The 72,089-nt window shown below is 40.1% G+C and overlaps 2 protein-coding genes across 5 annotated transcripts in view; one reads left to right on the plus strand and one right to left on the minus strand.

The window, feature by feature from the left end:
• The first annotated feature begins 5,730 nt into the window (after positions 1 to 5,730).
• On the plus strand, positions 5,731 to 57,153 carry STK26 (serine/threonine kinase 26). 2 transcript variants are annotated; one of them, XM_034649011.1, is made up of 11 exons: positions 5,731 to 5,857; positions 35,767 to 35,997; positions 44,028 to 44,084; positions 48,347 to 48,455; positions 48,537 to 48,694; positions 50,889 to 51,074; positions 52,222 to 52,370; positions 53,419 to 53,512; positions 53,957 to 54,019; positions 54,102 to 54,256; positions 55,352 to 57,153. In XM_034649011.1, exons 1-10 carry the CDS (start codon positions 5,816 to 5,818, stop codon positions 54,240 to 54,242), a joined length of 1,230 nt encoding a protein of 409 aa, XP_034504902.1. In that variant the 5' UTR covers positions 5,731 to 5,815; the 3' UTR covers positions 54,243 to 54,256; positions 55,352 to 57,153. The 2 variants fall into 2 exon arrangements, with proteins under 2 accessions (XP_034504902.1, XP_019659008.1); XM_019803449.2 differs by having other exon boundaries at positions 54,102 to 54,238.
• An 872-nt stretch (positions 57,154 to 58,025) lies between these two features.
• The window catches only part of FRMD7 (FERM domain containing 7), an 18,638-nt gene continuing 4,574 nt past the window's right edge, over positions 58,026 to 72,089 (minus strand). For 2 of the 3 annotated variants that reach the window (XM_034649745.1, XM_034649744.1), the window contains exons 2-8: positions 67,866 to 67,980; positions 67,528 to 67,675; positions 64,582 to 64,677; positions 63,049 to 63,212; positions 61,593 to 61,661; positions 61,398 to 61,473; positions 58,026 to 60,316 (exon numbers count right to left, since the gene is read on the minus strand). In XM_034649745.1, coding sequence (XP_034505636.1) covers positions 59,234 to 60,316; positions 61,398 to 61,473; positions 61,593 to 61,661; positions 63,049 to 63,212; positions 64,582 to 64,677; positions 67,528 to 67,675; positions 67,866 to 67,888 — 1,659 coding nt within the window. In that variant the 5' untranslated portion in view covers positions 67,889 to 67,980 and the 3' untranslated portion in view covers positions 58,026 to 59,233. The remainder of the gene's footprint in view (positions 60,317 to 61,397; positions 61,474 to 61,592; positions 61,662 to 63,048; positions 63,213 to 64,581; positions 64,678 to 67,527; positions 67,676 to 67,865; positions 67,981 to 72,089) is intronic. The other variant, XM_034649746.1, reaches the window with a different exon arrangement.

The following is a 72,089-nucleotide window of genomic DNA, read 5'->3' on the forward strand; positions in this document are numbered from 1 at the left end:
CAAAGAGCCCAGTCTCCCAAAGAATCTCTCCTAAGGAACTCCCCAGTCTTCACGGTCCCAATGGCAACACAAAACTATCATTATGGGATGACCGGTGTGGAAAGCAGTGGCCCTGTCACCACTGAGGAGGTTAGGAGGGAGGGCCTGCAGGGTTCTGAGGGCCTTCGCCTTAGGTCCACGGCCTGTAAAAATCCCCAGAGGAATTCTGTGAGAATTTAGGCAGGCAGCACAACAGAAACTAGGAGGAAACCTCCTACCCTTCCATCTTTTGACTCTTGCCTCGACACGGGCATGACATTGTCTGGGCCGCATTTACCTCTCTCAGTTCTCTAACTCATCGGTGAGGGCAAAGAGGCAATGAGCTCAATTCTTTTGCTACCTAAATGCAAATATTTCGAAGTGAGTAAGCATATGTGTAAAGAAATATTATAAGCAGGAAACCACTTTAAGAAACATCTGCTTCACTCACGTCCTCTGTGGCTCTATTCCCCTCAGCAGCATCAGGAAGCAAAGCTAGCAAGAAAATTCGGCCGGGCTGAGTGTTAGACACTAGTTTTTGTTAAAAATGACACCGTGGTAGAATCCCGTGCAAGCCCCCAAAGGCTTAACGCTCCTTGACCAAGAACTGAGTCTATAGGTTTTTCTCAGGACACTTTGCTGGAACAATAGTGAGGATGCAACATCTGCAAGAACTATTATGTCGTGGTTTCCAATTTGATACCCACAGAGACTAAAGAGGAGATCTGAGGTGTCACATATGTTTTTACATATTTTTAAAAAGGACCCTTGCACATCGTGCTTCCAAATATCAGTACAGAGTCTAGCACCTTGAATCAAAATCTTCCTGTCCCTGGATGGTGAGCTTCTGGAATTACCAAAATAATTCCCTTTTGTTCTCAATATTCAGATAATTGAAAGAAATTCAGATAACCGGATCAACTTGTCCTTGCACTTCATACATTTATACACATTAAACATTTCAATGTAGTTATTAAATAAGGCTCAAATTGTTAAAAGTCCAAAATGTGAAACCCTACGTCTAAATTTTGTCAAGCAAGGTAAGAGGTCAAACTTACTTTGACAAGATCACATATTTGAAGGCTCCTAGGTAATACCTAGTACATTACAACCTGCTCCATGATTAAATATTTTTAAGCCAATCATTAAATTTTTCTTAAAGTTATTCTCTGTTCAATATTATTTTTCAGTAGGTAGTAGTCACTCTTTGGAGGAAGATGATCTATGGTTTCATACAAAGGTAACAGAAAAATACTGCCTTGTTTCCAGTACTCCTGATGTGGCCCAATACCTTTTGGAGTACTTTTTGTTGGTGGTGGCTTTTTGGGTTGGTTTTTTTTTTTGCTTTTGTTTTTGTTTTTTGCCCCGACCACTACAGTGAACTGAAATCTTCAGGGAACAGTGTTTCCCAAGTCTGTTTCTTAGTTAGTAACCCTTAATGCAAAGAGTACGGAGCATGGTTTCTCAAACCTTGGCACCACTGACATTTTGGACTGGGCAGCGCTTTGCTGTCTTGTGCACTGGAGTATGGGTAGCAGCATCTCTGGCCTCTACCCACTCCCGATAGCATCCTTTCTTCCCCATTTGTGACAACCAAAATATCTCCAGGAGGCAAAATTGCCCCTGTTTGAGAACCAGGACCCTATTACATCATTACCTCACTATGGCCTTCATCAAAGTTTGTCTGGCCATTTCTATCTACCTACACTTTAGCTATGAACCAGTCCACTCAGTAAATATTTATAAACATGGGTAAAGTTAAATGTTTAATATGGAGGGTATGACACATGTCAGGAAATTGAAACCACAGACTGTACATTTAAATTATTAAGTTTTCTTGGGCTCAAAGACAATGTCTAACTTGGAATTCACAGACTTTGCTTAATCTGTATATGATCTTACTTTTTTAATATGGTTATTAAATATTCATAGCCACTCAGGTCACATCAATCAAGCAGGTACCAAATCCTATCTGAGGCACAATGTTGCACTCAATCGGGCCACCAAAGAGTATAAGATGTGGTATCTCCTCTCAAGGAACTTTTTCCATCAAGTTGTGGGAATACGTGGTAAGATATTATTGGACTCTGGGCTGACATTTTGAAGTAAAATATTCAAGTGTCCTTTTTGGTGGGCAGTACCAAAAGCCCACATGAATTTGTCACTTTATTTAAATTAAGAAATATGGTGCGCCTGGGTGGCACAGCGGTTAAAGCATCTGCCTTCGGTTCAGGGCGTGATCCTGGCGTTATGGGATCGAGCCCCACATCAAGCTCCTCTGCTATGAGCCTGCTTCTTCCTCTCCCACTCCCCCTGCTTGTGTTCCCTCTCTCGCTGGCTGTCTCTATCTCTGTCAAATAAATAAATAAAATCTTTAAAAAAAATAAATAAATTAAGAAATATATATATGTATACATGAAAAAGCATAATCAAACCACAAGGAACTCCATGTCACAACTCAAGTGATCTCTATCAAGTATAATTCAACAACAGATAGTTTATTTAATATCAGCAGACCAAAATAAGGGTCGGAAAGTTAACTAAGATCTCAAAAATGGTGTTTTTAAGGAAATGTCTCAATAGTTCAGGTCTCAAAATTTAGCATTCAGTCTTCCACATTCTTACATAGCTCTGGCTCAGAAGGATGTCAGGGAAAGTCACTTCTCAGATAGGCATAATTTACTTATTTATTAAAATTACACAACTCACTCTTAGTTGGGAAATTAAACTGGAAAGAATTTAGAGCACAAAAAGATTAACAGTGTAACATATAGTAAAGTGAACAATTTAAAATTCAACAAGAGTGGTGCCCAGGAGTTTAGCCAGGCATCAGTAAAACATATAATGTACCCATTAGTTGCCTAGCACTATACTAACCTCAGTGAGCAACTCAAAGGAAATTCATTCATTCATTCATTCAACAAATACCTATTGAGGGTTTATTATGTGCCACACACTCTTCTAGGCTCCGAGGATACAGCAGTGAACAAACCAGACAAAAATCCTGCCCTCAGAAAGCTGGCGTTCTACCTGAATAATTCCTATGTAAGAGAAGCTGGATCTCTGGCCTCAGAGAGTTAATCATCTTGTTCGGCAGACCGAACAAATGAAATAAGAAGAAAGAACTACAATGTTGAGCACTACTTCCACCAACATTCAAGAGGAGGAGTATCGAAGGAGGGTTTAGAGCAATGAGGAAGGTTCAATGGGGCTGGGACTTGAGATTTAGACCCTTGCTACTCAAAGTGTCATCTGAGAATCACCAGTATTGGCACCACCTGGGAAACTGTTAGCAATACAGAATCTTGGGCCCATTCCAGACTTGCTAAATCAAACTCTGCACTTTGAAAAGAATCCTAGGGAACTTTTTTTTTCTTTAGGATTTTATTTATTTATTTGAGACAAAGAGAGAGAACACAAGCTGGGGGTGGGGCGCAGAGAAAGAGGGAGAAGCAGACTCCCCGCCGAGCAGGGAGCAGATGCAGGGGCTTGATCCCAGGACCCTGAGATCATGACCTGAGCCAAAGACAGATGCTTAACTGACTGAGCCACCCAGGCGCCCCAGAATTCTAGGGAACGTCTAAGGACATTAAAGTTTAGGTGGTACTGCAGGTTTCTGGCCAGGCACACATTAAGTATGAGCTGGGCTGGTGGGAAATAAAGACTGGATTGGGGCCTATCATCAGGTTAGCGGTTGTGAGGGCCTGGACGTGGGGAACTAGGAATAAGGTGAATGCAACTATATCCTTTATCATCTGAATGGATAATGAAATGTGATGGATACACATGCAATGGAATATTATTCAACCATGAAAAAGAAAGAACTCCTCCCATTTGTGACAATATGGATGGACTTTGAGGACACTGTGCTGAGGGAAAGAAGTCAGAGAGAGGGACTAAATACTGTATGATCTAAAAATTACCGAACTTACAGAAACAGAGAGTAGATTGGTGGTTGGCAGGGGCAGATGAGAGGGGACATAGGTGAAGGTGATCAAAGGGTATAAACTTCCAGTTAGAAGATGAGTAAGTTCTGGGGATGTAATGTACAGCATGGTGGCTATAGTTCACAATACTGTATTGTATCCTTGACAGTTGCTAAGAGAGTAGATCTTTAAAGTTAGAAGGACTTGGGTTTGGATTCCCAGCTCTACCACTTCTTAATTGTGTGATATTTGGGTCAAATTATTTAACCCCACGGAGTCTTTTTCATCACCTGTAAAATGGGGGGTGAGGTGGGGGGAAGCAATATGACCTCAGCGGGCCCTTGCAAAGATTCAAACAGGTAACACATATCTAGCACTTGGCAGCCCCTGGCACGAAGAAAATGACACCCATTAATAATTATATCAATAACTACAAAATGCTATCTCTTGAGAAAGATTCAAAAGCAACAAAAGAAACTTTTAATGTTTGTCTACCAGAGCCCCAAAACCGTGTTGAGTACAGACCTGTAACAACTTGCAATGTAATGAACTTCATCCTCATCTTAAACTGGCACTTGGATATGACATTTTTAAATGTAATTAACCCCTGTTGGTCCCCAAAGGTGCCTTCATGATGAGATTTTCTGTAATTGTTACTATTATTATTGTTACTGTTGTCATCATTAGGATATTCTCAAAAGGACTTGTTTCCCTGCTGGAGTGGAACTTAACAGGGAGCGGAGGCAGGGAATTGCTGAAACCACTACTGCGTATATGCCAGTTCAATAAGGCTTACTGCTAATGATCCAGTCTCGTTTTCCATGCCTCTATCATCCTCATTAATTTTTCTGCTGATGTACTGTTTTCCAATTTCCCTCTCTCTCTCTTCCACGTGCAAACTTGGAAAGGGAAGCCCCAGTCTGGCCGCTCTCCACCAACTGACACCACAAGAGACAGGGGTAGCTTCAGGTTCAATCACCTGAAGCATGTCTGGGGGCGGGGAATCCGGAAAGCAGGCAAGCCGCTACGGATCCGCCCAGAGGCGCGGCCCCACCCAGGGGGGAGCCGACCGCGGGAATGAGTCGGGGTCCACTAACTCGGCGGCTCCCCGTGCCCCCACCCTCGACTAGATCGGGGAACCAAGAGGGACTTCCAACACTTCCCAAGTTTCAACTGAAGTGGTCTCTGAAACTGCCCCAGCTTCGAACGCCTGCCTGCAACGTGGCCGCGTCTGGGACTCCCTCCTACCCCCAGGGTCACCCAAACTCCTCCGTTCCCTCCCCAGGCCGAGCCGTGTACCGGGTCCCCCAGCCCCCGGCTTCTCCTCTCCGCGTGCGGGGGGAGTCCGCCCCTTCGCCGGCTTGGGCGAGCCCAGCCACAGCCCTGCACCGCGAGGAGCCTCAGACCTCCTGACACCGCCCGGCGGCAGGGCGGGGGCAGGGCCAACGGCGGAACCGCCCCCAACCGCCTCCCTGGCCCGGCGGGCGGGCGGGTTGCTGGGGCGCCTCCACCTCCTCTTCCTAAAGCGGCGAGGCGCAGACAAGCGGCATCACTCGAGCCCAGGTCCCGGCCACCGCCACACGCTGTGCCCCGCGTTCGGGAGGAGGAGCTGCGGCGGAGGCGGCGGAGGCGGCGGCAACAGCGGCGGGCGGGCGCCAGAAAGGTAGACTGAGTCCCAGGCAGCGGCACTGCCAACCGCCCACCCCCAGCCTGGGGCGACGCGCCACCAGTCCCGTCACCCCACTTCTGTGTGTCCTTCCAGGCCCTGGTCGAAAAGCCTGGGAGGGCCGCCGAGCTACCCCCGGAGGAGGAGCCAGTCCGAGCCCAAGGCGCCACCGCCGCAGGAGCAGTGCGGAGCAGCAGTCGCCTTCATGGCCCACTCACCGGTGGCTGTCCAAGTTCCCGGGATGCAGGTGAGGAAGCCCAGGCCGTCTCCGCCGACCACGTGACTGCCCCGGAGTCCGGAGCGCGGTCCCCCGCGACCAGTGGCGGCCCCGGGACTCCCCTGAAGGCAGGGCCGGGCGCAGGGGCCAGGTGACCCGGGAGTCGGGCTCGAAGCGTCTCCCGGCGTTTAGGCTAGCTGGTGCACTGCGCGGGGAGGGCGGGGAGAGACCCGGCGCGCGGCGAGGTGCGGGGGGAGGGGGCGGGGGAACGTAAAAATAGGCCAGATCCAGACACCTGCGCCTGCTGAGCGTGGTCCGCGTGGGGATTGGAGGTGGGAGGTCTTAACTTGGGAGAGATGGAGGTGTCCCGGAATTTGTGGGGTAAAGCTCAAGTCGTGCCCCCCCGCACACACACAAGTTGGGGCGGAGCAAGACAAGGGGGTGTCGGTGGCGGCGGCATTGAATTGGGCTCTTCCTGTGTGCGTAGAGCGAAGAGCGAGGTGGCTTCTTTTCCCCTTTTGGTGTTGCTTCTTAAGGGCGAAGTTCTGTCTCGCTCCCCCCACCTGGCGCAGCCCATAGTGTGGCGTGAGAAATGCAGGGTGCTGTGTCAGAGTGGCGGAGGTGATGACTCCCCAGCCCCCTCCCCCTGCCTTTCCCACAAGACGACTGTTGCATGTGGTTAAAGGAAGCTTTTTGTCCTGGACAAGGGACTACTGCTTGGGACCCATCTTTTTACTCCAGATTTACCCAGACCCCTCCCCCCGTTATATTTTCATTTTATTCAAGAAGAAATAAGCGATGTGTCCCTACACTTTTTAAGCGGTTACGTTTTTAAATCGGTACGTTTCAAGCTATCTACTAAATGTTATACAGGTCTACGAACTTTTAAGCATTCACTTTTTGTTTTCCTTTGCTAGTCTAAACAACGCATTTATGAACAGATCAGAGACTAGAAACACTAAAGCCTCAGTCCCTCATTATCTTCTAAAAATGTGAAAGCAGACTTTTTCAAGTTCAGAAAAAACGTTTAGAGTAGTAAATAGCTTGTTTCTAGTAAAAAAGCGCTGTGGATTGGGGCCTCAATTTACAACTGATGCATGGAATTCATCCTTTTTTTTTTTAAGCAGTTGGTCATATTTTATGCATGGTCACAAAAAAGTAATTTTAAAAGTACTTTCCCACAAAAGGACCATTTGTGTGGGACATATATCAATCCTAGGACTCCCGTGTGTACTAAGCACCAGGCCTTTTAGCTGAATATAGCGCAGTCTGTGTTGAGTCCCAGGAAGTCGGTGTGTATTTAATTTAAAAAAAGAGAGGAAGAAAAAGGGAAATGAGAAATATCAGGACTTTTTAAAAGGTTAATCCATTCAGGCTTTACAGAATGCCTCAAACTTTTTTCTCAGGCCACCCCCACCCCTCCCTCACCCACTACCTCATCTTCCCCCATTCATTCAGCCTGCCTTTGATTGTGGCAAGAGGTTAGTAGTTTGCAATACTAACTCCAATTTTGCTCCGTCTGATGTGGGAGAAGTGTGAAAAACTTCTCACCATGCTCTCCTTTTCATTATGTGGAGAGTAGAATGGTACAGATGGAAAGTTTGTCTCTGAGGGTCTCCATGCTTCTGTCTCCATTGTGTGCGCGTGCGTCAGCAGAGAGAGTGCCTCGCGTTCATCAAGTTTGTGATTCTGGGGAACTCTGTGTGCTGAGGAGAAAATGGTTTCTGGTCCTTATGTGATTCGTCTTTATTTGATTTATATGGTTTCTGGCCTTTATTTGATTTGTCTTTATTTGATTTATATGGTTTAGGACCTGCTTGCTGTTCAGTATTTCTTGTTGCTCCCTGCTTTAATTATCGGAGTTCCCTATTTCTTGAATTTTTAAAATCTTAATTAAGGTGGTTTAGAATGTGAATCCCATCTTTTAATTTACAAGTTCTGCCTTTCACTGTATGCCTTCCCAAAGTTGTGGTTACTTTGTCCCACATAATTTGGGGAGGGCAATCAGCTCCATATTAGCAAAGAAGTGAGGGATATTTATTTGTCACTTTCTCCATCTTAATGAAATGGTAAATTCTTAACTGCTTATTTCCACTTTATTTGTAGATGTGGTTCTTAAGCACTTGATGCAACACAAAAGTTTTCCACTGTTAAAATTGTCCAGTACCCTAAAAATAAATTTGATGGCATGCAGTGTGACTTTTGAGCCTAGACTACTTTTACTATTCTTTTGTTCAAAAATATTGCAGATGAGATGCAGAAATATATCATGAGCTTGTAAAATTCTCCTAGACTTTTGTTCAAGAGTTAGGAGCACCTTTTAAACCCTTAGAGTAGTAAGAAAACTTGAGTTAACCATGTGTTCTTGAAATTAATGTATAGTATTTCCACAAATCAGGGTGAAGTGGTCGACTGGCCTATAATTTTTTAACAGTTTATTTTAGAGAATTATGAAGATTGATGGAAAAAAATGATTTTTCCAGAAATAAAAACAAAATTACTTTATCCACAGTGTTTTTCTCCCCCTGAGGAGAGACGTGAAGTAGAAGCCGAGCTACCTGTTCTATCACTTAAGACTTCCAGTTCCTGACTTTCAAACAAAGAAATTTCTGTTGCCACTAGTTTAAAATAGAAAAGAAACTTGGAGTGACGAAAGAAAACCCAGGATTTGGTCCAGTTCAAACTCTTCCTTATGAATTAGTTATTCAAACTCATATTGTTGATGTTTCTTAATATTGTGGGAATGAACATTTTTGCCCTATTACACCAGATGTTGAGGGTATGAATTTGTTTTGTACTTAATTTGTGCTTACTTTGTTAGTGTGTACCTAAAGGAATTTTCCATACCAGGAGCTAAACTCTTGAAAAATGTTTAAAGCACAACTTTAAAAGAAATAATAAACCTATAAACCTGTTTCATTCTACTCAAATATTTACTCTTTAATGATTTAAAACATATTTTTTCTTTGAAGTTTTCAGTTATAAGTTATACTTAAGTTTAAGATATTTTCCCTTAGAACCTGCATTAGTATTATTAAGACAAGTACTCTAAATTGGTTGTTAAATCTTTCATAAAATGTAGGTGGGAGAATAAAGTTAAATGTTGAATTGGAGTACTAAGTTTGTATTATGTTATGCTTTTTGTTAGGTCTCTTGTGAACGTTTTTTTAAGTTTCTATTAAAGAATTTAAAAAGTAGCCATTATGTATCCTTAAATATGATGAAGGTGGTACAGTTTTGGGTTTTGTTTTTTTGTTTTGGGGAGTTTTTTGTTTTAAGTCATCTCCACACCCAGCGTGGAGCCCAGTGCGAAGCTTGAACTCACGACCCTGAGATCAAGACCTGAGCTGAGATCAAGAGTCAGATGCTTAGCTGACTGAGCCACCCAGGCACCCCTAGGTGATACAGTTTTTAAGTGCTTGTTATTTGATATGTGAAATGGAAATGAAGTTTAAGAATTAATGAACACTTTATTAAAGACTTTTATCTAATGAACACTTTATTAAAGACTTTCATCTAAAGAGATGGAAAACATTGCCTTGCATTGGTGAACCTCATTATTGGATTCTGGGAAGCATACAGAATTCTACTACATGATCTCTAGCCCTTGAAGGTCTTAAAATGTTGGGGAGTTAAATCGAGTACATGAAATGTAAAATAATGCAAAACTCTGTAAGGCTTATTCTAGAATAGAACTTTCTGATTGGAGGAGTTGAAGACTTACAGAAGGTAAACTAACCCCTAAGGATTATTGAGGTCCATACTGGGGAGGGCATTTCCAGGCAGGGATGTACCTACCCTGATCAAAGGCACGGGGAAAGGCACACCCCCCACAAGTGTGCATGCACACAACAATCTTGGAGAGTGAGATAAAATCATTTGGATTATGATGAATTCCTCTGTAGTAATAGTAGTTAAGATTGGAAAACATGATTGGGTCTAGATCTTGGTGGTTCTTGAATGCTAAGGAAGGACTTTGGCCTTTGGACTAGCCATGAAACATTTCTGAGTAAAGGAGGCTCAATGTACAGTTATATATAGGAAGAGAAATCTCAAGATTGGATGAACCAACGACCCGGAGGATTGAGAGTCTTGAGGCAGCTGGATCTACTGAGGCTATTTCAATGGGTTAATCATATCTGTACAGAGGCAGTGGACCTTGCATTGACTAATTGCTTTCCATATGCCCAGTACTGTGAAGAAAAAAAATATTGCTAGACTTAATAATTAGCTAATTACGGAAGGAAGAATCAAAGGTTTTGTGGTGTTGAATATGGGAAACTGGGAGTTATGGTACATATGAAAGAAATTGGAAAATCGAGGGAAGAGCCAGATCTGGTTGGAAGTTAATGCCTTCTGTTCTAGAATTGTGAAGTTTGAGGTTAACAGTGAGATGATGAGGTGAAAATGTGGAACAGTAGTCTATTACCTTGATTGTGGTGATGATTTCACAGGTGTATATGTATGTCCAAACTCATCAAATTGTATGCATTAAACATGTATAATTTTTTTGTAGAACAATATGCCTCAATAAGGCTGTTTTAAAAAGTGTCCAGGGGCGCCTGAGTGGCTCAGTTGGTTAAGCAGCCAACTCTTTTTTTTTTTTAAGGTTTTATTTATTTGACAGAGAGAGAGAGGCAATGAGAGAGGGAACACAAGCAGAGGGAGTGGGAGAGGCTTGCTGTTGAGCCTGGAGCCTGATGCAGGGCTCTATCCCAGAACGCTGGGATCACAACCTGAGCCGAAGGCAGACACCTAATGACTGAGCCACCCAGGCGCCCCTAAGCAGCCCACTCTTGATTTCAGCTCAGGTCATGATCTCGGGGTCCTGCGATTGAACCCCACCTGCAGCTCCATGCTCAGCAGGGAGTCTGCTTGAGATGTTCTCTCTCCCTCTTCCTCTGCTCCCCCCTCAAAATAAATAAATAAATCTTTTTTAAAAATGTCCAAAAAATATTTGAAGATATAGATCTGGAGGTTTAGCCATTCATCAGGCATTTTTTGAGCATTTACTTGAAACTGAAGAGGAGCCACCAAGAAGGGAGAAGTTGCTAATGTGGAGGTGTGGGCCCTCAGGAGACAGGAAGCGTAAGTGGAGGACTAGCTTGTAAGAAAAGGAGGGGTGACTTCTAGATGCATGGGAGAATGAGAAAATGTGTCAGCACCAAGAAGGGGTTAACTGGGGACAGTCCTTTACTAACTCTGATCATGAAAAAAAAATTGGTGATCATGAAAAAAATTGGAGAGGGAATTCAGTTTGGTGCCACAATCTAGTATGTGGAGTTCTTACCTCCCTCACATCTTCCGAGGGTGTAATTTGAGCTTTGCAATTTGAGGTGGAAAGAGGTTTGAAAGCATTGCCATGCATTGATAAAGCCGAACCATTGTCCTTAGTGGTGAGTGGTTGGTACAGGATGTTGAATATGCTAATGATAATGGCCAAAGACCAGGGGGAGCAGAATCATCAGAAACAACTGTTAGCTGGGAGAGTTGGAGGTAATTGAAAGGTATGGGGTTAGAGGGCTGGGGGCTATAGGGAGAGTAAACAAGAATGGGGCATGGTAGGACGTGTGCCTTGAACACTAATGAGGGTCTGGAAATGGCACTTGAGGACAAAGGTCCATCATGTACCTGCCTTGCTTGAGTCATAGAAAATAAGAGAACATAATTTAGCTGGTACTTAGGAACCAATGAACATCATGATACTGTGGTTTTTTATTCTGCCTTTCATTTATTCAGTGACCTTAAGCAAATCATCTCCAAAATGGGGAATAATAAAAGCTGCATTTCCTTTGCTTCAATGAGATGTTATTAGGATGAATTAACCATCATCTGTGGAGTATATTTTGAGCCCCTTTATAAAAGGTGTTATGATGTGTATGGGCAGTTCATCCCGCAAAACAATGCTAGGCTAATCACGTGAAAACACTCTCATTATCTCATCTCTCTCCTACTTGATAAACCACGTTTTTCTTTTGAAACCCTGTCTTCCTCTCCTCTTCCCCACACTACCAGTACCATACCCAAAGTCCTCTGCTCAGCTTTCCAGACTTTTCTGTTATCTGGCTCCAGTCTACAGATGCAAACTTTGCATTATCACTATTTCCCAGCAAGAAATTCCTTTTGTTCTACCATGCCAGTTACAATTTGGCAATCACTGGCTGACCAGATCCTACCTGATTTTCAAGGTCTAAAAACATACTTTATCTGCGAACTTTCCCTCAGTGGTCCAGGCTACAGAAATCTCTGTTATTTCCAAGTGCATATTTTATCTCTTGTCAGGAATAGACAGTCCAGTCCTTGATTCATACACTGCCTTAGATTTTCTCTAATATACTTGTCTTCCAAATGAGGTTGTAAATTTCTTGAAGGTGGGAACCATGTATTTTACTTTTCTTATATCACTAGGCATGAATTATATATAAAAGTGTTGGCTAATGAATCCCATATAGACTAGACTTTTCTAACTTTTTTTTCCATTCTGTTTCTTTAAATATATTGTGTAATGCTTGAATTCTTACAGATCATGGAGGTTGATTTACGTGCATAACGTAGACTTTTTATACTTACTAAAATGATTTTAATACATTATATGTAACATGTCTAATAATCTACACTTGTAACTAATCAGCTGTCCACATAAGGAAGCTCTCATTCTCTCTACTTTCCAGGGCCTTTGAGAGAAAAAGGAGACTCATTGCTTTCCTTGTAACTAGGGCTGATTGCAGACAAATTTGTGTCTTTGTGAGAAATAACCTCTTGTCCCTTCCCTCTGTTCCCATCCCCACCCCCCCCAAAAGCCAAACAAATAAATAAAAGAAACTGTTTTACTTCTCTGTCCCAGCTGTCACATTAGAAAGAATCTGATACATTTCATTCATATTAAGGTGTTTTTGATTAATGGCTCAGTGACTGACCTCTCCCACGGATGTTCACATATTACAGGGAATAATGTCTAAAAAACAAAAAAAGGAAATCCGGTAGTGGAACTTTAGATGGCTTGATGATTGTTTTTGACTGAAATGTGTCTTCTGAATGAGTGGTGGTTTTACTCATTTTATTTGTTGCTAGGAAATGGAGTTAGGAGAATAAAATTAACAGCAGCAAACTCCTTTTCATTTCTTTTTTTTTTTTTTAAAGATTTTATTTATTTATTTGACAGAGGTAGAGACAGCCAGAGAGAGAGGGAACACAAGCAGAGGGAGTGGGAGAGGAAGAAGCAGGCTCATAGCAGAGGAGCCTGATGTGGGGCTCGATCCCACAATGCTGGGATCACGCCCTGAGCCGAAGGCAGACGCTTAACCGCTGTGCCACCCAGGCGCCCCTCCTTTTCATTTCTTGTCATTAAGACCCAAACAGTTTTCACCACAGGTACATGTAAAGCAATGTCTCTGGAAAAATGCCATGAGGCAACTCTTTTTTAAGAGTACAAAAATCAATAAAATAGGTGCAAACAAAATTTGGACTGCCATCTTATGTTTCTCATTTTGTCATCTGCCATTTTAGACTATGGTGTTATATGGTCAGGAGGGATCACATCTTTGAATTAATTCTTGTGAAATCAAATTAATTCTTGTGAAATCAAGTCAATTTTTAAAAAAATATTGACTAATTTGGGGCACCTGGGTGGCTCAGTCAGTTAAGTGTCTGCCTTCAGCTCAGATCATGATCTCAGGGTCTTGGGATAGAGCCCTGTGTCTGGCTCCCTATTCAGTGGGGTGTCTACTTCTCCCTTTCCCTCTGCTTCCCGCCCCCCCCCGCTTGTGCTCTCTCTGTCTCTCTCTCTCAAATAAATAAATAAAATCTTAAAAAAGATTTAAAATGTAGATAGATAGATAGATAGATAGATAGACTAATTCCTCTCAACAGTCCTGTGAACTGGAAAGAGCTATCCAATTGGAAAATGCCTTTACATTTGGATTTAAAAAAAAACACATTGCTAGCCAAATCTACCCATCATCCTCTTTGATTTCACTCCCCCAAATCCCATCTAATTCAGGCGGTTTACTTGACATGCCCATTCAGAGAAGCCAGGAAACCTAGTGCAGCCAGATCCCATCCTTCTCCTCTATTCCTGCCTGTCTGTCCCAACCACCTGTCACCAGCATTTACCTAATTGGAGATGGAGCTACACACCCCCTCAGCCTGTTCTGGACTTGTTCCAGCATTTCCCTGACTGCACCCTGCTGGCTTTCTTTTCCTTCATTTATCATACCATCATGGATTAGAATGATCCGTGTCCTAAAATATCAGATTAGTCATTGGTATGGCATAGCTTCGGCTCTTCTAGCAGAATCAGAACAGAATTTTGGTTCATACTTCCTGAGAACTAGTGTAAGCAAAATTGTAGACAGCTTTAGGTGAAAGAGTTGAAAATATCCTTTTTTTTTTAAAGATTTTATTTATTCATTTGAGAAAGAGAGANAGAGAGGGCAGGGGGGGGGGGGGGGGGAGAGGCAGAGGGAGAAGGAGAAGCAGATGCCCTGCTGAGCTGGGAGCCCAATGCAGGGCTCCATCCCGGGACCTGGAGATCATGACCTGAGCCAAAGGCAGGTGCTCAACCATCTGAGCCACCCAGGCACCCCAAAAGATTCTTTTTTTTAAGTAGCTACTTTCCTCCTCTCCGGTCAAGTCACTACGAAGATGTGCTGCTAAGAAAATGTAAGACATGTTTTTGTCTTTTTCTAAAGAAAAATGTTTACAGAAAAACTTTCCAATCTTTCTTTATGATCCTAGTAACAGACTGTGTGTTCTTTGCGGTATTTTTTGTCCTCTCCTCCTTTCACCTGTTTAAAAAATAAGTAGGGAAAAGAAATCTGTAAAACCCTATCAATTTAAAATGTAAAGGACAGAGAAAAGTAGTGTTCAAATCAACCACCATTGGAGTTTTCAGTTTGTTCATTACAGAGCAATAGAGTGTCTAGCTGAAGAGTAACAGTTGCTTTGAATTATAGAAACAGCTTACCAGTATCAACTTAATGAAGTTTTACTGGATTTGAAATCCATACCACACTAGATATGTTAGGGAATTTCTAAGCATACTAGTGAATTACTCTACCAGGTTTCAGTAGTGCCTGGTAACACAATCCTAGGAGTGGATTTTTGGCAGGTGGAGGAAATACTTCAAGGACATCTAGATGCATCCAGATTTTTCTTTGAAAATGCATTTTTGAGTTGCTCTGTTAGTGCCTTTTTTATCCCCCTCCCCCCACCTTTCCATTAAACCTTTGGCTTTGCAACATATCACTTTACAGTATGTTATATTAAGCTAGGACTTAACTGCTTGATGCAGTATAGTATAAATAACACAGCAGTGTGTGACAGGGAAGAGGTGAACAATACAGATCATCAGGTGGGGCATAAGTTGTTTTTATAAATGCAAGAAAATTTGGGGGAGCCAAGCCAATAGAACCCATAAAGTCATTCTTTCTTCCCAAAGCCTCTGCCTCCTCGGTATCACTGCCCACTAGACCTGGGAAAGTTTCTAGACTCCCTGGTCTCAATTTCCTGCTGCCTGCCTTCACTCTGAGCAGAAACACAAAGGAAACCAATCAGCGAAGCATGAACATATGCTACTAAGTATGGTGACAGAAAATAGAACTTTGACCTCTTGTGGTTAAGGAGGCTACAGTCAGTGTGTCTGGCAGCCTCAGGGAAAGAAGCATTTTTCAAATGTATGCTTTTAAAGTGCTACCGACCCCATGGGAAGAACAGTTAGCAAGCTCATTAATTAGGGTCCTGTTTGCCTCTGTAGTTTTAGTTCAAATCCTTTGTTCCAACTTAACGCTGAGCTTTCCTGTGTACTAGTCAGTAAATGGTAACATAGTAGATAGACCTAACAGGATGCTAGTCAGTAAATGGTAACATAGTAAGTAGACCTAACAGGATGCGTTGGAGAAGGGGAAGGCTGGATAGAATAAGCAGATGTTGAAGTAGCCCAGGCTTTCGGTTTAGGGCAGTTATGGTCCAACTTGAACATGCATCAGAACCACCTGGAGGGTTTGCTAGCGTGCCAGGCCCCATCGCCAGAATTTCTGATTCTGTAGGTCTGCACTGGGGCCTGTGTATTTGCATTTCTGATGCATTCCTAGTTGCTCTGTTGATCTGGGGACCACTCTGAGCACCACTCAAGGAAGACTAACAGACCTTGGTGAGTAATTTGGTGTAGAAAGGAGAGAAACATGATGGGAGAAGCCGAATGCAACTTTGTGTTGAAAGTGCTACAACTTCCAAAATCTCACCATCACCCATCACTTCTGTTTCCCTTAATCCAGGTAGGTTTGACAACTCAGTAAATGCTCTTATCTTCAAATGCAAATACATTCATCAAGAACATGAAACCTGTTTATGCCTATAGTTGTGAAAATGCAACTTGGCCGAAGTGAAATAAAATGCCAGTATCCTAAATGCCAGCAAATGGCAATATTTCCCCCCAAAGATTGATATTCTTAAAAATTTTGATGCATCGGGGCACCTGGGTATCTCAGTCTTTAAGCGTCTGCCTTCGGCTCAGGGCGTGATCCCAGGGTCCTGGGATCAAGCCCCACATCGGGCTCCCTGCTCTGCTGGGAGCCTGCTTCTTCTTCTCCCACTCCCCCTGCTTGTGTTTTCTCTCTCGCTGGCTGTCTCTCTCTCTGTCAAATAGTAAATAAATAAAATCTTTAAAAAAATTTTTGATGCATAATATCAACTTTTATTGTTCAGAATCCCTTTTTTTTCACCCCGCTATTACCCCCTCCCCCAAAAAAACCCTGCTGGACTTAATAACCCTGGGCCACTGTTATGTCAAAAAATGCCCATTTGTGGTCATGGCAGTCCAAAGCCAACTTGTGTTTACATATGTAAATTCCTGGAGGGGAGAGGAAGGTAATTCTGAATCCTTAAGGAAATATCAATTCCTAAATGGCCTTTCTGGGTCCACCTATTGCTCTCTAGATTGTTCTCTGTACCTGTCAGATTAATATATTCCCATTTGCCAATAGGTACCATGTAGAAAAGCTCAGAGCTTAGTTCAAACAAAGGATTAGGAATGAAAATAAGAGAAGCAAATAGGGCCTACTTAATGAGTTTGCCAACACCAAACAATGTGAGCAAACTTGATTGTTCACCTCGTTCACTGGCCTTGGATCTAAATCACTTTTCAATTTTTAAAATGAACACAAAACCAACAGAAACAAAATTATCCTTCAGAATCAAAGATTTGCCCCCAATGAGCATGTTCAAAAGCATGTACAGAAGTGTACCTCGGAACACATTTAAAGAAATCATTATGAGGATAAATTCCTTGGGTCCCTAGGTAACTTGCTCCCCCTTGAGGGAATTCAGTTTGTTTGGGTGTAAAAATTCTGATATTTTTACCTTATACTTCACCTCTTATGTGGTAGCTGTCTCTTTTCCAGAATACTCAGTTACTCTTGTGACCCATTTTCTTCATTATTCTGTTCGGTAGATTTACTTTTTGTTGAAGAAAATTGATAGGGGGTAAATATGTATTCACGTGTGTGGTGCACAAAGTATATTTTGTGTTCGAAAACACTTTTATTCTATTCAAGAAGATAAGGCTCAACGTTTGCCATGGAATTTTTAATCAGTGGTATCAATTTTAGACGTAACTGTTTTTAGAAAGTAGAAAAGTGGGGCACCTAGGTGGCTCAGTCGGCGAAGCATCTGCCTTCGGCTCAGGTCACAATCTCAGGGTCCTGGGATCCAGCCCTATGTCAGACTCCCTGCCCAGCGGGGGATCTGCTTGTCCCACTCCCTCTCCCTCGGCCCCTCCCCTGCTCATGCTCTCTCATATAAATAAATAAAATCTTTTAAAAAAAATAATAAATTTTAAAAAGTAAAAAGAAAAGTGCACTGTCGAAATAAAAATGGGTAAATGACAGGATGGTCACTAAGTTCAAGAAGCAGGAAATTATTATTTGGCAATATCATTTAAGAAGGTCTGTGTATGGGGCACCAGGCTGGCTCAGCTGGTAGAGTGTGCAACTCTTGATCTGAGGGTTGTGAGTTCGAGCCCCACGTTGGGTGTAGAGATTACTTAAATATTTTTTTTTTTGAAAGAAGAAAAAGAAAAAAGAAGGTCTGTGTATAAGGGGAGTTCAGTAAAATATATGTAAAAATTACGTGCTCAGTAAACATGATATCCATGGATTTGCTAAATATTTTTTTAGACAGAAAATATACAGGATTCTTTACCATCTTTAAAAATATTTAAGGTAAATAAGTATGTATATATGTACCTGTGTCTAAATACATAACAGGGTTATCAGGATTTTTATCATGGCCAGTTCTTCTTTCTGCCTTCTTCAACTATTATTATTCCTGAAGAAATTGGGCTCACAGCAGTCTATTCCATACAGACTACAGATCATGGGAAATGACTTTTCATGAAATCCAATGCCAGTGTTAAGCTGTTTTAGTGAATTAGAATTGAATTGAACATTATAAAGGATTCTATTTATCAAGATTCTCAATTCTCTGCTTAATTTCTCCCATAGAGTAGTTTGACAAAGCATCATTGCCTCAAAGGCATTGCTTGGGAGAAATATAAATTGGTTCACCTGTGAGTAAAATCAGAGGCATGTGGGTAGTTACACAAATGACTTCTGGTTAACAGAAACTTGTGAGCATGGTGTGTAAGCTCTTATTTTGAAACTCAAATTGCTATAGGTCCTTTACACTAGAGATTCGGAGGTGATAGGGAATGGAGGAGTCGGCATCGGATTGTTTCAGTGACAGACAAAATCTCATACCCAGAGAACTGCTTTTCTTTCTTTTTTTTTTTTAACTATTTATCTCTTCATGAAAAATGTGACTGTCCCTGAAAGATCTTTTTTTCCTCTGTCACAAGCTTTCCAAAGGGCACATAAAATGAAAACGTGGGATTTGACTAGTTAAATAATGAATCAATTTCGAGGCTTTAGCATAGGTGACATCTCCATGGTCGTCTTGTTGGACTGTGATTTCTGGTAATAGCAAGTGAAAAAAACTATCACTGCTGTTGCTATGGCTCTTGTGTCTGCTGAGGTTCGGGCATCGTTTTGGAGGCTGCAGTGTAAACCCTGCTTAGGGAAGGTAGAATTTCATAATACCAGAGGATTACTGCTGCCTCATGAGCAAACCGAAAATGTAGGTGAGGGAAAAGGTGTTGGACTCTGCAAGAAGAGACAGTATTTCCAAGGAAGGGGGAAAAAAAGTAGCCTCCTGCTTTAAAGATTGAGAATTCTGTCTTTATTTTTTAGAATGGGAAATTTCTCTACTTTCTGCAGAGAAGAGAAAAAGCTAACAGAAAAGGAAATTGGGGAGGTAATTGTCATTCATTTCTTTCTTGTTGCTTGTGACTTCTGTGATAAAAGTGGCATTTACATAATTGATTTGCTGTGGCAAGGGACCCTATGTAAAGAGTCTTTTGGGTCGGGAGAAAGCTTGTGAAAGATCTGGGGGGGAAGAGCTGACATCATAGCGATGGTGATTTCAGCTGCTTTTCTGTTTAAGATGTGCAATTTTGATGGCGTGTGTACTGGGCCAGTAAATTGTTTCTAGACACTTGGAGTCATTTTGCGTGGCCTTTTATTTTTTTCCTTCTATAGGCGAAATGATTACCTTTCAGTAACAAGGAAAAGCACTAGATCATCACTGGATTATATTTGGCTAATTTGGACTGTTATTTGGGTGGGGGCAGGGGAGTGAGGTTAAAGAGAAGGAATCTTCTTTCAAATGACTGGGTTTAATATTGTTACTTTTCCAGTAGGTGCTGGCCTTAAAAGTCCCCTTCAGGGAATGATTAAAACAGTTCTTTGGAGCATTGCAAGGCTGAGTAGCATCTCAGATTTACTTTAAAATAAGTTTGCTTAATGACTTTTTAGCACCTCTTGATTTATGTCCTGGCTGAGAGAAGAGTTCTAAGTGGTATGTAGTCCAATTGCTTTTTTCTAAGAACACTTATGGGTACTAAATACTGTGTGTTTCTGTTGTTGGCTTTTAACTTTTCAGGAGTTTAAAAGCTATAAATGTCTTCATACTTGAAAAATCAACAAAGATTGTTTTCTGCTTAGGGATTACAGCCCCCATCTCATGTACCCTTGTTCACCCACATGCCAGGGTTCTTTAGGAGAGTCGATCTGTATATCTAGAAGCATTTTCATTTCTTTTGTGTGTATTTTTTGAGCACAGTGTGTCATGCAGTGATAGTGTAAGTATGATCCTGATTGAAAGACGAAGCACACTTTTAGACAATTTTTAAAAACTCCTCTAATCAGAAAGATGATCTGTATATTATGAAAGAATATTTTTATTTAATATGGACAAGTGGTTCCAGAACTTGAGAATTTAATAATTTTTTTTCCAGGACACTAAATCATTTCTTCCTAGCTACTAGAACGAAGAATGTAGTGTATTCTGTTCCTCTATACTATGAAATCATGCCTACATGCGTCTCCTCAAATGTAAAGTGAGGAGATTGTAGAGGGTAACTCATAAGCTCTGAAACTGTGAATGTGGGGGATTCTGCTCAGGGCTCTGGACTAGGTTATTATTTATAAAAGGTAAAGCACGTATGACTATGCATATATGGAAGGGATCAGGTCCCTGTTCCAAACAAATTTTGAATTAGATGTAATTAATTTTCTACTGAGGCAATTAATGTGTAATTACTTCTCTACTGTGTGTAATTATAGTGAGGCTGTAAAGTTTGGCTTATGCTTTGGACAAAAGTTTCTGGAAATTTTGGATTTTAACTTCTCCGTAGTAAATATTTCTGAATGCCTGTGTTTTTTCAAAATAATAATGATCACCTTCTTGCAGTAGTGTTAATCTAATGCAGCCTTTCTCAACCACAGTTATGATCTGAACCATAAAACAGAGAAAAGGATTTAAGTTAATGTTTTCTCAAACTAAGATCATTCTAGATATATTAGAGCAGAATTTATTTATTATATACAATGGATTCCTTAAAGCAGCCATCAGCACACTATAGCCAAGGGTCAAGCCCTGCCTGCAGGCTGTTTGCATGGAGCCTGCAAGCTAAAAAATATTTTTTATGTTTTTAAAAGAGTCATTGAACAAGAAGAGGAAATATGACAGGGGCCACAAAATGTACCTGGCCCACAAAGCTTAAGACATTTACTATGTGGCCCTTTACAGAATAATTTGCTGACCACTATCTTAGGGTATGGGACTACACTGAGAACTGCTGATCTAAATAAAGGAAACGTTTCATAGTATTTGCTCTGAGGTTAGGGATACAGTAAGATAATAGGAAAGTTGCTCTTTTTGAAAGTAATTGACTTATATTTTGGTCCCATTACTGTGATGCTAAATAGGTAGACATTTTTGTTTTCTAGACAGAAATTTTAGTGGTTGAATTATATGGAAAGTTGTATTGGTGATGATACTATGATAAATTATGTGTATGTGTGTATACAGATAAATTTTAATATTTTTCTTAGTTTCTAAAGTAAGAAAATAAAAGTGGGAGAATTTTATATAGGAACACAGTAGAAGGCACTGATTGCTTCTATCACTATTTTAAATTAGAGGGTGATGCCTATTAGAGAAGGAAAGTGAATAGAGTGCTAGTGTCAGACATAATCACATTTGTTTCCTCCTTGTACTGAACGAGTGCCTTCACCCTACAATTAATGTCTCAGGTTTGTCAGCAGTAAGGAGAATAGTACTTAATCAAAAATGCATTAAAATTATTAGATCATAGCATATGAAATAATCAGGCTCTACCAAATGCTGCTTAACTACTTGATTTAGTGGGGGAGGTGCTATCAGCCATAAAATATATTTTGGTAAATCACAAAATTATCAAGGAAGAAAAAGACTAGCAGGCATTATTTGTTAATTTGCCGCTGATTTCTTTTATCTCCATATTCAGTTAATCATGAAGATCTATGAGGGTTCTTTTTTTTCCCCCCCGGAAAGTGTCAGACATCATCTCTTCTTTTATCATGGCATTCTAGCCTTTGTCACTAAGTAGGCTCAGGGCTAGGTGCAGACAGGAGGGAGCTACCTGAAACACACACTTGATTTTTCCACTCGTCTGCTGAAAGCTTTCAGTGGCTCCCTCCTAGCTTGTCCAGAAATTCCTAGGAAAAATGAGTCAAGCCAGCCTGCTGGGATGGTCAGGAAAGACATCACTGGGTAGCTGAGCTGGCTTTAAGACTGGGTGGGAGGAAGGGAAAGAAATTCACCAAGGCAAGAAAAAGAAAGGACAAAGGGATTTCTAGGGTTGTGTTTTTCAGAGTGTTTTCTGGGTCCTTTCATGGTGGGCAGTGAGGATTTGTTTGGTGAGTGGTACTTTCTCTCTGGTTAGGGCTGTAAAATGATAGGGTACAAGTCAGCTCAAGTTGTAGATCACAGATCTTTTTGGGTAGCACACTGTTCAAAGCATTTTAATTACTTTGAATTGCTCATCAAGCTTGTTTTGGCTATGGCAATTCAAGAACTAATCAAGGAACTTTGTCATTTGTCTCCATCCTGAGGTTATATGTTTGTTATTGCCCCTCCCCATCCCACCCCCAGCTAGAAATCACTCCTTATAAAATTTAAAAAAAAAACAAATATTTTTAAGGGTTACTCCCAGTTCTAAAATAAAATGACCCCTTAACATTCCTAAAGAGACTATATAGCATATTTTTTGGAGGAAAAAATTAACATTTTGTACATATATTAAAATTTGGTACTGGATGTTGATTATCCTTATTGGAGAATTGCAGTTTTGTTGATTGGTAAATGAACTAAGACTATAAATTTTAACTAATATCCTAGCCACAGCTGTGTCGAGAACACGTAAACAGCCTTATGTTTATAATGGTGTTTGCTAAAAATTAAAAGATTGAACTCGTATTAGTAGACATCTCATAATGTCAGTAACATTTCCCCCCTTTATTTGAATGTTGAATTTGTCAAACGTTGTGCTTTGGTAACATGAACAGATTTCAGCAATGTCAGCACAAACCAATGGGGGTTCAAACTGGTAAATCTTAGGGATAGGGATTAGGATATTCACAAGTGCTGTTGACAGTGGAGTGTAGGGTAGGACGGAGATAGGTTTGAGAAATTTCAGTTCAGGAAAAGTTGGTAAACCCAAGAGGAGATTAATTTACAACAAAAGCTGGAATTCTTTGGGGAAATGGAAATATGATCATATTCAGGGCCTTTTTTTTTCCCCAAATAAAGTGGTATCCCCTATGCAAGGGGAAAGGAATAACAGTAATAAAATCATCAGTGAGGATGTTGAAATCCAGCCCCTGTTTTGTTAGTGTAACAAATTTGTTCCTGTAAGCTAATTCCTCACACATGTTGGGTGCACCATGGTGCTGAGCGCAGAGCTAACTTTTATGTTCTTGTAGTAGTTCTTCTCACCTTAGGTTTTCAGGTACAACTATTACCCACAGAGATACCCCATTTTACTTGATTCCTGAGTGTATTCTTGTTTATTAATACACTGCTTCAAAACTTTTAAAAAAGTAGATAGGACATAAAAATAACAAGCATTATTTTAGCTCCACACACACACACACACACACACACACACACAGACACTCTGATGATATTTTTCACTTCGGGGAACTACAGAGTCGATTGTTGAAAATATTAGAGACCATTCTTTTAGAGTATTCTAGAATCTCCTCTCTAGTCTTTGTATTTGCCAAGATTAAAATTCTTTGCTGTTGACACCATCATGCCATCAGTATCATTTTCTTGGGATCATAGAATTAAAGCCAGCAGGACCTAAGAGGTAATTTTCCTTAGTCCTAAGATTCCATTGGGTAACTCCTTGCAAATACAATTTGATTAAGTCCGTTCAAAGTATAGATTTGATTAAAGAGAAAAATGTTGGAGGGAAATCATACTGCAGCCACGTTCTCATTAAGAATGAAAAGGTAAGTCTATGTAAAATTCCACTGTTTCAATCAGTGTTAATTTTCTAAAAGAATTCATGGTGTTAATAATTTAGTGCTGTGCTTACAAGCTTCAAACCTATTGATTTTAATTGGAGTTCCCCATCTAGAAGGAAGATAGGCAGCGAGCAAATCAATTTTGTTTTAATCTGATGCATTTTAATAAGTGTGCTGAAGATTCACGGTAACATCTGCGATGGCTCGATATTTGCTATAGGTGTCTCTGCCTTACATTCTATCCAAAGATGTTTATTTCTAAAGGTACTTGAATGGCATCCTTTTATTTTACCTCCAGGATGGATAACATAAAATGAGGCTCTCAGCGTCCATCATGTTAAAGCGCCCTGTGTGTGGGTTTGATTAAATAATGGCCTGAATAAATTAGGGTATCTGTTTTATCATTTCTATATTAGCAGAATCTTTTCTTCCTTTCACTGTATAGCATCATCCCCCTTTCCAAATGAATATTTTATAGTTAGAGCTTGTTATCAATCCCAGGCCATATTTATGTAACATCCTGTCTAGTCAGTAATAATCCCTTTATTTTAACATTAATGCTTATGGTTAAACCTGATCCTTGATTGAATTGTGTATTTCTATATGTGTTTAGCCTGAGTAAATTAAAAGAAGTGTACAGCAGAATGATACACCAATTGCCACTCTTTGAGACCTTTAATCTTTGCATTAGAGTATGAAATTGTCCTAGACTCTCCAGGACACACAGTAGCCATGTGGCTCTGGTTAATAGTGATTGCAGTTGTGCTTCCAATAATCATATTTGCATAGATTAGTGATATACATCCTTGTGGGTATGGCTACTACCAACTCCCCTTTGGGTTTATCTCCATATTACGTTAAGAACTGCTATTTTGCAACCTAAAGAGCTCTCCAAGTAGAAAGAAAAAACTCTCAAAGTTTTCACTTTGGAAAGTTTCTGTTATGTGAATCACATGCGAGGGTAGGGATTGACTTAGAATTTCCAACCTATTTTAACATCCTTCAGTTTATTGAATGTAATCTCCCTTGTACCAAATGTCGGAAATCAAACTACAAATGAAAGGATAACCTCAGAGTGAAGATTGCAGGTAAGTTGTAAACACCCTGCAAACATCCAAGGACTACATACAGTATATACAATGCATTGCACTAGGTGCTTACTGAGACAGAGCCCCATCCTTAATGAGCTTATTCATTTGAGAAAAGAACGATCATGGCAATGAAAGAGAGTGCGAAGATAATAAAATGTTTTCTGTGCGGAGGTTCCAGCAAAGAGCTATGGGAGGGCAGGGGATAAAGCAATTGATTCTTTTAGGTGATCAGGTTACCCTGGGGAGTTGGGAAGGTGTTTCGTTTGTTTGTTTGTTTGTTTGCTTGTTTTTAAGAGATCTGGTATTTCCAGAGATGGGGGAGTGTGAGGGTTTTGTTGACAGAGAAAATGGCATGACTCAAAGGCTCAAAAATAAGAAAGTAAAATTGTTCCCAGTGGAGCATTGCATTCAAGTTTGTATGTCCAAGCCACTACTCACTGAAGTATTGTGTTTGATATATGATAAGATATCCCTGAAGTTTTCCCTTTGGGCACTTAGTTTTGTTGGGTGTTCTAATTCTGTATATGGGCAAGTATAATTACATTACTTTATGAATAAATTTACAGTGAAAGGAGAGGAAGTTGAATAGAACCTTAGGTCCTATATGAGCTGAACTTCTGGCTCCCCTTGACTTCCTTAGAGCAGTCACTTGTATACAATGGGACATGGTCAGTGTGAGAGGCGAGAGGGCAGGTGGGACAGTAACTCACCCTGTTGCTCTTTATCCATCCTTGGCGTCCGAGCCTGCTGCATTATAGGATCAGGGAGTTGGGACTCCAGTGCAGTCTACTAGTGATTCTGAATTGCTTGCTGCAACAATGGGGTCGTGTAAGCTTTCCATTTGAGCCATTTTATACCACTACAGAATTGGCCATGTGACCAGTGCCAGTTCATCCCCTACCTTAATGATTGCTTCAAAACTAGAGTTGGCAACTGCCAGGGATACAAGGAGGGGAACAAAGCAACTTGGCTTCTAATACCTCACAAATTCACAGTGTCAAAACAGGAAGGGATTTAGAGATCATTGAGCCCACCTCTTTCCCTCATTTTACAGATGGTGAAGCCGACATCTAATCCCTGAGTTCTTGTAATTTCCGGGATAAGCAAAATGAAGGCAATTTTGCCTGACCTCTCTGCTTTCTTTACCTCTGTAATACTTATAAGAAACCAGACCTCCTTCTTCCTCTGGAATGGCTGTAAGGTCAGAGAGAAATGAGCTAAATGATGCAATGGCATTTGCATCCAGCATTTATTGTGATGATAGCCTTAGACTTTTTGGTTTATTGAGAGAAGAATGTGATTGTTTGCAGGATGTCTCCTTCCCCTTTACCCATGGCTATAATTAAAGGTTTAAGGGAACTTCAAATCCAGAAAGTTAGTCAAAAAGACAAAATTAGTTATTTCCTTTCATTTAAGAGGCCTTAGACCCGAAGATGATTTACCTGGCTGACCAAGATAATCTGACATTTCTACTTCCAATTAAAATGGCAGGAATTTCAAGATCTGTCTAGGAAATAGAGCTTTAAAAAGTGCTGCCCAGCTAGCATTCTGTTTCTTAGGGATTTCTAAGAGAGGGGAGGTGATGGTTAAATTTCTTCTTGTGCTTTCTGCATTTAATTTTTCTTTAGAAAAACGTGGCACATGGAAAAGCGACAATAGAATCAAAGAGATGTTCCATTCTTCTTTACCCGATTGTAAATGGGACTGTCTTACCAACGCGTGTAAAGAACTGCCTTCTTCACATCCCAGAATGTGTCCCGCTCACTCCATTGTTCTTTCCCTCTGCTCTGAGCTTGGGTACAGAGAAGAAAGCACGTTAGGAAGGCAGAGGAAGCTCTTCTCTTATCCTCTCTTGAGTAGGAGGAATTCAGATGAAGGAATATTTTCAATTATTCTTTTGTTCTTAAAGGTGAAGTAGACTCAAAATTATTAATCAGGAGAAACTCCTCAAACTGCTGTGTTATTCATGCCGCTACATCAAAACCTTTTGTAATAATTTCAATGAAGTTATCTTTTGCTACAATATTTTCCAAGTATTTTTGCTAATGAGGTACATTTAAAAATAGGAATAATAAACTAAAGGAAAGATGAGAAAGTACTTATAAACTTAATTTTATTTCTGCCTTATGAACACATTTTTCTTCTTGTTGCTGGGCACAAAATTGCTGGAAGTTTAAATCGTTGCTTAAGAGTACAAACTAATACTGTATGAGACCTTTGACTTCATGCTCTGCCAGTAAGATCAGAGCTGCCTCATCCATCTCAAAACTGCCTTTTAAGTGGTAAGTAAAGACGGGGACTCCACTGTGAGTTGATAAAATGCTATGTCATGACCACAAGGAAGACCAGGGTTGTCGTAACTACATTTTTGACTACAGTTAATTTATTTCATTGCGTATACGTGAAACTGGGCGATTTGACATTTTTGCTGTATGTTGCAAAAGCAAATTATAATAACCTTTGAAAGAGATAGAAAAATGTGAGTGTGGCATAAAAATAGGCAAACTGGGGACATTTTCTTTGCACTTTGATAGTTTGAGCTCTCAAACATAGAAATACAAACTCAGACGACTGACCACCTGAAGGAAATTGAGCTCAAGCCCAACTCTCCACGTTTAATTTGAAACACATACAGACATACCAGCTTTTACCTTAGTTCTTACTCTGTCATACACAAAATATAGTGAGGCTAAATATTTTACTTCAGAAGTCTAAATCACAGAGGTCTCTTAAGAATTCCATCAGCTTGTATCAGATACTTGTAATATGAACCTGTTGTACAGAGGAGAGAAATACTCTAACATCACATCCTTCAAAAGTTTAGAAAAAATTATGTTTGTTTTATTCTTCTCGTTGTTAAAGTAATCTGAGTATTCACATAGTCATGTGAACAATTCTCTGCCCATATAAAACCTAGCACAAAAATACTATTTTTATTCTTGGACAATTTCATCAACTTGAGGGTCTTTTTAAATGAACAGAACTGAAAGCCTTAGCATTAAGGGTTACGGAAGTGTTAAGGGTTACAACAAATCACTGATAAAGCTGGAATTGGAGCTGTTGGTTTCCAGACATTGGATCCTATGGGAATCACAGGATGGAATACCATCACTACCTTGCCTCCCACACTCCAGAGGCTAGGCCATTGCAGTTTAGTTACTGACATGGAAAAAATGGGCCAAAATAGTAACCTTGCCAGAAAGTCAAGATTCCCTACAGGTCACTTCTCTGTGGAATTGAAGTATAAAATATTTGGTAATCACGCATATCTGCAGGGATTAGTCAATTGCATAGTGATTCCAAAATTGTAAGAAATCATATCATTTGGAGGAGAGGAAAATTCTATTTTACATTTTTCAAATTTTTAGGTTTCAAAGTTTTCAGATTCTTTAAATGTAGGGATATTCCTAAGTAGACGTTGGACAGTTATGTGCTCTGTTTGTGATGGAAAATAATTTTGGTTTTATAGCAAAAGAGTATAATTTAAGTTACAAATTGATCCAAGCTGTAGTGAAAGAACCTTATACTTAGGAGTCAGGGGACCTGGGTTCAAGTCTGAGCTTTGCCACTAGTTAACTAACTTATATCCTTGAACAATTTATAACCGCTATAAGCTATGGGGTTTTTTCGCCTATAAAAATGGATTTTGGATCAGATGTTTGCTAAGTTCCTGTCCATCTCAAAGATCCTATAATTCTTTTAATTTCAGGATTTCTGTTTCCCTTCTTAACCTTTCCCTACCTCTGCCATTATTTTAACATAAACGGCCTTAAATTTCATAGCTTCCATTTGGTGGTATTAGCCTGGGACACAGTGGGCATACAATAAATGCTTGTTACTGATGGAGGTGATAAGGAGTTGGTGTAAATGACCTACACGTTTCCTCCCAGCTGTAAAAGCCTGTGACTGTTATAGTTCTATCCAGGGAGAAGTCAGTTGAGCTTGGATCATATATAGCACTTTAAAAAGATGGATAGTGTCCTGTGGTCTTAAACATAAGCAGTGCTAAGAGGTATATGGCTGTTGATTTTAAATTTATGTATTTTTTTCTGGCAGTAGCTTGATTAGGAAACACTCAACAAACTTTTGAGGCAAGTGTTTATAGAGCAGTTGACAAATCTTAACACAGGCAGTCATAATGGAACTAATTGCATTTGAGGCTCATGGAGCCCCTAGAAAATGATTTCTATGCATTCTACCTGTTAGATGACAGGTGATAGTATAGACATGGAAGTAATCCAGAAAAGCTTTTCCTCTCTAGCTTTGGAGAACTAATCTGAGCAATTTCAATAGTTAGTTAAGTGGGTATATCTCTAGTCTTTAATATATTGTTAGGCTACAGTTTTTAGTTATCCTCTGTGACTGTCCGGGCATCCTGAGTTCACTGCAGGTCACTCCTGGTGTTACCACTTGAGACTTTGAAGAGAGTAAGAGGTCTTCCTTTCTAAGCCTGATATCATTAGCGCATTCTTTGCTCATCATTTCCTGTATTCCCCTCTTCATGAGTGAGGCACTGGCAGGCCTCTATACAGATCAGTCTTTGTAAAGTACAAAAAGTATCATATAGCCAAGAGCCTCCACAGTATGGATTTTATTATCGTAGGGAGGCAAGTGTAAAACCTGTCTTGAGGTCAGCTTTGCTCAGCTGGGTTCTTAGTTCTTGAAGGTTCTTTCACTTGAGCTCAACCCTTTCTGGTCAAATTCTCTGAGAAATCATTTACCTTCTCTTCCCTAAATCTATTACGTTTTTACTCTCAGCTCCAGACTGGAGGTTTTACTTTGACTACCTCAGATTCAAAGAAGCAGATTGTGTACCTTTGGTTTTTGTACCACCTTGGGCTTTCCAGGTCTCCGTTCTATTAAAACCTCAAGGCTAATTCTAATTCTGTTTACAATTTTCTAGTTTCTCCTGATTCAGTTATTCCTAATCCTCCTGATGGGGCTCAGGATATGCTACCCCAAAATATAGCACCTTGGCATATTGAATATTTTAAGCTAAAGGAGTTTGAGGAAATAGAAGCTGGAAGGTCACTCTGACTGACTCTCTCCCTTCCCTTCCTCCCTGCCCCTCTCCCCCGAAGCAGGTCATAAGACCCTCATGTGGGAGGTGTTCTCATAGTACTGGAAAGAAAGGAGCATCCTTACCTCCAAAGACAAAAGGATGCCAAGAAGAATCTGAACAAACAGGCCTTGGCTGTGTTTCCCCCAGTTTACTACATTTAGCTCACAGTCTTTGCCCTTTTCCACAATCTTTTGCTCTTTGTCAAACCTAGCATTAAAACACACCAGTTTAGGGGTGCCTGGGTGGCTCAGTTGGTTGCGCATCCAACACTTGGTTTTGGCTCAGGTCTTGATCTCAGGGTCATGGGATTGAGCCACGTGTTAGCCTCCCCTCTCCTCCTCTCCTGCTCATGCTCTCTCTCTCAAATAAATAAATAAATAAATAAATAAATAAATAAATAAAATCCTTTTCAAAAGCCCACCAGTTTAACAATTTTTTTGAGTCTTCACTTCCTTATGGAGGGTCCAGTATCATGTAAAACTTATATTAAATAAATGTATATGCTTTTCTTCTGTTAATCCATCTTTGTGAGTTTTATTTTCAGACCCAACTAGGGACCTTAAGAAGGTCAAGGAAAACTTTTTCCTTACCTCCACCCGTCTCCACAATTTGTACCCATTTTCTACTAGCTAAAAACTTTTACTCTTTGCCGATGTTGGCTGTTAACTCAAGTGTCATCAATTAGATCTGAACCTATTATGTACCCTGCTATTACATACACCATATTGTGTTTTAAAAAAAAGTGTTTGAAGATACATACACAGAGAGTATGGGAGATTGCACTCTGGGCTATCGTGCCTCGGTTTTGTGGCACTTCCTGGGGTCTTGGCCTCTGGATAGTGAAGGAATAAACTGAAGTAATTACCAAAAAAAAAAAAAAGAGAGAGAGGGAGAGAGAGTGTACGGGATACATTGTGTTTTGGTAAATATTACTTTTCTGGTCTTATTTGAGGGTAGGCACTAATTTTAGAGATGTATTCTTAGAAGTATTGCAGACTAAATTTTTCAAATACAGCTATATATATATAAATACCAAAGTCCCTTTGGTTTACTTTTAATCTCTGAGTTGTCCACTTTTAGTGTGCACAGTTAGAAGAGAGCCACAGGCTTGCCTGGGAAAAATAGGGGTGATGAGTTCCCTATAATCAAGGATACAAATTTCAGATGTCTGCTCAGTGGTTCCCAATGCCGATGTCAAGTCTGGTGCCAAAATGACTACATAGGAAGTAGTTTAGAGTACTTTAAAACAAAAACTTACCGCTGGGCCCTAATTTCAGAGATCCCGAATCAGTACTATGGGGATGAGGCATAGATATCTGCATTTAAAAAGTTGTCCTGGTGACTCCAGTGGGTAGCCAGGACTGGAGAGCCCTTAGAGAACCCTTAAGAATCCTTCCAGCCCTCTGATTCTGTGATTTAAGTTTCTTCCCTCTGCCTCCGACTTTCTACAGTAAGATGTCTCTTTTGGATATGCTAAGAGTATTTCCATACTGAAAGCTTGTTGCTGCCGTTACTGTTTTAGTAGTAATGATAACTTCTAAGACTTAAATTTGTATCGGTGTACTTAGAGCCAAAGAGTTCAAATCCAAACACAGTCCGATGAACGTCCTAAGGTGGACCTGTGAGGTCCCCATGTGCACAGACCTGTTTTTGTGGGGCATGTATAAATCGTCTATCATTAGTTGTAAATCCATTTGAAGTCAATGTAGCCATTCCTCCCATTTGCTGCTATTGAACTTAGAGCTCCGTCCTGCGCCATGGCTTTGAGAAGGCAATGCAAATACAGATCTAGTAGTAAACTGGGATTTTGCAGTAGAGGTAGGAAGATTAGGAGATTTTAGTTTTCTTTGGAAATTCTTAATATTCTCTAATATTTTAATATTCTTAAAATTTGATCGGGATGCAGAGGGAGCTGACTTGATTTTCTTAGACTAAAGAAGAGTGATGTGAACAAGTGGGCAAATCAGTTTCTATATGAAGAAATAGGTGGTTTCCTATTGCATTGCTTGAGATGCTTACCATGTATTTGCTTGATTTTGCCCTTGCACAAAAAACCAGAAAGAATACCTGTCCTGATAAAGATTTGGTATACATTGGCTTAAGAAGCTAGTGAGACAGTGAAGGGAAAGAGAACTTCGATATTATCTACCCAAGATTCAGGACTTGGTAAACAGGGCAGGGATCTCTATCCTTCCGGAAGTCAGGGAGGAGAGGTTCTACTCGGGAAAAGTTGTTTTCATGATTCCCCCCACTCTAGACATTAGGGTTTTCAGTGACAAGTTTTCGTCCCAAAATAAAGGAGTGGGAAGTGCAAACATTGTGTAAAAGCTTTCTTTTTTCCTTTCTCCAATATGGTATTTCTTGATTTAAAATCAGAAGTTATCATGAGTTAGGATTCACTTCAGAGCTTGTTTAAAATGCGAAATGTGACTTGATGTTTAAATCTTTGTTTACATACTTTCAGGAACCCATTTTATTATAGAACAGCTGTGTTCTCCCAGGGGTTGATTGTTTCAGTGAAATCGTTTTAAAACATGAATTAAAGAGATTAGGATTTAATCTTCGTTGCTTACAGCAACAAAAAATCTTGTTATAAAGTTAAGGAATACACTTCCTAGTCCAGAACGTGCTATCAGAGAGTACATCCTATGTATTTTTTAATCAATGGTATACTTACAAATTTCAGATTTGTTTTGTGGTTATATCAGAAAAATGGAAAGATTTGTTCCTTTCATTTTTCCAAACCCACTGAATTTAGCAACTTACAGAGAGGTGAACCTATCACCGAGCTTTGGCAAGTATTTTTGCCACAAGGTACTAGGAAGACAAGAACCATCACCAAAAATAGGAAGAAGTAACTAGTGGGTTAGCTACTATGTGATATTAAGCACAACAAAGTATAGTGTCTTGCTAAGGAAACCCCAACAAAATCAATAATGGTGGTACTCAAGTTTTAGAGAAGGTATATAATAAAATGTAAGCATTAAAGACCCATTTGCAGCCTACTGGAAATCTAAATTGTTTTTAAAAGCCCGTATGGGTAGCTCAAGATAGTATTTGTTCAGTGTGGGTACTGGAGATGGGTGCGGCTAACAAGGAACTTGCAGCATCAAAGAAAAAAAATCAATCAAGGAGAATGGGGAAGCTTATAAATTAAGCAGGTCATGTACAAACTGAATTTTGGGCAAGTTGGAAAAAAAAAGTTGGTGAAATTCTTCAAAATCGGTCATAAGCTTTTAGTTGCTCAAAGGCAGGCGGTTTAATGGAATCGTTAGTGGATCTATTTGATGCTGCTGCTGTTGCAAACAGCTTGATGAGAAACAAAAATAAACTTTAACGATCTTGTTGTCTAATAACAGAAAATCTAAGGGAACATGCTAACTCTATAATTGTCTCCTGAAATTGTTGATTAGGTAAAATTGTAGTAAATGAACAGATAATGTAGGTCCAATTGACAGATTAAACATATATAGCTCACCAGCCCTAGATAGCATCCTTCTATTTTTTGAAGCATTCAAGTACAAACTAATAACGTGCCTTTTGGGGGGAGGTTTGGAAATCTTGTGTTTCTGTTTGATCAGTAGTACATATTCAGCAATATGAGTTTTAAGTAAGGATATAAATATTGTCTCGTGGGAGGAAAGTTTGAATTCAAAATTGTGCTAAAACAAAGGATATTTCTGAATCAGGAAGGGACAGTGAATTTATGAATATCCGAAGCTTTTGTTAACCTAAAAAGCTATGCTTCATTAAAGATTTTGTTGTAGCAAAATGTTGACTTATTCTGGATTCCTACTGCGAGATGAGTTGTGGAAGCTCAGCATATTACCATTCCCAAATGAGCACTAGCAATTATGATCAAGGCAGAGAATCTTGTTTCAGCCATTGATGAGAATATTACATACAGATAGGATCCCAAGGAAAGAAAAACAAGACTCATAGATTCTTGAGTCTTTTGCATTCTGTGTTTACCTGGTGGTTTAGTACAGATGGGGTGATTGGAATGTCAGAATTGGAAAGAGAAGGAAAGTGAAAAGGTAATGTTTTGCTGGCAGAATGTTAGAACTTTAAACAGTTCACCTACTTACAGCTTAGGTTAGGCGTTCTCTCACCATCACTACACTTGCATTAATATGCAAACTCTGTCTAGTCAGCTGCTTTATTCTAAAAAGTGCCTGCCCCCTTTTTTTTGGAGTATAATTCACATACAATGTTATATTAGTTTCAGGCTTACAACGTAATGATTCATACGTTACTTAGTGCTCACGACAATAAGTGTAGTCACCATCAGTCAGCAAACGATGTTACTGTAATATTGTTGACTATATTCCCTATGCTGGACGTTTCATCTCTTTGACTTAAATAACTGGATGTTTGTATCTCTCAGTCCCCTTTATCTATTTCACCTGCTCCCCAAGCCCCCTCTTCTTTGGCAGCCATCAGTTTGTTCTCTGTATTTAAGAGTCTGTTTTTTGTTTTGTTTTGTTTAGATTCCACATATAAATGAAATTACATGGTATTTGTCTTTCTCTGTCTGACTTATATCACTTAGCATTATACCCTCTAGTTTCATCCATGTCATCACAAATGGCAAGATCTTGCTTTTTTTATGACTGAGTAATATTATATCATATATATACCGCATGTTCTTTATCCATTCATCTATCAGCGAACACTTGGGCTGCTTCCATATTCTGGCTATTGTAAGTAATGCTGCAATAAACATAGGGGTGCATATATCTTTTAGAATTAATGTTTTCGTTTTCTTTGGGTAAATAACCAGTAGCGGAATTACTGGATCATATAATATTTCTATTTTTAACTTTTTGAGGAACCTCCGTATGTTTTCTACAGTGGCTACACCAATTTCCATTCCCACCAACAGTGCACAAGGGTTCCTTTTTCTCCACATCCTCGCCAACACTTGTTATTTTTTTGGTCAGCCATTCTGATAGGTGTAAGGTGATATCTCATTGTAGTTTTGATTTGCATTTCCCTGATGATGAGTGATGTTGAGCATCTTTTCATGTGTCTGTTGGCCATCTGGATGCCTTTGGAAAAATGTCTATTTGGGGGTCACCTGGGTGGCTCAGTCAGTTAAGCATCAGACTCTTGATTTTGACTTGAGTCAACATCTCAGGGTCCTGGGATCGGCGCCCACATTGGGCCCCAAGCTCAGCGGGGAGTCTGCTTGAGATTCTCTACCTCTCCCTCTGCCCCTCCTACCTGCTTGCATGCATGTGTGTGCATGGTCTCTCTCTCTTTGATAAATAAATCTTAAAAAAGAAAAATGTCTACTCAGGGCTTTTGCCTATTTTTTAATCAGATTATTTGGTTTTTTGGTGTTGAGTTATTTATGTAAGTTTTTTAAATATGAATTATGTATTAACCCCTTATTAGGCATATCATTTGCAGATATCTTCTCCTGTTCAATAGGTTGCCTTTTCGTTTTGTTGATGATTTCTTTCACTGTGCAAAAGCTTTTTATGTTGGTGTAGTCCCAATAGTTGATTTTTGTTTTTGTCTCCCTTGCCTAAGGAAATATATCTAGAAAAAAATGTTGCTAAGGCCGTTGTCAAAGTAAAAATTACCTGGCCCTTTGACAGGCAACAGAGACAACATTTGCTGTATGGGATTGTTTGTGGTAACAAGATCAGCTAAGCCCAGTTAGTATGGGTGATCCGGTAGAATATGGACTAGCTGGCTGTTTGGGATTATAATTGCTCTAACAAAGTGCATTTGGAGAGTCAAGGGAGTTTGTATGCTTTTAAAAATGTGTTATTGTCTTACGTAATTTATTTTTCCTTTCATGTAAAAAAAATTTGATGCAAAACATTTGTGTTCTTTTCTTTGTCTCTCTCCCCGGCTCCCCCTTAGAATAACATAGCTGATCCAGAAGAACTGTTTACAAAATTAGAGCGCATTGGGAAAGGCTCCTTTGGAGAAGTTTTCAAAGGAATTGATAACCGTACCCAGCAAGTGGTTGCTATTAAAATCATAGACCTCGAGGAAGCCGAAGATGAAATTGAAGACATTCAGCAAGAAATAACTGTTTTGAGTCAGTGTGACAGCTCGTATGTAACAAAATACTATGGATCATATTTAAAGGTAATGTGTGTGTTGTATTATTTAAGTCATAAGGTATTTTCATTATAAGTTTTTCTTTCTTTTTTTTAATTCTATTTTTTGAAAGGCAATGTCTTAAATTAGGATTTGGCAGTCTTTGGCCTCCAGGCAGAATCCAGCTCCATTTATAGTGCCAAATAAACTGTTTTTAGATTTAGCAGCTGTATCCTGAATGCATCCCAGCGCTCGGCTGCACCGTTATTCCACACCTGAACTTTGGGTTGACGAGGGAGCAGAAATGCAGCTGGTCCTTGAGACATATCCTTTGTCAGGAAAGAGCTTTCCCCCTGGGCTTTCACACATTATTCTCAGTGGCCCAGTCTGTCTCAACCTCAGAATTGATGGGATATATAAGTATGTCATTTATTCCATTGAGTTACGGTGGTTATTTACACACCTTTCTCTCCCTCCAGATTATGAGCAAATTGATGGCAGGGAGTTTATAGCCCAACCAGTCTTGGTTTTTACATCACTTAGCACAGGACATGGCACATCTTAAGCCCGTGGTAAATATCTGTTGAAGTGGAGTCAAATGGAATATTATCTGTCCTCTCCCCTCCCCCAACAGAAGTTGGGATTTTTGTTTCCAGGATCATGGAATTACCAGACACCTGAGGTCATGGCAGATGGAGATGTGATTGCATAACACAATACTCTTTGGTTAGTAAAACCCAAGAGTTCTTGGGTTCCAGAGTTAGAAGTCAGGTTCTGGGGGCACCTGGGTAGCTCAGTCGGTTAAGCGTCTGCCTTCTCCTCAGGTCATGATCTCAGGGTTCTGGGATTGAGTCCCATGTCAGGCTCCCTGCTCAGTGGGGAGTCTGCTTCTCCCTCTCCCTCTGCTGCTCCCCCTGCTTTTGCTCTCTCTCTGTCTCAAATAAATAAATAAAATCTTGAAAAAAAAGTCAGGATCTGTGTCTACTGAAATGTGAAGAATAAATAGAAAAATCCAGCTTAGGTTACAGTTACAATTATTTTAAAATTAAAAATTTTTAGCCCCATGTTGAAATTTTTCAAAGGAAGACAATTTAAGTTAGATCTTTGCTTTTCAGGGTTTACAAGGGGGGAAAGAGTTTTGTTTGGTTGGTTGGTTGGTTGGTTGCTTGGTTTTTCGTTCATCTATCTCTAGGCCAAAAAGGATGTGTTTATAACTCATCAAACTATTGGCCTGCATAAGAATTAATGCTATCTTTTTAAATTCTGCTGACCAAATAAACCCTAGGATAATCTATCTATATGCGTTACCACTGATTTAGAAATCATAAATTTCACTGCCTTTTTACAAAGCCTGTTTATTCTAATATTACATGAATTAGATGAATGTGGAATGAATGCGTAGTAGACTAAATCCTTAAACAGCCTGTCACTGTGTGTCATACACTGTATTAGGTGCTGGAGATATAAAAATGAATAACCTGGGTGGCTCAGTCAGTTGAGCCTCTGGCTCTTGGTTTTGGTTCAGGTCATGATCTTATGGGTCGTAGGATCGAGCCCCACGTCCGGCTCCACGCTCAGCAGGAGTCTGCTTGGTGATTCTCTTCCTGTGCCCCTTCCTTCCCCCCTCTCGGGAATAAATAAATCTTTTAAAAAAAATGAATAACTCACCCCTGCCATAAAGGAGCTCACAGTCCCACATTGCACTAGAAGGGTGCAGATTTTGTGATTAAGTATGTACAAGGTACAGCTGGGGCACAAATAAGCAAGTAGTCACTTCTGTCGTTTTGAGGGGAGGGTGGTGGTGTGAAGGAAAGGCTTCCAAGAGGAGATGGTAGTTCCTATTCAGTTGGAATTGAATGTTAGCCATTACTCTCTTTAATTGTACACACAATTGATTCTGTGTGGCATATGTTGCTTTTGAATTCTTTTCCACAAAACTTATTTAGTGGGTCAGACTCCTTTTAAGGAATCCTGAGAGATCGTTCAGTCTCAATACATTTAGGTCTCCCTCCTGCTTCCCATAGCAGGCTTGGTTTGAGGCAGCCTCAGGAATTTGTTGTTGATGTTGTTGTTGTTGTTGTGTGTGTGTGTTGTTTAGTCATCTGGTTAACTCTTTCTGGATTGAATCCTGGTAATTCCAGACCTACTCTAGAGCAAACCTTAACCTTTGCTATTCTTAGGCACCTATAACACATAAGCTCTTTTCGGTAACTGACTAAAAATATTAAATAAGCCCTATTCCAAATGGGTTATTCTATATTATATTGAAAATGAGTACCAACATGGTATTGACTGTTTCATTGGTTGCTTATAGACTTTGTTAACTCAGACTCGGTACTCATGGAAAATGAATTATAGCTGTTTGTATTATTTATTCCAAAGATTTCATGTTTTTAAAAAAATTCCCCTCATAGTGTACTTGTACTAGTCACCCAATAAATATTTAACATTTAAATAAATAAAATAGATTGTCTTGTCCAAATCTTGATTATAGAATGTTCTCAGACTAGTCAGTGAATCAGGACCATTGTCCATGATGTCTTCTTAAAGGATTAAACTGAAGTATTTTTATCCCCTTTGCCATCATTAATTAAAGTCCACGATATGGGGGCGCCTGGGTGGCACAGTGGTTAAGCGTCTGCCTTCGGCTCAGGGCGTGATCCCGGCGTTGTGGGATCGAGCCCCACATCAGGCTCCTCTGCTAGGAGCCTGCTTCTTTCTCTCCCACTCCCCCTGCTTGTGTTCCCTCTCTCGCTGGCTGTCTCTATCTCTGTCAAATAAATAAATAAAATCTTTAAAAAAAAAAAAAAAAGTCCACGATATGAAAGACTACTTTGAAAAACATGTCACTTCTTGATAAAATTGTAGAAATTCACAGCTGGCTGATATTGATTATTTGTATCCTGAATCTATTTACATTAGAATAAATAAATGTATGTGTATTATCTCTATATACATGTGCATATATATACACACAGAAATAGCTTATGATATTATAAGCTTTTAATATCATTTATTTAAATTACCAACTTAAATTGACCAACTTGTTTATTTTCCATTTATATTAAAACAGTGAGACTCTGTAGGCTTGCTTTTTTTTTTTAAACTAAAATCACATCAAATATAGCAGGGTTCTGTTTAATGGAGTCAATATAACTCAAGGCTACATCCTCTAAGTACCATCAGAGACCTGCATTATGAATCGACTTATGTTTTTATTGTGGTGCATCCTTCCATTTCAGATGACGTGGGGGATTTTGTGAGTCAAGTTAATTGAGTATGGTAGGATATGGGTTTTTCTCAGGTTGTCTTTACACAGGATATCATACATATCCAAGACCTCACTGTAAGCTGTAGGAAAAGTTACTGCACTTGAGAGAAAATTATATGCTCTCTGAACTGTATGCAGTTGTAGTGATTTCCTTGAAACATGCAAAAATGTACAAGGTATTCATTTTGACTGAGCTTACTGTGTAACTTCATTTTTAAAAACAAGAGTAAAAACCAGACAAACATCAGTATGACCACAGTATTTTCCTTTAATTTTAGTTCACTGCAGATTTTCTTGAGAGACAAAGTTAGTCTTTACGAAGAGTGCTAAAATAAGCAAACCCTTCCCTTCTGATCTCATAATATTGGAAAAATCTTTTATAATCTTTAAATATTTTTTTAGTTCGATGTAAATCTTAAAATGAAGCTCGCTCAGGCATTGAATAGAATTTGAATCATGCCTTTATTTGCTGCTAAAAATCGCCTTTAGATTTCTGTTTATGTTAAGAAAATATGCCCCCCTCCACATTCCACCACCTTGATATTTATCAAAAAAAAAAAAAGAATTGAATGATAGGAGTAAAATATTCCAGAATAGGGTCTATAAAGTTCTGTGACCTTCTCACTGTTTTTCCTGAGACTTTTGTGTGTGTTTACTCCCAGCATATGGTGAATGTTTCTGGAACGTTCCTTAGTTAAAAATTGTGTTTTGGAGTTTTCTTATAAAACTTCAAGGAAATTGAAGAGGGAAAAATTTTCTCCTCCTTACAGTATTTTTTCCTCAAAACAAATACAGCTTTAAACTTGAGATAACACACCTCTACAGAGCCCCATATTAGATTCAGTTTAGCAGACATTTATTTATTGAGTGCCCTACTATGTATATTCCTTTCATTCTACATATTTGCCCTGATCAGTCTCCTCTTTCTCATGACAGCTTCTCTTTTTTTTCTTTTAAGGTTGACTGATTGATTTGAAAGGGGGGAGGGGCAGAGGGAGAGAATCTCCAGCAGACTCTGTGCTGAATGCCAGCCCCATGTGGGGCTCAATCCCACAACCCTGAGACATGACCTGAGCTGAAATCACGAGTTGGACGCTTAGCTGAGTGAGCCACCCAGGCACCCCTATCGTGACAACTTCTAAATTCATGTCTCTGGTTCTAGCCTCTCTCCTTAGCCCCAGATAGATATATCTAACTTGCTTCATATTACCCACTTATCTGTGGGTACATCAAGTACAATAACCCTAACAAGGAGGAGTAGCATTTGAACAAGAATTTGAGCATAATTTTGGTGAGGGTGAAGTGTGGAGAAGGTATTCTAGTTTGGAAGAAAATGACTCAAGAGTAGTAAAGCATGTGACAAGATGATCTCTCCTGTCCCTTGTGGTTCTATAAAATTTTACGTGCTGTTTCCTTTTTATTGTGGTAAAATATACATCATAAAATTGACCATTTTAACCATTTTAAGTGTACAGTTCTGTGGCAGTAAGTACATTCATGTTTTTGTGCAACCATCACCACCATCCATCTCCAGAACTTTGGCATCTTCCTCAACTGAAACTCTGTACCCATTAAACTATGATTCCCCATTGTCTCCTCTCCACAGTCCTTGGTACCTCCCATTCTACTTCTTGTCGCTATGAATTTGATGACTCTGGGTTCCTTATATAGGTGGAATCAGAGAGCATTTGTCCTTTGGTAACTGGTTGACTTTAGTTGTGCATTTTGGAATATATGGTCAATGTCATGATTGGCTAGGAGATTCATTGGCCAGCCCATTTAATTCAACATGTATTTAATATATAGTACAATAATCTTCTCTCAAATACATATAATGGGTATTTTAAATGTTTTTTTTTCTATGAACAAATGAATTCCAAATTCTGCAGTAGCCTTTCTCCCCGCTTTGGCCAAGCGTCTGTTTAGCGGCAAACAGTGGGGTTCAATGGCCTTCCTGTGGGGTGACAGAGGTGACACTACAGACGCCAGTAATTTGTTGGCACAAGGCTCCAAGTTCTCCCCAGTAAGTAGTACAATCTAGAGTCCTTACTCTTGAGGCCTTCTGAATTTTGGAACGGATAGCCATTTCCTAACCCCTGACCACCCATGTTGATGCAGGACTTTAAACTTACTCCTCCAAGCCGTTGTTAAATTGTGTAGGTCACTTTGTAAGTGGAGAAGTGGAGTTTTTCCTTAAGGGACTTCCTGTGCTTCAGTGTGCCGGATGTACAGTTACGGTTTGCAGTCAGTGGCTCTTTTGGAATTTTAAACCGGTATATAGATATCATCTCAGCCTTTTAAATTATTTAAAAGCAAGCCAAACATACTTATTTGCATTCTCCAACACAAACATCTTTGCACCAAAATCAAAGGTAGAAGTTGTAGTCCTCCAAAAGAACATAAACATAGAGTCTAGGCTCTTCGGTTTTGTTTTGTTTGCAATTGGTGTTTTCCCTGAGACCTGCTGTGGACAAGGAACCTGTAAGAAGAATCTCTGTGGGTGAAGCTTCCTTGAGCAGGGAAGAGCTCCACCAGCCTCACTTCAGCTCCCACACCTGCGTAGCCTTCTTTTGAAGGTCCAGAACTGTGGCGGTTTTCCAGTGAGGCTTGTCTGCAGAAGTGGCGATCAGAAGGAAGCAGGCAGAAAATCTGACCTGCAGCTCTGGTTCCTTCCCTGCCCTGTTTCTGAAGAGTCCCGGTCCCACCCAACAGCTTGCTTGCAAGGAGGAAGCCGCCTTTCTCAGATCTGGAAGTTGCTTACGCATAACTTTAATAACATTTTAAGCTTTCCATAAATATGCTTTAGTGGAGGACAGACAGTTGGTAAGTTTCTGTTTTGAGTCGCTACCCTCCCAAAAAAAGGACACACGTTGTTTCAAACTCGGAAAACAGATGCTTTCATTCACGCAGAACTAGAAAATAGATAAACGTGTTTAATAAGATCTTTTTGTTTGTCTTTTAAATATTAGGGGAATGGGAAGCATTCTGAATTCATAAGGTAGTACATAGGACTTACTAGAAACAAACTTGTGGCAAAAGAAAAAATTCTCAGGCTATGCGGCGTTGTGAGAAACACTTTTTTCTTCTCTTGAAAAAAGTATAAAGATGCATCAGGTTGACAATTCTCAGGTTCTGAGGGCCTGATTTCTAGACATAAAAACAAGTTACCTGAAGCACTCCCAGAACTCTTTCCCCTCCCCACTGTTACAAGGACGTATTTCCTCTTTCCTGTCCTAGACACCACCACTGGCAAAGACTCTCGGCTCTTTCTTTCTTCAGTTCAGGCTGTGATAGGGGAGTGGATGTTAAGACTGGGGGAAAGGTACATTATCCCCCTCCCCTCTCATTCATCCTGCATGGTGTCATCATCCAGAAAGAAAGGAGGAATCCTTTCATCTTAATTTAACCGAGCCCTTCCTCCCTGGGCCCGAACACTAGGCCACCTCCCAGTCCCTACGTGACAGTGTCACCCATCGTCATGTTACTAGGGTCCATTCTCTTGCCATGCTAACGTCCCAGCCTCATGGAGACACATGGACATTTTGATTGGAACTCCTGAGTACTTCCCAGGGAGTGTAGAGTTTGACGGCTCCTGACAGTAGCTGGAGAATCTTCATCCCACAGCCAGGGCTGTAAAGGTAAGAAATGCGTCCCTGGCATCCCAAGTTGAACCATAACACTGAGTGCATTTATCCCCTGGAAACGTTGTGAGGGTGTAAATAGTAGTTCGTTTCTCTGGCATTCTTCCTGCTACACTGTGGATGCCTTCGTGTTCAGTTATCTTTTGTGGGGGGACTACCCCAGGAACCTCAACTTTATTTTTATGGGAAAAATGCTTGCTTTCCCATTTTGAAATACCTTACTGAAAAATGGACTTTTAGAACACAAGCCATTCACAGCTTGGCTCCTTGCCAGGATAGTAAAATCAACCGATCCACTTACAGTCAAATCTGTGGTCCCACAAAAATGCACAGAATACCATTCATGAAATGATTTGGGGAGAGAAGTGTCCCTTGTATTTCAAACTACAGCTGAAAGAAGAAAAGATTTAATGGTTTATTCCAATTTTTTGTGTGCATATGTGTGTGTGCCTGATTTGAAATGTATATACATGTGCTTACCCGATTTCTTCTTGTACAACTTACAGTGAAGTTAATTCTACCTGGAGTAATCAAGTAATCCTATGCTTTTCAAGCTACACACTCCCTTTCTGTTAACCATGTACCTCAGCAGTAGGGGTTGGGGGCGAGGAGAGATAATATCCTTTCTAGGCTCCACATGTGTACCAAAATACCCATTAATCATGGCTGATAAAAGTGATACAGTACATGGGAACCAAAGCCAAAAACTGTAATAAGGCAAACTATCCAGTGTACTCAAACTCTAAAATTACATGGGAAGTGCCCAGAAGCCCCATTTAAAATTTCTACAAGTCTCCATATACCTCCTCATTCTTTAATGTAACTATCTTTTTCTTTCAGAATCATCCAAAATAATAATTTAAGGCTATGGTTTCTTTTTTCTGGGTTTTATAAAAATTGCTAATAGTTCAACAGTAAAAAAAATAATAATAATTTGTTCTTCACTTTGCTGTATCACAGGCTAAATAGGTTGGGAGGAAGGTCAAGACTCAGAACTTTACTTTCATTTATAATGTTCTATGGAAAAATATATGCTGGGCTTCAAACAAGTAATTTTAAACTTGTATTTTAGAACCAGCACATTAGTATGTCAGATTTAATATTTTATGCTAGTATGTTATTTGGCTCAGGTTTGTGATTATTAAATTGTTCCATGGCTTTTACAGGGTTCAAAATTATGGATTATAATGGAATACCTGGGTGGTGGTTCAGCACTGGATCTTGTAAGTATTTTTAAATAATTACACACATGCACTTCTATACTTTAACTTTTTTCTTTTGACTGGAGTAAGCAATGGCTTTTGGGCAAGCTGAGTGGTTGCTCAGTTAATATGTTCAAATTAAACACTTTATTCAGGACCACTACCCTTATGTAGATTGAGCTAGATTGCAGGATGGGCATATTACTGACATTCTTAGAGAGTGTATGAAATGTGAATAGCTTAATGAAATAAAGCTCTGCAAATTAGAACTGTATCTGACAACTGCTATCAGTTTAGAGTTTTACTTTGCAAGCATTCCCCTGCAAAGATAGAGTGCTCTTGGAGTTTTAAAAATGTGTGATTCAGGTAACTGTCACAAAAACTGGTTCTTGGGTTCTCACCAAATAGGCCTACAGACCCAGTTCCCTACAGAATTCTCTCTGCCCCTCTCTAGGCCATTTGGAAATGTGCTGGCATTTTTGGTTATCATAATAACTTGGAAGTGCTAAGGACATTTTAGTGGGCAAAGACCAGGATGCTAAAATCCTGCCCTGAGCAGAACTTTCACACAATGAAGCTGTGATTACACACAAAATCCGTTTGAGAAACACAGGTTGTTTTCCTCAAGTTGGTGTGGCTCTATCATTGCTGTTTTTTCCCCCTTTTACGTCTTTATTAATATGACATTGTATTTAAAATTCAGTATGCATTACTAGAGGCGACTTTGTGTAGTAGGATGGCCAGTGGGCTGGCCTATAGGAGTTTGAGGTTATGGGGCTAGCTGCCTTCATAACTAAATCTGTGGCTGTGAACCAGACACATAAAATCCTTAGACTTGGATATCCTATAAAACAAAGAAGTTATTTCTAAGTTCTCTTCTGTCTTTAATATTATATGACTTGTATTTCCTTAGCATGCTTCTGCTTTTGAAATTATAGAGTATGCTGTTTCTAAAAATAAAGTGTTTTGATGATTAAGATCATCAAGTAATATTTTAACTCTTATTTTCAAGTGGAGATGAGTTTTCCCAACCGTGAGTGATTAAATATTTCTAAAAAGATTTAATCCTTCCTGCCAATGACTCCAAAGTTTCAAATAATCCTATGAACAGAAATGACTGTAAGAGATTTTGTTTCCTTTAAACCGAACCATATTTAAAGCATTCTAAAGAAATGGTAATTAAACTTGATGGAGAGTCTCATCTCCTTCTAGGAATTCATCTCATTTTAATCAATTGCTGAGTTATGTAATCCTTCCTTGTGTCTAATCTAATTCTTATATCCTAAAGCTTGAGTTCATTTTTTCTTTCTCTTTCCTCTCTAGTGATAGAACACAACTGGTGTTTCTTTGTATAATAATCCTTCATGCTTATGGAGTCAGATCTCATTCTTTTCTTGAAGTTAAATGACCCCATTTCCATTTGTCTTGTCACGTAGTTTTATTCCACAACAGTGTTTTCATTAGCTCCACAAGAAGCCTGCCAATTGCTCCACGATCCTCCTTTTTCTACTTTTTAAATATTAAGAGCCCATTTCAAATTGATCAGTTACCTTACTTGGTCCCCCAAGGTGCTCACCATATCCCTTCCCTAAAAATCAAGAGACCTAAGTCCTAGTCCTGGTTCTGCCATTGACTAGCTGGCTAATATTGGACAAGCCATTGAACCTCTGTGCCTTGATTTCCTCAAATGTTGAATGAAGAAATTCAATTAGTAATTGTTCAAGGTTTGTTTCTCCAGCTCGCAGATTCAAGAACACTGTGATTGAATGATGAAGTTCATGTAACTGGCCTTTGTAAGGAGGGCCAATGATGAGAAAATGTGCAGTACAAATGAATGCTAGCATTTGGGGAATTTAAGAAAGGATTAGGTTGGAGGGAGGGCACTGCTATTAGGGACAAGAGAAAACAAGAGGGATGCTGGGAAGAAATTATTTCTCACTTTAAACTGGTGCCCAGCTAAAGGAATGTGATTATTACTTGTAACTGACATCAGCATTTTAGAGTGTATACCTCAAGATTCTCTCCCATTCTTGAAAAAAAACTTAGTTGTATATGAACAGACTATGTGCATATTGTAGGTTATTTTATGGAATTGATCTTACCTGACTTCCTTCGAGGAAGAATTGTGATAGCTTACAACAAAAATTCATACAATAAAGTTAATAGAATAAAATAGCACCAAAGAAAAAAGTTGGAAACAATTTGCTCATAAGAGAAGGCGTAACGTAATGTGCTGCATTAGGACCAGCTGAAAGTCAAAGGAGTGGGGGACAGCCCCAGGCCCATAAGTATAGTCTGTGAAAGAGCAGATGTCCCTCTCTTGCATGCGCTCAGTGGACAATAGAGGCAGATTATCCAAGGCCAGTATGCGGCCCTGGAGGCAGAGGTATTAGCTATTAGAGACATTGGAGTGGTCTTCAGTCATTGAGGAGAAGTTCAATTATGCACTCCAAGGCCCGTGGACCAAGATTTCAGCATTATCTCTTCCAAGGTTGTACTGCAAATAAAAAACCAGTCTCTGTTCCATCGACTTTACCTTCATTCTCTTTCCAACTCCCTTTTTTTCTCCTTTACTCATTGTTGTCAACATGGCTAAGGAAACATTTTAACCACAAGCCTTGAAATAGTTTTCTGTCTCATAATGAACCAGAAAAACCCAGCTGTAGCACCCCATTCCCATTGCCCTGCCATGGAGTCTGCCCCTCCCAGCCTCTCCCAGTACCCCCTTCATTGAGATTGTACTTCTCCTGAATTTTAAACTGGAGCTAAATATACCCGATACGCTAGTGGGTCTATAAGACCCCTTTTTTGTTTGTTTTTACGGAAATGTATTGTTTTTTTAAATTCTGTATTACGTAATTCACTGGCTTATCCAGGCCACTTTTGGAAGTCCTTGAGAATGACAAGTAGTATCTCTTACAGACCTTGCCCTATTTCTTAAGTAACTGAGGCTATACCGCCTCTGCCCCTGTCAACATGCTACGATCAGTGATACTAACTACGAATCCTTAGTATGACCTTTGTCTCTCAGTTATTTGGTAGTCCCTCAGAATTTCATTGCCAGCAATCAATAAAATGCCATTTTCATCTCTGAGAACAACTTTAATCACTCCTGTTTAAATAGAAGCTTTTGGGATGGAAGTTGATAGATTTATAAGTAAATAGATAATGTTACCTAGGAAAGGCACCTATTGAACTATGGACATCCCTGGAGTATACTATATATCCAGACCGCAGTTAATATTCAATGGTGAGACTGAAGTACGGGTTCTATTTTAAGCTGTTAAATTTCAACATGAAAGTGCCCTTTATTCAGAATAAATATGGCATTCATGAAAGATGAAATACACTAGGTGCCAAAGAGCTGTGAATCCCTCCCAGTGTGAGGCAGAGTGGGCGATGTTTGATTTTCACCACCTCTTCCCTCCTTCCAGCAAACAGAGCTCTACCTCAGCTCTGACTTTAGATTCCCACCCTTTCCTGTAATAATACTGTACAGTCCACTGTTTGTGCTTTATGAGGTACCAGAATTTTAAAATAACCATTTATTTTAAAGAGATATTTTCAGATATTCCATTACAAGTTCTCCTGAAACCTAATCATTGCTTTCCTTGTATTCCAGTTGGAACTATTGGCTTTGGTACAGGGATGGGGAAAGAAAGGGAAATGTGTTATATTTATTTGAAAAACCGTATCCCTTCATGATTTATCTTTTTTTTCTTTTTTTTACAATGTAAGTCTGAATAGATTAATTATCATATTCCTGGCTAACTTGTAAAATTCGGTCTCAAAAAGGCTCTCGGCTTTCCAAAGTGATTGAGAGACCCAAATGCTAAGAACTGTGCTGTGGGCTGACTGATCTCAAAATCAGTTTAGTGTAAATAGTTAATCATTTAAATAGCCAACACCAAAATTTAAGTAGCTGATTTCTTTTTTTCCTAGCCAAAAAAGAAAAGAAAGCTTGTTCTGTCATTGTTTAAGCATATTTCTTAAATCTTGGATGTAAATATTTAGGAACCTTCCAGACTTGGAACTGGTACAGAGGTCACACTGCTTGTATTATCTGTCGAGATTAAATCTAATCATTTAAAAACTCTTTCAGCCCTTTGACTTGTTTACTCTCTTCCCTCACCTTTTAAATTGTTTCCGCCTTTGTTTCAATATTGTCTTAATAAGCAGAATTGCTTCGTATATCTAAGTGATTCCCTTATTTCAAAGATAATATCAAGTTTGAACTAGATTGTTTGGATGTGTATAAAAGTGTGTGCGTTTTCCCCCCTCAGCTTCGAGCTGGTCCATTTGATGAGTTCCAGATCGCTACTATGCTAAAGGAAATTTTGAAAGGTCTGGACTATCTGCATTCAGAAAAGAAAATTCACCGAGACATAAAAGGTATGCAAAAATCTTATATGAACCTGAGAAACATAGCTGCATTCTGAGGAAGCTGAGGGGTTTTGTTTCTTTTTTCCCCAGCTGCCAACGTCTTGCTGTCAGAACAAGGAGATGTTAAACTGGCTGACTTTGGAGTTGCTGGCCAGCTGACAGACACACAAATCAAAAGAAATACCTTTGTGGGAACACCATTCTGGATGGCTCCTGAAGTTATTCAACAGTCAGCTTATGACTCAAAAGTAAAGTGTTACCTGTACAAAACTGTTTTGTTTTTAATAATAGGTTTTATATAGCATGCTATTTTATGTGAAAAAAACTGCCCTGATTTTCCTTCTTTTAAAAGTATTTCGAAAGCTAGTGTTATGTCAAGTGTTCCTGCTAAATCATAAGTTCTCAGAATGCTGATAATATTCGGACCCTATTCCCTTCAGTAGCCTTCCATCCCACTTAGAATAAAATCCAAGGTCCTTACTATCAACTACATAGCTGTCCATGATCTGGCCTCCAGCCTCATCTCCTTTTACTCTCCTCTGTATTCTGTCTTCTTGGACCACAGGGGCCTCACTGCTGTTCCTCAAACATATCAAGGACCCTTCTGGCCTCAGGACGTTTGCACTCACCCTTCCCTCTATCTGGAATAACCTTTCTTCCAATCAGGTCTCGGCTTAAACATTACTTCACCGTAGGGGTGCCTGGGTGGCGCAGTGAGTGGGGCATCCAACTCTGGGTTTCGACTCAGGTCATGATCTTGGGGTTGTGGGATCAGCCCCATGTCGGGCTCGGTGCTCGGCGTGGAGTCTGCTTGAGATTCTCTCCCTCTCTCTCTCTGTCCCTCCCCCCAAATAAATAAATAAATAAATCTGTGTGTGTGTGTGTGTGTGTGTGTGTGTGTGTGTGTGTGAAAGAGAGACTTAGGTTGTTTTCATGTCTTGCTATTGTAAATAATGCTGCAATAGAGATGGGGTCAGCTATCTTTTCAAGTGAGTGTTTTCGTTCTCCTTGGAAAAAAATGTCTATTCTGATTTTCTGCCTATTTTTTATTATTTTATCTTATTTTTTATTTTATAATGTTACATTAGTGACCATACAGCACATCATTAGTTTTGGATGTAGTGTTCCATGCTTCATTGTTTGCACATAACACCCAGTGCTCTATGCAATACGTGCCCTCCTTCATACCCATCACCGGGCTAGCCCATCCCCCCCACCCCCTCCCCTCTAAAACCCTCAGTTTGTTTCCCGGAGTTCATGGTCTCTCATGGTTCATCTCCCCCTCCGATTTCCCCCCCTTCAGTTTTCCCTTCCTTCTCCTACCGATCTCCCTGCTATTTCTTATGTTCCATAAATGAGTGAAACCATATGATAATTGTCTTTCTCTGCTTGACTTATTTCGCTTAGCATTATCTCCTCCAGTCCTGTCCATGTTGCTGCAAATGTTGGGTAACCATTCTTTCTGATGGCTGAGTAATATTCCATTGTATATATGGACCACATCTTCTTTATCCATTCGTCTGTCGAAGGGCATTTCGGCTCCTTCCAGTTTGGCTATTGTGGACAATGCTGCTGTGAACATTGGGGTACATGTGCCCCTTCTTTTCACTACATCTATATCTTTGGGGTAAATACCCAGTAGTGCAATTGCTGGGTCATAGGCCTAAAATAAATAAATAAATCTTAAAAAAAGAAAAACGGGCGCCTGGGTGGCGCAGTCATTAAGCGTCTGCCTTCGGCTCAGGGCGTGATCCCGGCATTCTGGGATCGAGCCCCACATCAGGCTCCTCCGCTATGAGCCTGCTTCTTCCTCTCCCACTCTCCCTGCTTCTGTTCCCTCTCTCGCTGGCTGTCTCTGTCTCTTCAAATAAATAAAACATAAAATCTTTAAAAAAAAAAAAGAAAAGAAAAACATTACCTCACAGAGTAGTCTTCCCTAGCCATCCTGTGTAAATTTGCAGCCCCCCACAAATCATTATTCCCTCATCCTGATTTTATTCTTTTCTTCACAGAACTTAGCACCATCTGACATCATATTATTTATTTACTTATCTGTCTCTTCTGTTGGAGCACAAGCCCCTTGAGAGCAGGGATTTTTGTCTGCTTTATTCACCACCTGAACCCTCAGTGCCTAGAATGTGGTGCCTGGCAAAATGTTAGGGAATTTGATAGTTTTTTTTAAATAAGTGAATTCAATTAATAAAAATTTATTACATTCACATAATATTTCTTGAGACACTTTATTTTTTTTAAGATTGATTGATCTCCTCTCTACCCCCAATGTGGGCTCGAACTTGTGAGCCCAAGATCAAGAGTCACATGCTCGTCTGAGCCAGGCACCCCTTTTGAGACACTTGAATATCATGTGACCCACAGGCTATTTCATGGCAGTCTGTTGGAATGGAATTTCAAGCTAATACTTTTTCCTCTCTCTTACCTCAGGCTGACATTTGGTCATTGGGAATCACTGCTATTGAGCTAGCCAAAGGAGAGCCACCTAACTCTGATATGCATCCGATGAGAGTTCTGTTTCTTATTCCAAAAAACAATCCTCCAACTCTTGTTGGAGACTTTACTAAGTCTTTTAAGGAGTTTATTGACGCTTGCCTGAACAAAGATCCATCATTTGTGAGTATATATTGCCATTACTACTGTTTGTTTTTGATTATTAAGTCTGTATAAGCAAATGTGGTTTTTCTACAGTGAGGAATACAGTGCATGTGAAAATTGCCTAAGATCCTTCTAGGAACTTGGTTCTTCCTTCTCTCTTGCTAATTCTGTTCAGTTCTTAGCAAGATCCTTACTTCCTTTTCTCCTTCCCCTGTATCTTTTTCTCTTTCTCGTGGTCCCTAGCTCCTTCCTTATTCTATTGATCATTTCTTATTTCAGACGGCAAGAATGTGAGAAATAAAGTTCCTGTTATAGGAAGTCATTATTAAAGAACATGTGTAACTATCCACAGTGATTTTTATTCAACTGTGTTTTCATTTTTCATGAAAAGTCATGTGTGTTTCACTTTTTTAAAAATTTAATGTTGAGAAATAACAGCATATGAAGTTATATGCTTTTACTGAAGTCTCGTGAACTCCACTCATTTACCTGACAGATTTGATCACAGTTGCTTTACTGTTTCTAGAATAAAGCTGCCTGGTGACTTCTAGAAGCTAGAAGTATACAAGAACTAAGCTTTAATGTAACTGTTTTTAAACTGAGAATGAATATTCTGATATTAATAAAACCCTAGGGGAGAAATAGCCCCCCACAGCACCTGGTGTTTGCATTTAGATGCACCATGAATTAATGTGTGATGGAGAAAGGATTAATCTGGGGATCATATGACGTGTGCAGATGATAATAAAGTTACAGCCTTGCTAGTTGTCATCCATTTTTTCAACTTACAGTAAATATAAGAAGAGTATTTGAAAGCACTATGTTGAAATGTTTTTAAATTTTTAACTGATTTTCAAAATCCTGCCATGTGTTTCTCTGCTTTTTTGAAGGTCCTGCCTGCCAGTTTGGGGTAGGTAGGCCACCTTTTTGCCCACTGGGCTTGAACAAATTGGTACCAAGGTAGTAAATTTAACTGGGTTGCCTTGAGCCACTTCAAAAAGTAGAATTAGCTGTGTGTTGCCCTACAGCATTTTAGTTGTCCTCATGTTTGTAGACCTACTTTTCAGATGTACCTTTTCTGCTTAATAATTGAAATAATTTTTACCACCCCTTGCAATCATAAAGAGCCTAGAAGTATTCATGCGTCCTTCATATTTCTCCCTAGCGTCCTACAGCTAAAGAACTTCTGAAACACAAATTCATTGTAAAAAATTCAAAGAAGACTTCTTATCTGACCGAACTGATAGATCGATTTAAGAGATGGAAAGCAGAAGGGCACAGTGATGATGAGTCTGATTCCGAGGGCTCTGATTCGTACGTACAAATCATTTAATTTTTATGTAGGTAACCCATTCTAATGTTGCCTGTCTTTTAAGTACTATCCACTATGCTTTCTCTAGCATAAAATATAAACCTCATTTTAAAGTTTTACTGTAAAAACCGTGGAAGTCTTTTAAAATCACAGTTTGTGGAGTATAATGAATTTGGAAACGTTTTTTCTTAGAAGTGAATTGCTCTAGTTGTAGATGGTCTCAGTCTAACCCCTAGTGGATACTTGAGTATATTACAAAATTTTGGAACAAGATTCAGTTAAAAGTTAGTTTGCCCAGAGTGGTAAGGGGCTATGTCTTCTCATACTTTGGGGGAAACCTGCAAAATCCTTCTGGAGAACTGACCTCCAGGTCTTTCCTACCCCTTGGCCACATACTAAACTGGGATCAGACTGATAGATTTAAATATTCATCTATGTATGATTTCCACCCCCCCTAAAAAAGTTCCACTGTTTTTCTAACTGCAGCATTCGCCTTGACATCTTAGATTCTAAGTCCATAACTTAATGTAGACCAAGGAAGTCTGTAGGTTACACCAGAATTTACTCTTCCACTGGCCGAATTGGCACAAAGGCAACATGAAATTTCTTTCACTAATACTCTCAGAGTCCTGCATTTATGAGAAATTGCCCCACTTTGAAAAGAATCAAAAATACCAGGATGATTTTTGTGCCCTGTTGTAATAGTTTGTTGGCCATGGCTGCCCGTGAAAGTAGCCCATGGAACTTTAAAAAAAAGAATCAAAAGCCACACTTGAGGAGATCCTGATCCAGTCAGTGGGGAGGGTGGGGGCAGGACTTTATTTATGTGGTAAGAGGTTTCCACATGCGATTCTGATGCACACTTAGGAGTTGAGGACCACTGCTCTTCTTCTTCAGTAAATTGTAGTATCCACCTGAAACTGAGATCGAATGCTTTTTTATACTATGATTTTTTATATATTGGAATAACTCTTCAGAGTCTGGCTGCATTGATTTGGTATTTTCACCAAGCTTAGTTACTTAGGAACGTATTTTGAACCATCTCTTTAGGGAACCCACCAGCAGAGAAAATAATACTCATCCTGAATGGAGCTTTACCACCGTGCGAAAGAAGCCTGATCCAAAGAAACTACAGAATGGGGCAGTATGTGCATGGCGATGATCACTTCCTCTCAATAGACTCTTTCAGACTAATGTAGTGAGATTGTGATGGCCAAAAATTATTAGAATTTAATACCCCTAAATGCCCACCTACCTCACTGTATCCACAGTATGCTTCATTAGTCATTAGTTTTGAGCCAATTAAGTAAAGGTCATGGAGGTCGTTTAAGTGGCCATCGGCATGTTTTTAAATGCAACTTACCTAGACATGCATAACCCCAGTGTAATCGTGGATATCTATCTGTTGTAATCCTAGAGGTTAGAGGCCTTCTGGGTAATGGATGGGTGGGAAGGAAGCATGGAGATGTGCCTTATATTGGCTCTTTTGGGAGGGAGGTTTCAAATTAGTGCTCGCTTGTTACAGAATAAGAAAACCATGACTTACTGTGTTAATTTCATGTGCATAATCCATATTATTTGTTCCAAGGAGCAAGATCTTGTGCAAACCCTGAGCTGTTTGTCTATGATAATCACACCTGCGTTTGCTGAAGTAAGTATGGATTCATTAGCTTTCAATATCTATGTTAAGAAGTCTAGTAATTTTAAATGTTATTGCTATTGATCTTTCTCAGCTTAAACAGCAGGATGAGAATAACGCTAGCAGGAATCAGGCAATTGAAGAACTTGAGAAAAGTATTGCTGTGGCCGAAGCCGCCTGTCCTGGCATCACAGATAAAATGGTGAAGAAATTAATTGAAAAATTTCAAAAGTAAGCTTGAAATGTCATGTAAGAAATTATTTTGACATTTTCTGTGGGATGTTTATGATACAATATGATCACCTTGATTCAGTCATTTCAACTATTCACTTCTTAATAGTTGTATGTTTAAAACTGTTTTGTTTGTTGCCCATCTTTAAACACGAGCTTTTGGAATTGTTATCTTCGGGCATTACAAGGTACTTTTCCCGCTGCAAGAAATAGCCTGTTTTGTTTATTTCTCCTTTGCCTGCTAGTAGGGGAATAGACGAAAGGTCTCGGAGTTTATTTTTATTTGGGCCCTTGTAAATACCATTTAGGAATGCTTTCATTCTTGCCACTACCCTCATACACCACTGTTCACATAGTTTCCAGTGCTAAAGTTCTTACGTTTAGCCCCTGTAAGAAAAGTTAAGGGAGGGATTTTAGGTAGGTCCTTATGATTGACTTCAATTTCCACACTGTCTCAAATTGTTGGTTTAATTTTGTTAAGTCATACAGTTAATGTTTAAGTTCTCTTTTGAAACCAGACTTTTGTATGCGTGCACAAGCATACACACAACTCCTTAGCTCCAGCAGAATAAAGCAATACTAATTCTAGTCTCAATCCCATTATATCACTTCTCGGTGCATCTTTCTACTTGTTTGTATTTGTGGTGGCACTGGGATCAAGTTGGAGCAAACTATATGGCCTGTAAAATCACACACTCTTCTATCTGATGAAGCCTATTTGTCTTCGTACACTAAAGCTCCTCTTCAAAATCCCTTAGACTTTCATGGACAACTTCCCGCTCTTTTCCTATTTGCAAACAAATCAATTGGAGGTTGTCAAATCAGATATGGAAGGGATTTTGTTTTTAAGTGGGCCCCACACAGAGCCTGAACTCACCACCCTGAGATCAAGACCTGAGCTGAGATCAAGAGTCAGACGCTTAACCGACTGAGCCACCCAGGCGCCCCTACAGAAGAGATTTTTGAACTTCTTTATATTTTAACGTCTACCTGATGAGATTCAGTAAAAGAGTTTAGTTTGCTGAATCAGTACCTTTACTGCAGAGTTCATACAGATGAGGAATATAAATATGTGTAATTGTATATCGGTTTAAGTTTTTCTTCATTTTATAGGTGTTCAGCAGATGAATCTCCCTAAGCAACTTATTATTGGCTTCTGTTTCATACGGACCCAGAGAAACCCACCAAAGCTACTTCAAGCTTAACAGTGCTTAACTCATGAGCTCCATGTGCCTTTTGGATCTTTGCAACATTGAAGATTTGGAAGAAGCTCTTCAACTATTTTGTGATGGTGTTTATCATTTTATATTTTAAAGAGATTATTTTGTAAGGAATATCTTTTAATACTATAGTTTCACCTGTATTCTACTAAATGTTGAGATACAGTTTTGCTTTTAGGTATCATTATTACTTAAGTTACTGGGATGAATACCTCTCATGTTTTGATCTTTAGTTAAATGTACACTCATGAAACATACAGGTCTTTCAAAGTCATCCTAAGTACTCAACGTTTATAAATCATCAAGCCTCGAAACACTTCAAAAAAAAAAAACAAAACACGAGCATATTCTAAAAATGACTATGGGTGGAGAGGTGAAAACAAGTCATATTTTCTTAAAAGGGAAGTTTTTAATAAGCTCTTGGAAATGAAACCTGAAAAGTATTGACTCCCTCTACCGAGTTGGGATGATTTTCCAGGTAGCTCAATGACGATCTCATTTGAGAGCCCTGTGTTTGAAGCATTTATAGGCAACATGTAGCAACAGAGGTACCTCTTGGTGTGCAGTATTGACCTTCTCTTGCAGAAGAGGCAGTTAACCCTTATTTAACATGGTTGGAAATTTAAAGCAATATTAACTAGCCAAGTATGGGTTTTTGGCAATACTGGAGGAATTAGTCAGGCTTCGTTTTTAAAATCTTCAACTCATAGCGCATATTATATGCTTGGATTTGGGGAGCTTAAGTAAAAGCTGATAATCATGTGAGTAAGTACCTGATCAGCAGGTATGAGTATAACTTACACCAGCATATTTTCGTCATGGTAATGAGGTGTCCTATAAACTATTTATACATTTTTGTTCTTCATAATTATCCAGTACATAAGCATCATATGTTCATTTTTGAAAGGGTATTTAAGTAAGCATTTTCTAGTTAATATGAAAATAACCATAGTACAGGATGATCTGTGTCCGTACAAAAGTTAAGTTAGACTGTACAGTTAATTTTCAGTTATATTTATGGTACTGTTATATGGGTAATACCTTTTTTCTTTTAAGCCCATTATATATATTATGCCTGCCTAAGTTCCGAACTGAGGCTATATTTCAGTAGTTGTAGAATTATTGATATTAATTAGTTTTGGTAGTTAACGTTTTATTGTTTGGATCAGCACAGTTTGGTTTTTGCACAGAAGTCATTTCTAAAAATCGGAATAATTGCCAAATATTAGAAGAAAGGTGTTCTTCAAGTAAAGAGTACAGTTTTTAGTCAAAGTGGCCATTACCTCTTCTCTTTCTGTAATAATACAGACACTTGAATAAGTTGTGGTCATGTCATATGCCAAGAAAGTTCTTTTCATTGGTGCCCATACTGTAACAATTACTTTTAATGCATTGTATTTTGAAGTAATGGTTCAGTTGAAATTTTCTCCTGCTATGTGACTGAAACGCAATTACAGTTTATAATCTGTAGAGGTCTAGAACTAATTTTGCAACTCATATCGTGGTTTGAATGAGTATTTTTGTAAAAGCAAAAGCAACGAATTTATAAATGGATTATTTGGAACTTTACAACACAGCTGTATCATTGGTAGGAATTATATTGTTTATTCATTAGAGTTATTAGTCCTGTAAACTGTTTCTAGCATACTCCAGTGTTGTGGGGGGTTTAAAAATAAATATTTAAATTTCATGGTCCTCAGCATTTGTTTTCTTGAGGTGGGGGTATGGGGCGGAATTTTAATTGTTTGAGATTTTGTCTCCTCTGCCCTTTAATTTGTTGTTGGAACTTTTAACACCAACGTCTCCATTGGAAACTAGAAGGTATTCTTCAGATTTAAGCATTGATTATAGCTACGGTGCGTATCTGTCCCCATCCCAACAAAATTACTGATAGAGTCCTCTTTCATTCAGAAATGCCGTAGGTTAGACAGTATGTTGTGTGGTCATCCTAACTATAGTTTTATTACGAAATCATATACAGATTTGAACCCTGTAGTTCCCTGGGGAAAATAAATTTCACAAAGACTTCCAGAAATTGAGATGAGAAAGAGCATATGAGCCTAAAGGATTTTGAGTTTTTCCTAGAGAAAAGGTCGAGGATGAACTTAGTATAGCTCTGAGGATCTATAGGATTAACATATAGGTCACTAGGCTTCAATATATTCTTATTATTAAATTGCTTTTTTACATTCATGTTACTGGGTAGGATTCTAGGAGCAGGGAAGAATGTGCTAGAATGTGGGAAAGGGCTATAGAGAGGTATATTAAAAGGAATTTTTCTGATGTAAGGACTAGGAAAGTAAGAACATGATGCAAGCTATATATACATTTATACATTTTATATATGTATGTATAGCTTGCTTATGGGGTGCCTGGGTGGCTCAGTCAGTTAAGTGTCTGCCTTCGGTTCAAGTCATGATCCCAGAGTCAAGCCCCCGGTCATTGGGCTCCCTGCTCAATGGGGAATCTGCTTCTCCCTCTCCCTCTGCCCTTCCCCCTCTGCTCCTGCTCTCTCACTCATTCTCTCTCTCTCAAATAAATAAAATCTTTAAAAAAATAGCTTGCTTATATAATTGCATCATTTCTTTGAAGTCAGTAGCTACCATTATCTTGTAAATATGTTGTACTTAACATTAAAATCAATAAACAAAGTGCTCAAATGGAATACAATACCTTCCAGGGGGAATAGTGGGGAAATTCTGAATGGGTCAAGAATAGAATCTTGGTTCATGAACACAGTCTGGTTTTAGCACTATCCTTTTTCTTATCAGCCACCCCAATTCTACCACATCTCCCTCCCTGACTCTACATTTTCACCAGCCTCCTTCCTTTTTCTTGTTCTCTAACTGTCCCTTGCCTTAGCAATAGACCAGAACCAATCATTTCTGAAACTGACTAAAACAAAATGAAGATCATACTTGCAACTTATTTTTTTTAATAAATGGATTTCCATCACTCTTTATTAAAATACCATTCATCTCATTTCCTTACCTACATACATGCAACAAGAGATGGCAAAAAATAAAGTCTTGCAGGAGAAAGTAGATAAACCAACATGTTAACTTTTATCTGTCATGACATATAATAGTTAAGAATAGAGAAGTTAGAGGTCAAATGTCATAATATCTTCATCGGGCATATATCTGGCTTTAGAAATAGATTAATTCATGAATTTCCAGGGTTTAGAATTCTTCCCAATCCTAGATGCGTTATAAGCTTGTATTCTGATGAGAGGATCTATGCCACCATCTTGTTCCTGAGGTACAGGAGGGCCATGCTCCCCCTAATATATGTTATAAAAATTGAAGTCTTTAACACATAACAGGACCATTTTTACTAGAACCTTTAGTCATAGTATGGCTTAGGAACAAAATGACCAACACAGTCACAATCTACTAAATCACTAAAGGACATCGGAGGCCAATGATATGCCAACCCATACTGTCACCATTATTCAGTGTTGAAGAGCCTGAACTTTATCGATAATGTCTCTGTGGGGAAATGTAAAGCAGAGATGACAAATAGCCACCTCGCCCCACCATGGCTCTGGTGAGGAGAGGGTATGTTCCAGAGTCCCTTCAGAGGAAACTGAAGAGAGGAGCTTGAGGAACGAGGCAGCCGCTGGATCTTTCATAAGCTAGGTGCTCAAATGTAGGCGATCCCCTTAATAGCAATGAATGGTAACTAAGAAAATGGTTTGTGCAGAAGATTCCTTATTTTTTACCTAAGTTGGCAACCTGGACCTGGCCCAGAAATGTTCAGTGAGTTCACACTTTTAAGCTAAAAAGTAATTACATGGTTTTAGCAAAGTCCTGTCTTCAGCAGTTGGTGTATTGAAAGAAACACCTTCATCCTCTTCATCAAGCTGCAGACTACCAGAAGATAAGCGGATTCTGGCCATGGGTGACCTTATTCCTTTGCCATACAAAGAGTAGTAGTCTGGTTTAAGAATTTCTGATTCCGAATCACTGGATTCACTAGTTACGTACCTTTCTGCTGCTCCCTGATCCATCAAAACTGTTGGAAACTCCTGCTCTGCAAACATATATGTTAAAAGGTCAGCTTTACGACTCAGAGTAGGACAAGGCCCTAAAGGTCTAAATTCAGACCCAAAAGGAAAACGGATCGTTTTCATGTCTGATTGGCTCTGGGATCGTTTCGGGGTGTGCTCTTGAATGCTATATGCAAACGCATCTTCTAAATTTGGGTCTTCCACTTCCAGATCTATGTTGATGTTGCTCCTACCACTAGTCCTGGCCATAGCTTCTTGGAGTTCTTGACACTCTTGCTGAAAGCTCTTCATTCTGACATTCCTTGGGCTTCTTTTGGCTGGCTTCATTTCAGTGGGCTCTAGACAGCTGTCTGGCCTTTCCCTTTCCTCTGCCATGACTGGAGACCGTTTGGGCACCTGGGGTGGTCTGTCCACATAAAAAAAGACTTGGGGAGGCATAATATCAACCTGCTGACCAGTACAAGGAATATAGGGCACATCTGTGTAAGTTAGCTGCCTTGCTGGACTCACTTTGCTTGCAAGGCGAGAAGATGTGCTCCTGTGATTGTCAGCAAACTTACAGCTCGGTTGGAAGGAGCTCAGAGGACTCCTTTCCTCAAAGTAGTCTCTGGGATCCGGGTCAGTACTAAAGACAGGGTCTGTATAAATAAAAGGGAAAGAGGAACTGCTTTGGGACTGATGTAACAGTGTGGGATCTGCCTCTGGTTTGGAACGCTCCAGCTCAGCTGCAAACGTCACCTCCACTGCTGAGTTTCTCCTCCTACTGTCTAGCACCGGCTCTGATGCGTGCACTCCATTCACATTTCGGTAATACCCACCGCCGTACGCCAGTCTCAAATCTTCCACCTTGAGAGAGAGGATATGTTGGTGAAAGAAGAGAAAAGCCATTTGGTTGGGGTGGGGGCAGGGACCTAAACTCGCCTTGAATTTCACAAAGGTATTTTTCACAAGGTCATTTCGATCTATGTTCTATTCCAAGGTTGATGAATGTATACAGAAAGGGAAATACCTTGTACCATGTCCCAATCCATGTGCTAAAAAGTATACACGACAGTCTCCTTTCTCACTGCCATTCCACTCCCTGCCTCTGAGTTCCCCATGCACTTCAGCTGACGTGGTACTTCAGGCAGGATGGTTTAGTGGCTCATTTATAAATGAGCCAGGGGTTCTGCCTTCTGGTCCTGGCTCTGCTGTGTGATCTTAAGGCAGGTCTCCTCACCTCCCTGCTCCGGGCTTCCCCCTATTCTCTGTAAAATGGTGGGAAGGAGCGTATGAATGGCACGAGAGGGTCATATTTAGATGGCACCTTCCATCATTATACCTCCGTGAAGCCTTTGAGATAAAAACTGCCTATGATTTGAATGAAGACGTGAGAGTTTGTGAGACCTATAATTATTTTTTTTTAGGGAGAGCAAAAGAAAAATAATTAACACAGTTAATGCTTATAAAACTCAAATGAAGCCATTATCTCTCACGGTTCCAGGAGAACAGCACTTTGTTCTTAAATTAAGTGACAAAATTACACAGCAAGAGTACTTTAAAACGTTAACCCAAGACCTTAGAGCTTCCTCTAAGCCTTAAAATTTTTCATTAGGTAAAAAAAAAAAAAAAGAAGAGCTTTTAGTTTTAAAAATTCAAAGCCACAGAAATGCATTTGGAGCCTCATTTTGCATGATGTTAGCAATACAAGTTGCAATTTAGAGATGCACCAAATCCTTTCAGTCCATAAGGTACACACGAGTGGTAATTTATTAAATGGTCTTCTATTGGCTGGAAAGACTGAGCTGACAGACCTCCTGGGGAGGCTAGCCTACTCAGAGTCGCCTTTTTACACACTGGGAGATTCTGGCAGAATCAATGCTTAAAAGCATTTGACATGCAGATGTCGTCCACTTATCTAAGAAGAAGGGATTTTCAGGAATCTTACTTGTTTTGACACATCAGAGAGGAGGTCCGGTGAGGACCTGCATTGTCGCTCATGGTACTGAGATGGGTAATGTTTCCTGCAATCCGCAAACAGAGAAGGAATTGAAATGGTCTGCAGGCACATACAGAATACACAGAAATCTCTACATTCAGCTTAAAACCAACATGAGTGAGAGAGAGAGAGAGAACCGTGTACCTCTCAAATGGCAAGCTCCTCAACCTCCCTTTCTTTCCATATTCCAAAAGCTGCCTTTGGGTTCTTCCGCTGTGATAAAGAATGATACAGACATTTTATTAACACCACTCATAAGCCAGTAGGCTACTAAAACTCCAAAGCTACATTTACTGTTGAAGTCAAGAGTCCCAATGAATGGCATCCGCCATGAATCTTTGACCATCACAGTAATGATACTACCCGCTTTTCCAACTATCAGGACTAGAGCAACCTCCACTACTCAGAACCCAGAAGATTTTTAAGAGCTTCGGAACAGTACTATATCACAGTTAAAAATTCTGGCCTTGAAAAAGAACTTTCCTATAAAGTTTTTTCCTATAAAGGCCTTTTCCCCACCTGCAAATTTACACACAATTTCTAATAAGGCTGTTTATCTGGTTTCCCAATTCCTGACAGAAGAAAAACAACTAACTAAACAGTAGGAGAGGTTTGCTCCAGCCAGCCAGACACCAGCAAAGAAAGCCAGCTGATGGCTGGGAGAAACACAAGAGCCAAAAAAGAAATCAGGAAAAATAATAAAACCCTAAAAGTCTGAGCCATTTATCACTGAGGTGCAGGGACTGACGTGCCTTCCCCTCCCCCACCCAGGCCATGCCTCGCCCTCCCCCCAGGCCATCACTGTACCACAGCTGCCTGCAGAGGGTAAGTAAGTGATGTTTATAATAGCTCCGGTCATTAAGAAAAGGGCAAGATACGCTCAGTATCATCTGTTTAAGAAGGCGGGGATTTGTAAAATACATTTTGGAAAGAGTCCATCAAAAATATATATGTTTTTACAATCTCAGTGCTTACTGAGGCAGGCTTCCACTATTTGAAAATCCCCTATGGGAAACATTTAGAAGGTGTTTTTTGTTTTTGTTTTTGTTTTTTAAATCGTAGCTAAGAGTTTTGAAGCCTTCTTCCAAGAAATTCCTAGGCCAGTGTGTTCGCGTAAAAACGAGATCTTATTTTGACCTTGCTTCCATTGCTCCAAAGTGTCACCTGCCAGGAGGAGCCTCTACTGCCGTATTGCTCAGCGTTCGGCCTCCCTTAGCTCCTCCAAGGCTGTCTCCCCACCTATCTCTCACACAACCACCACCAACGTTGAGCTTTCCTTTCCATGGCTTACATATTAGTTGTGATGTAAGGAAAACAATAGGTTCATGAAATACATCTTCTCAAACAGTATAAGTGACCCCCCCATCCTTGCTGATATTCTGATCTGGCCCCTTAACTAGGGTGCTTCCCTCCTCCGCATCTCCCTGTTAGGAAATACGGACCTCATATGTCATGCAGAGAAGGAGCAGTAAAGGGGATCACCCTTTAAGTGACTGAGATGGATTCTTCATCGCTTCTAGAATTCAACGCCTTCCACTGCCTGCCACATTACTGAAAAGAAGTTGTGTGTACAGTTTGCCTACATGCAATATTTCATTACCTATAGCGGAAACTGGAACCCTTGCTGCACAGTAGGGTTTTGGGCTTGGATTTGGGCTCTTCAGAAAGTCTGAAGAAAGCATGGTACTCCACACAGGTCTTCCAGAAAGCCTTGCAGGCATCTCTGCTGGCCATGGTGAACTCCAAGGTGTCCTTGCACAACACCTGTGTAAACCAATTTCCATCAAACCAAACATCCTTCAAGACTATCAAAGAACTTCGAATTTCATTGCTTTCCAAACTATTGGTCCAGGGGCCCATGCAGCTTCTGATTTTCCACTTGGCTCCCTACAGACTTCACACCTACTAAAACCAAACGATTGGCAACCTTCCGAGGAACAGACAGGGCCACTGCTCAAAAACAGAGCCTTCTCTGAGAAACCAATCTCGCTCTGCAGCCCCCGCACCTCAAACGCTTTTTTACCTCCTCTTCTCTGCCAGGAACATTTTTATGAAGTTGTAAATTAGGTTAAAATGAACATCAAAGGACATCCTTTCAAGGTGACAAGAAGTTATAAATGACCAACAGGAAATGGGGGGGGTGGGAGGCGATTTCCTTACAGATGGTAGGCTTTATAGGATGATTACATGTATGGGAGTCTTTCCAACATACCAGCTAGAAACACTTTGTCCTCCCTCTGCTGCCTTGTTCTACGATGCTCTGTATTGCTCATTTGGAATACCCTAATCTGCTCTAGGGGAGCTTACTTTACCTTCCAGACCTAAAGTTCAAGTTTTCCCCATCCCCCACCCATTCTATGACCGCCATTCGCGCACACGTGCATGCAGCCCTGTTTTCTGCTGAGCCACTCTTCCCTCATTCCTTTCCAGGTTCCTGCATGCAGCCCTGGGACGCTCCCCGAGCTTCACACTGGAGACAGTCTCCTGAACCGCTCAAACGAACACTTTCGTGTAAGGCTAAGATCCAGAGAATGAAGCCCACACTACTGCATCTTCTGTAGGTTAAAAAATGAGTAGATACACATGTTTCACTTCCTTTAGAGTCACAAAAGAACGTCCTTTCTAGGACCTTTGTCTTACTCTGTAAATTGAAGCCTTGACCAATAAAAGCTGCTTTTGCCTAATCTATACCCACCCCCCGACCTGCTTTGCAAATAGTAGGTGTTCAATTATTTGGCATGTACTCAGTGTTCAGTTATTTTTGCTTAAGGGAAAGAGATGAAAATATAAAATGGGGCAGATAACAGCAAATAAACATATCCATAGTCCTAGATCTGGTCACTTCCATTTGACTTATCAAATCCCTGAAAAAAAAATGGTTTTTAAGGAGACTTGTCTTTCATTCCAGCCACCCTATTTTCCTACTAGTTAATTCATTCTGAACTGCCAATAGGATTTCTTGGTGTTTTGCCTCGAGCAAAAATATGACTAACGCTCTGGTTTATTTATGTAGAGGCAAAAGAGGGAGTACATCACCCATAGCTTTCACCACTCACATTCAGACCATTTGCTGAAACAACCAAGAAATCCCAAGTGAACAGAAAGCAAAAGAATTTATTAGAAAGCTACTCACCAAAATGTTGGCATGAAGTTTGATGAGAAAATGCTTTCTCTTAAAACTCAACTTGCGGATTTTTGCCCAGTTGAATGTATTGATCTTTGTATTTCCCTGTAATGACACGCATGGCAGATTTCAAGGTGAATGTCAGCACAAGCTGGTTTGGAAGACAATGAGAACCTGTTAGAAAATGTGCTTCATGCATGGGACCATCCTACCTCTTGCACAGACGGTCCTGCTGTACTAGGTAGAAGCTGTGGCCAAAGAAGGCATTCCAGGGGGACGTAAGACTGCTCCAAAATGCAAGCAAGAAGGGGTATGCCTGGGAGAGGTTTCCAGCCAGGTTAGGGAGGTCACGGGAGGAAGGGATAACTACGGTAGCTTCTCTAATTGCACCCCCTTCCAATGTTTCCTGATTCAACTGCCACCCCATTTACTCAAACACCCTCCAGAGCTCCTCACTGCGTGCACCAGCAAGTCTAAACACGTTTGGCTGGGGTGTCCTGCCTCAGCTTGTATTGAACACCCAGCCTTCTTTCCCACTGATTCTAGAAAACACCCTTCTGTCCAACCCTATACCTTCCCTCATTCTCCTTACCCAGAATTGCCTTCCCCACAGTCAAGCTGTCTTGCCAGTCTGGTAGCATCCCCTCTAAAATATTCTGTATAACCAGCCATTTCTAACTCCTCTGAACTCCTTGGGCTCTTCTGGACTGCCCAAACCATTCAGCTCTTTTCGGTGGTTGGCTGGTTGGTTGGTTGGTCGGTTGCTTGATATTTGTTTGTTCACATGGTCCAAAAATCAAAGGTATACAAAAAATATATACATCGAGAAGTCTCACTCCCAACACCATCACTCCTATCTCTGTCCCTCTGTACCCATCTATCCATTCTCTACGGGTACCCACATTTATTAGTTTGTTACGTATACTTGTCGCACAACTTCAGGTAGATAGGATATATTAGCTTTTGATTATTTACTGACTGATATTGATCACTAGTGCTCTGGTCTCTCCAAATAAATTATATCTTAATGACCTGAGCCATAGGTCGTGCTTAATGTTAGTTTTTTTTTTTAAAGATTTTATTTAATTTGACAGAGACAGCCAGCGAGAGAGGGAACACAAGCAGGGGGAGTGGGAGAGGAAGAAGCAGGCTCCTAGCGGAGGAGCCTGATGTGGGGCTCGATCCCAGAACACTGGGATCGCGCCCTGAGCCAAAGGCAGATGCTTAACGACTGTGCCACCCAGGCACCCCTTAATGTTAGTTTGTTGATTGTTTCATCTGTGTGCCCTTTGTCTGGAATCCCCTCCCTCACCTGCCAACCCTATCTCTTTGTTTTTGGGTGGTGTTTTTTTTTTTTTGAGACCCCTTTATTTTATTTTATTTTAATTTAATTTAATTTTATTTTATTTTTAACCCTATCTCTTTGATCTGGACAACTTCCTCAGGTCTTGGCTTAAATTTTTTTTAAGTTTATTTATTTACTTATTTTTAGTAATCTCTACACCCAGCATGGGGCCCGAATTCATGACCCTGAGATCAAAAGTTGTAAGCTCTTCCAGCTGAGCCAGCCAGGCACCCCCTTAGCTTAAATGTTAAACCCCTTTCACACATGTTACCTTAGCACCCCGTATTTCTTAGAGCACAAATACATGGCATTTGTTTAAAATTACTTGTTTCATTGTCTGTCTTCCCCCTATTAGAATGCAAGGTCCGTGGGGCACCCGGGTGGCTCAGCCAGTTGAGCATCTGACTCTCGATTTCAGCTCAGGTCATGATCTTAGAGTGCTGAGATCGAGCCCTGCACTCAGCACTCAGCAGGGAGTCTGCTTGAGGATTCTCTCTTCCTCTCCCTCTGCCTCTCCCCCTGCCTGTGTTCTCTCTCTCTCAAATAAATAAATAAATAAATGTTTTTTTAAATAGGGAAAGACTTCGTAGAATACAAGGCCCGTGAAGTCAGGATCCCTCCTGTCTACCTGCGCAGCTCTAGCATCTGGCACAGGATGGCCGTACAGTAACTACACTGACGGAAGGACGCGTGAATGAATAGTTGCTGCCCGACTCTGTAAATATGCTGAAACCCCATGAACTGAACAGGTAAGCCAGATGAATTGCATAGTATGCAAATCATATCTCAATAAAGCTGGTTTTGTTTTTTTTTTTAAAAAGAATAATGCAATACTGAACCCCATACAAAGTACTCAGTATGCAAGTATTATTTGACTGGGTTTGGGGAGGGACAAAATAGACTGGCTACGTCATTCCACGCAGTCCACAGAAGAACTCACCCTGGAAGAGCTCACAACTCACTCAATGGCCTTGCTCCCCTCCCCTTCCCCATTTTCTCCCACGCAGTAGGAAATGGCAAGGACCGATGGGGGCTGGGGGGGGCAGTGGTTAGAGTGGAATGGGTCAAATTGCTTCCTGGGGGAAGACCTATGCCTGTGACCCATTGGGTCTCTTTCCCACCTGTGTGACTCTAGTGTTGCAACGTTTACAACCCGAAACATGAGAAGGCCAAGATTCTTCTAGGCAACTCTACACCTGACCTGTTTATGACTTAACTTCAGTGTTCTAATTTGGTCCTTTTGGGTTGTTTCTGGTGGATTTGGACAAGGTGAATGCACTTGGTGTCACAGCCTAAGCTTTTAGGATGCCAAAATCCATATTCGTATTTAGGGTCTAAAAGTTCCAAAGGGCCTCTTGACTTCCTCTTTCCACCATGCTGGCCCGATCGAAAGTGTGAGCTCCTCAGAGTCAAAACAGTCAGTCAGAGACCACAAATGGAAGGGAGCAAAGCACATTGAGGGGAGAAGACTGACCTGGGACACTCGCAATCATCCCCTCCCTTTCTGGCTGGTGGTAAGACTGAGGGGTGAGGTCACGTCAGGAACCCACACCAAGTTTGAGCCAAGATAACGCCCAAAGCTGCAGGACGTGAAAGGAAAGAGTTGTTACCCGTAACACCAGTACTCCCATGTGAGCGACAGCCAGGTGGATCTGCATGCCTTCGCCGTCACTGGCGGGGTGAGGCCTGATGCCGTACATATCCAGCTTCCTCGCTATATCCAGTAGCAGAATGTCAGATTCAGCTGGGCTCCTGCCACTGCAAAGGGAAAGAATTTATGAGCCTAATAAATGCAGCAAGAATGACACCTCCACCCTAAGGGCTCGGTGAGGAGCTCAGCGTTTTCTTGAGGCCAAAGCTTCTCCGACTTAAGGACTTGCTTTTAAGAGCCTGTGCCCAGCTTTCATGTTCCCTGCTGGTGGAAGCAGGTGCTAGCTGAGGTACTCACACGTGCTTCTGATGAAAGTGCATGATCTTGCTCTCTAAACAGTCTTGGTTCGGTAAGTAGCGGGTTTGTGCCAGATGTTTCTTATCTGTTTCTTCATGAAAGTCTCCCAGTTCTGCTGCATGGCAGAGAAGTGACATTTTTCACATTAGCATTGAGGAGTTTTAGCAATGAAGCACTCAGCAGACCCTCTGACCTCCCCCACACAGCCCTTTCTTTGCAGCCAGTGTGGCCCTAGGCCCCCCACTCCATGCTTTATATGTATGTATGTTTTCGGATGGGGGGAACTAACTGGGTCTTTTATCAAATCAGAACCAGTGGGTTGCTATAAAGCCTCAGTATAGTAAATCACAGGCACAGTGCAGGTCTTAAAGGTTCCAGGATCACCGAGGAATATTTCATCAGTTCCTTCTTTCACACTCTGTTTATGATCTTTTTCTTCTCACCAGTCCCTATGATGGGTTGAATTGGGTGTCCCCCCACACCCCGCTCAAATTCGTATGTGGAAGTCCCAAACCCTGTACCTCAGAATGTGACTGTATTTAGAGATAGGGCCTATAAAGAAGGGATTGAGTTAAAATGAGTCAGTAGGGTGGGTCCCAATCCAATCTGACTAGTTAGTGTCTTTCTAAGAAGAGGAAATTTGACACTGCAAAGGGACACCAGGATTGCAGGCACGCAGAGGAAAGAGCAGGTGAGGAAGCAACCAGAGGGCAACAATCTGCAAGCCAAGCAGAGAGGCCTCAGAAGAAACCGAAGCTGCCGACACTTTAGTCTTGGATTTCTAGCCTCCAGAACTGTGAGAAAATGCATTGCGGCCATTTAAGCCACCTAGTTTCCTGTATTTTGGTAGAGCAACCCTAGCAAACTCAGGCAGGCCCATAATCTCACTCCACCCAGATTGTACATTATCAGAAAAGGAGACTGTAAGCGCCAAGGACAATGCAAGCCAGCCACAGCCATTCATCACTCTGGACGAAACGAGTGTAAAACCCCAGCTATCTGGAATCCCCAGTAAATGAATCACTCTGGAAATCATTCTGGCTTTTCCAAATCACTGGCAGCTTAGCCCTGATCATAATCTGCTCTTTTCTAGATGTCGCTAGTTTACTGTTATAACATCTGTCACAGCACGATGTCTGCAAAGGTGATTGGAGTATACAGAATTATCTGCCCCTACAGTTAATGGCTTCAAAATGTCTTGATTTTTGAATTATTGTGTCTTCTTTATAATTTTTATGCCCTTTTCCTCTCTGTCAGATTGATATGAATCACTTCCTGGTTACTGACTTCTCCTGAAAAGGTCTCCCCACTTGGTTGTAATTATGACTTCTAACTGAGAACCTAGATAGCCAAAACTATTAGCATTTTATGTATTGTAATAGTAAATACATTCTCCATGGAATCCTGTGACTAAAATATATGGACATGGGACACTTATTTTGAGTGCTGGAAACTTACTTCCTCTTTTCTCTTGATTTTTCTGTTACATTTTAGACAGATGGCATGCTCATTGACATGCTCATGACAGATGAGGTATGTACATATATTTTTAAAAAGTCACATTATAATGAAAATCCTCATACAACAAGCTTTTTTTAGGGGCGCCTGGGGGGCTCAGTTGTTAAGCGTTTGCCTTCAGCTCAGGTCACGATCCCAGGGTCCTGGGATCGAGCCCTGCATCGGGCTTCTTGCTCAGCAGGAAGCCTGCTTCTCCCTCTCCCACTCCCCCTGCTTGTGTTCCCTCTCTCGCTGTGTCTCTCTCTGTCAAATAAATAAAATCTTTAAAAAAAAACAAGCTTTTTTTTTTAAAAAAAGGCCAAATCAATGGCTTTTTAACTTATTTTTCGCTAAAATTGAAACATACAAATCTCATTAAAACACAATCAGGCCCATATGATTTCACTGATTAATTCTATCAAATATTCAAAGATATGAAGACAAATTCTTCACAAACTCTTCCAGCAAATAGAAGAAGAAATACTTACCAATTCATTCTATGAGGCCAGTATTACTCTGATACCCAAACCAGACAAATTCATCACAAGGAGATTACAGATCAATACACCTCATGAATACAGAGGCAAAAATCCTCAACAAAATACTAGTAAACTGAATCCAGCAACATAAAAAAAGGATTATACATCATGACATAGCAGGATTTATCCCACGATTGCAAGATCAGTTCAACAAGTGAAGATTAATTAATATGATATACTATGTCAATAGAATAAGGGACAACAAAAAACATTATCATTTCAAATGATGCAGAAAAACTTTGGAAAAAATCCAACACCATTTCATGATTTAAAAAAAATAAACATGCAGGGGCACCTGGGTGGCTCAGTCGCTTAAGTGTCTGACTTGATTTCAGCTCAGGTCATGATTTCAGGGTCATGAGATTGAGCCTCGTCCAGCTCCACACTGGGCGTGGAGCCTGTTTAAGATTCTCTTTTTCCTCCTCTCTCTCTCTGTCCCTCACCTATCCCCCTGCTCTCTCTCTCTCTTTCAAAAAAATATAATAATAAAAAATTTTTTTAAATCCAAGAAACAAGGAATAGAGGGGAACTTCTTCAACCTGATAGAGGTTATCTATGAAAAACCGACAGCTGGGGCGCCTGGGTGGCGTCTGCCTTCGGCTCAGGGCGTGATCCAGAGTCCTGGGATCGAGCCCCGCATCAGGCTCCTCCACTGGGAGCCTCCTTCTTCCTCTCCCACTCCCCCTACTTGTGTCCCCTCTATCGCTGGCTGTCTCCCTCTGTCAAATAAGTAAATAAAATCTTTTAAAAAAAGAAAAAGAAAAAGGAAAACCGACAGCTAACATCATAATCATACTAAATGGTGAGAAACTGAATACTTTCTCTTATGACCAGAAACAAGACAAGGATGTCTGTTCTTGCCACTTCTATCTACCATTGTACTGGTGGTCCTAGTCAGTGCAATTAGTCAACAAGAAAAAATATCAGAAATTCGCACTGAAAAGGAAGAGATAAAACTGTCTTGTAGTCAACATGATCGTGTGTGTGGAAAATCCTGGGGAATCCACAAAAAACTCCTAAAATATAGGAGTTCTTTGAGGTAGCAAAATAGAAGATCAATATACCAAAAGTACTTGTATCTGCATACACTAGCAATGAACAATTCAAAAATGGAACTAAGAAAGTTCCATTTACAATAGCATCTAAAAACAATAAAATGCTCAGGAATAAATTTAACAAAAAGATGTATAAGGCTTGTATACTGATGATTACAGAACATTGCTGACAGAAATTTTTTACAGATCTGTATAAATGGAGAGACATTTTGGGTTCACGCATTATAAGACTCAATATCATTAAGCTCGTAGTTCTGCCAAAATTGATCTATAAATTCAATGCAATTCCCACCACATCTTTTACTAGAAATTGATAGATGATCTGAAAACTGACATGGAAACACACAGGAAATAACCAAAGCGAATTTGAAAAAGAAGAATGAAGTTGGAAAATACACACTTCCCTATTTCAAAACTTAATACAAAGCCACAATAAATAAGACAGTGTAATAATTGCATAAGGGCATATAGATCAATGGAACATAATTAAGAATCCAGAAATAAGCCCTTACATTAATCAATTGGTTTTTTAAAAAGAAGCCAAGACAATTCAATGGGGGAAATGACAGTCTTTTCAAAACATGGGGAAAATGGACAACCACATGGGAAAAAAGATGAAGTTGGATCCATACTTCACAACATACACCATACGAGCAGACAAAAAAATAACTCAAAATGGGTCATATAACTAAATCTAAGAGGCAAACATGCAAAGGCTCTAGAAGAAAACAGGAGAAAATCTTTGTGACCTTAGGTTAGGCAAAGAGTTCTTAGGTACACCGAAAGCACGATCCACTAAAACATATTGAGAAAAGGGAATTCTGCCAAAATTAAAGACTATTCCACTCCGAAAGCCAGGATTAGGAAACGGAAAGTCAGGCCACCAAGCTGGGGGAAAATTTTTCAAATTACATATCTCATAAATGATTTTTAATCAGAATATATAAAAATCTGAAGCGCCTGGCTGGCTCAGTTGGAACAGAATGCAACTCTTGATCTCAGGGTCGTGAGTTTGAGCCCCACGTAGAGATTACTTAAATAAATAAATAAATAAACTTCAAAAAAAATATTAAAAATCTCTCAAAATTCAATAAGAAGACAACAATCCATTTGAAACTGGGCAAAATAGCTGA

Source organism: Ailuropoda melanoleuca, chromosome X, assembly GCF_002007445.2.
Source record: "Ailuropoda melanoleuca isolate Jingjing chromosome X, ASM200744v2, whole genome shotgun sequence".
NCBI lineage: Eukaryota > Metazoa > Chordata > Mammalia > Carnivora > Ursidae > Ailuropoda > Ailuropoda melanoleuca.

Bases quoted from the DNA above. Each gene is read 5' to 3' on its own strand.
- STK26 (XM_019803449.2), top strand. From the start codon at position 5,816: ATGGCCCACTCACCGGTGGCTGTCCAAGTTCCCGGGATGCAG. The intron at 48,456-48,536 runs GTATGCAAAAAT...TTTTTTCCCCAG, and splicing joins AATTCACCGAGACATAAAAG to CTGCCAACGTCTTGCTGTCA. The intron at 48,695-50,888 runs GTAAAGTGTTAC...CTCTTACCTCAG, and splicing joins AGTCAGCTTATGACTCAAAA to GCTGACATTTGGTCATTGGG.